This window comes from Lissotriton vulgaris, chromosome 5, assembly GCF_964263255.1.
Source record: "Lissotriton vulgaris chromosome 5, aLisVul1.2, whole genome shotgun sequence".
NCBI classification, from domain to species: Eukaryota; Metazoa; Chordata; class Amphibia; order Caudata; family Salamandridae; genus Lissotriton; species Lissotriton vulgaris.
This window is the reverse complement of record NC_141693.1, coordinates 1,966,164,767-1,966,236,855: the sequence shown is the minus strand read 5'-3', so window position 1 is coordinate 1,966,236,855 and position 72,089 is coordinate 1,966,164,767.

The following is a 72,089-nucleotide window of genomic DNA, read 5'->3' as shown; positions in this document are numbered from 1 at the left end:
TTGAGACCCTCCCGGGTGAGTAGCGCGCTTAACAAAACATCCTGTGATTCTGGGCAAATCACCTAATCTCCTCGTGCCTAACAAAAAAAATGAATGTGTGTAACGTAACTGGTGCTATGTAAAGCGCTCTGATACCCGTTTCGGGTCAAGTTCGCGCTACATAAAACTTTGCAACAAAAAAATAATTGATTGATTGATTATTCTCACTGAGGGTACCTTGCACTGGGTGCCCTGTGTCACTGCCCGCACTCTCCTCCCCCAACCAGAGTACCTATCATTGGACCCCCTGCATTCAGACCACCTTTCCGAGCCTGACACGTGGGCATAGTTCTAGGGACAAAACCGCTCCAGGAACTTGCTGCAGCTAGCCCTTGGAGTCACTTTGGGTTTTGGGGACATGTGATGCAGGTCCAGTCCTTCTCAGCCAGCCAGCAGGTCTGCACAAGAAATCAAGAGTCCAGCAAAGTAAAAATCCAACAGAATGGCTGTCTGTAGGAAAGTAGGATCTGCTTTCATGGTTACCTCCACTTTTTGCTTGATGGCAGTATGTTTTTGACCTAGTTTGACTGGGATCCTGCTAAGCAGGATCCCAGTCACTGTGTTTCTGCCCTAACGTGACCATGGTAAGTACGTTTGTACATCCAACATTGGCTACTGGCGTACCCTGGTAAGTCCCTAGTACATGGTACTAAGGTACCAAGGGTATAGGTACATCAGGGTTCTCCCATGGGCTGCAGTATGTATTGTGCCACCCATGGGAAGTCACTCAAACTATGACTACAGGTCTGCCAATAGAGCCTATGTGAGATGGTGCTTGCACAAGTTTTAAGTTTCCTTATATCTGAGGTCACTACACTTAAAACCTATAGGTCACCCCTATGGCAGGCTCTTTAGTCCTGAGGGCAGGGTGCTTGGTTATAAGTGTAAGGGTGCTCCTGCCTGAGCAGGACACTCCTACTAACCCCAGAATCAATTCTCCAGGCTTTGTAAGTGCAGTTAGCCATTTTATTACATATAATGGACATAAGTCATTACGAGATGTCTAACTATATAGTGGCTGCACCGGACCCGGTCATGTTTAGTATTAAACATGATGGACTCATACCCCAACACCGATTTCAGTGTTGGAAGTATGATCCCATGTACTGGGGGCTCCCTTAGGGTACGACCCTATACTCCCAGTAACAGTCTTTCAGGGCCTGACATCCAGCTAGTGCAGCTGCCGACCACAGACATGATTATTACCTCCGGCTGCTGTTTTCGACATCTCTTCACCTCTATGCACCTGGCTTCTCTGGTGTAGGTAACTTGGTCTCCTGGGTATCCACGGCTGGGGTGGCTCTCCAACCTTCAGTCCTCCAAGGGAATTCTTTGTGGTCCTCTGGGAAAGGTCCTTCTGCAAAACTGCAACTGCGACTTCTCCAATGCCTTTCTTTGATCATGCAGCTTTGTACCCACTCTGCACACAGCCTCCGTGGGGTTCCTGAGTACTTACCTTGGGTGGTTACTTGTGTCCCCATCTCCTCTGGGGCTTCTGGTCCAAATCCTTACCTCTTCTGCAGTTCGCAGTCCCCTTGTCGACCAGTGTATTTTGTGCTACTTACCTTATTGCATTTGAAGTATCATTGTGTGTTTGCGTTGATATCTCTGGGTAGGAGATATGTCAATGTGTTGGTGAGTGTTGTGTAATAAAGAGAAGTATTTTTATACTAGCAGCCCGCCCCAGCGTTGCCTGGGGCAGAAAGAGGCTGGGGGCAAAACACCCGCTCCCGCCCCGACCCCCTCCCGCACCGACTCCCTCCCGCCCCGACTGACTTGCGCCCCCTCCTGCCCAGACTCACTCGCGCCCCCTCCCGCCCAGACTCACTCGCGCCACCCTCCCGCCCAGACTCACTCGCGCCACCCTCCCGCCCCGACATTTTCATTTACTGCTGCCTCCTTACCTGTGCCGCCTTCTCACTCACTGCACAGCCGCTCGTAACTGCACCGCCCTCCTTCTCGTCATCACACACGTCGCGTCGTGCCCAGCACTAGGTCCCGGCCGGCGCTACTTTCAGGGGACTACTTTGTTTTCAAACGTAATTTTTTTTATTTACTTTTTTTAAAATTTATATAGCCTATGTCCATCTACACACTTTTCATAGATGTATCGGTTGTGTAGATTTGCGCTGTGGTTCCCGAGTTTACCTGGCCAAAAGGTGCAAGTTCTCTCTTTATAATAGTAGTATAGATATAGATATATACACGCATACATACATTTAGTTTTCACACCTGGATTAATCCCCTTGAATGCACAGATTCACGTTTATCTATATCTATATCTATACTACTATTATAAAGAGACAACTTGCACCTTTGGGCAAGGTAAACTCGAAAACTACACCACGAATCTGAACACCCAAGACATCTTAGAAAACCTCAGGGCAAGCAGAAGGACATAGGCTACATAAATAAAAAAAAACGTTCTTTAAAATATTTACAAATAAAAATAAAGTAGTCCCTTGCAAGTAGCGCCGGCCGCGACGTATGCGTGAGGGGAGTAGCGTCGTTCACAGCAACAGGAAGAGCGAGGACATGAGTAGCGTCTGCGCGATGGGAGGAGCGGAGTGCAACAGCAATACGGAGCCGTGAGAAGCGGAGGAGCAGTTGCAGCGCGGGGAGGTAAGTCGGGACCTGGGGGGGGGGTTACAAAGCCGGGGCGGGAGGCGGGCGGGAGACTCGAGGCGCGAGGCGCTATGCTCAATACAAAATGCTCAATGTCGGGGCGGGGGGGCGGCAGGCGGCGGGCTCAAAGCGGGAGGCGGTATAGCCAATGTCGGGGCGGGGGGCGGGAGGCGGGAGGGATGCGGACTGGGCAATGTCGGTGGGGGGGGGGGGGTGCGGTGCACAGAGGCTTACAATGCTGCCCCCAGCCCCTTTCTGCCCCAGGCAACGCTGGGGCGGGCTGCTAGTTTTAATACAAAGTCATGAATTTACCCTTCTAAAACTGGCAATTTGCACACTGAAGCTCACACCAGTTTCCTCCTGTTCCATAACTACACTTACATTGAACTAAAAACATACCTATATTATACTAACATTAAACCAGCATTGTTCTGTGTATGGACCAGCTTTCCGCTATTTGCTCATCTGTTCTTTTGAATATTGAGTATCATAAATAGTAATATTTGTTCATAGAGCATGATCTTTGAACTGTGGACTTCAATCCCTATAATCCTTAGAGGCGCTTCCGGTGGCACGTGGCCACTTCAAGGATCGATTGCAGGTTCTCAGCCGGGCAGGAGGGGATGTGTCCCACACAGCATTGCGCTGCACATACTAATTATGAAATATCCTTTTAGCTCTTGTAGTATCCCCGTAGAAGTTTGTGATGTTATTATCAACACATCTCCCGGTGCTGAGTAAGCTGCCACGTGACCTCACGCACCAGTATCCTTCCTTTGGGGGATTCATATCTATTTAAGCAGACTGCCCGGCTCGGTGCACGATCAGACACCGGGAAGTGCTAGCTGCTGTCTAGAGCGCCTCGAAAGCAAAGGCCTGCTGCAGAAGGCGCGCGCTCGCAGCCCGTGATCTTTTAAACTAATATAGATATATTGTAATCGTCACGGTTAGAATCAGAAATGGAGCGAAAAGTGACAGTGATTGCGTGTGCCCTGAACCAGTGGGCTCTAGACTTTGAAGGTAACTTGGAAAGAATTGCAAAAAGTAAGTGATCTGCTGCGCATAGAAATGTTGCAAACGTGATTCCAACGCCTCTTCAGAGGTAGTAAACGCTATATAAATGCAAGGTCTACATTGTACTCATTGCTGCTAAGCCGAGAGTTGCAGCAGAGCCGTGCTGTTGGAGAGATGCACGCAAATTCTCAGAATTAGCAAGTGAAAGGGACGGGCATTTCTCACGCCAGGAAATGTGTGTTCTTCTAGCCAAAATGCATTGATTAGATAAATAATGCACTTCTCGGAAAGTCTGCAGCGCATAGAATGAGGCGGTGTCTGCACTTTTCAGATCAGCTGTACTGCATGAGAGAATCAGCACTTCTCACCATGGCTGTTGTATTTTTATTAGTACATGCCTGCATTTCCCGGAAGGACTGTTGTGCCGTAAATTGCATTACACTACCTATGTTTCCCCTCCCGCCTCCCGCCTCCCGCCTCCCGCCTCTGCCTTACCTCACCACTCTCGGGCCCCCACCCGCACCAGCTCCCGCCTCGCCTTACCTGAGGCACCGCAGCACGTCACTCCTCGCCGCTCATCACCGCTCCTCCCGCCTGTCGTCATCACGCAGGTGTAGGTTGCGGTTAGCGCTACGTCGTGGCCGGCGCTTGTTTTAGGGGACTACTTTGTTTTTAAACTTAAATTTTTTAATTTACGTTTTTTTTTAATGTTATGCAGCCTATGTCCTTCTACACACCCTGAGGATTACAACAATGTATTGGGTGTGTGGATTGGCGCTGTGGTTCCCGAGTTTACCTTGCCAAAAGGTGTCTGTTCTCTCTTTATAATAGTAGTATAGATAAACACTGTGTGGTTCTCTTGTATGTAACTTACATCCTAAGGTTAAACTGGTAAAACAAGCTGCTTAACACTCCTTCAAGAGAAGCTTGAATGCTGCTCTCCACAGCTACCACTTAGAGAGATTTCTATGGTTATCAAAGGCCACTAAAATCACCATAAGGGTTGCCTTCATTAGTGCAAGGTGCATCACTTAAATACGTGTGCACCATATACTAAGCCAGTCTCTTACAGAAGTCCTTCTTCCTGTCAGAGTATCCACAGGTCAAGAAGTGTACTGAAGTGGTGTTGTCTGAGGTCCATTGCTTATACACAGTGGTGCTTTTAAAGTTAAGGAGACTTCAAAGACTGGCCTTTGAAGTACATGGCCAGTTCCCATGAGGCACAGGGTCAGACTGATTTGCATATGGCCATGTTTGAACTGGGGTGGGTGGTGGAGTGAGTTAAAGAATGATGATGGATTAAACCCAGATCAGTTGACTGGAGGGGAGTGCTTGCACTGTTCAACACTCCGTCCATCATCCCATTTGGTTTTGCTTTGTTCGCCCTAAGTTGTCAGGGTATACCCAGACGTGGGTCCCTTGGTCACTTTGCCACTGGATTCAAGCTAGCCTATCTGATGATGGCTGTTTAGCCAGAAACAGGTCCCAGGATGCTTGTTTCCGGTCCAGGGAAGACATGGCTTGGCAGTTCGGGCTGGACTGTTCCCATGAGGCACAGGGTCAGACTGATTTCCATATGGCCATGTCTGAACTGGGGTGGCAGAGTGAGTTAAAGAATGATAATGGATTAAACCCAGATCGGTTGACTAGGGTTGAGTGCTTGCAATGTTCAACCCTCCGTCCATCATCCCCTTTGGTTTTGCTTTGTTCGCCCTAAGTTGGCAGGGTATGCCCAGAGGTGGGTCCCTTGCTCACTTTGCCACTGGATTCAAGCTTCGCCTGGCTGATGACGGGTGATTAGCCAGAAACCGGTCCCAGGATGCTTGTTTCCGGTCCAGAGAAGACATGGCTTGGTAGTTCGGGCTGGACTGTTCCCATGAGGCACAGGGTCAGACTGATTTGCATATGGCCATGTCTGAACTGGGGTGGCGGAGTGAGTTAAAGAATGATGATGGATTAAATCCAGATCAATTGACTGGGGGTGAGTGCTTGCAATGTTCAACACTCCGTCCATCATCTCCTTTGGTTTTGCTTTATATTTATTGTGTAGCTGGCTACCATCATGCTGTGAGTTTCCACAATATAGAAATATATGCCACCATTTTGTAAGGCTCAATATTATAACACAGTATGGTCACCATCAAGCCATGAATGCCCTCCACATGCCAAGAATTGCAACCATTATTGGAGATGCAGCATTTTATAAGGATTGGGGGCAGCACATCATTTGCAAACACGTATTTACATAAACACGCACATACACACAGAACAACACATACACATCAGCAATGAAGACTATTTTTTGTTCTTGCCCTGCTGTGAAATGTGCTCCTGTGGCTCCATCTCCTGTGCCTTACGTGGATCAAGCTTCTCTTGCTCCTGGCTTCTCTCTGCTTGGCAGATCCTGCATACTGGTTTAGAGAACTATCAGCCACAATTTCAGACTGTAGCTGTCTAATGGTGTAGTACATCAGCAGTCCAAAGGGCACACTCTGTGTATGTCTCATTGGCTACTGTGGACCGACAATGAAGTGGTGCTGCAAAACATCAGACCCTCCAATTGGCAAAAGATAGTGCCCAAGCACCCTAATGGGTGAGTATTTTTGGTTAGCAAGCAGTAATAGCACATTCAACTCGTTCAATAAAGAGAGTGCATTGCAGTTGCAAGTCAGTGAGGAATGCTTGTCATTAAACATGCAACGACGATTTCTCATGAAGATAGCTGCTGTTCGAAAAATACTGAAGAGGGCTGGAGTCAATGACCTGGCTGAACCCAAACTGGTTATATCTAATCCAAAAAAGAAGAGCAAAATAAAAGAGACAGAGGGTCGAGGAAGGAGAGTGATCCAGATAGAAGAGTCACTGGTGAAAATAGGATACTGCTGCTCAGGATGTGAAATCAAATGTCAGATAGCGTGTGGAGGAAGAGAAAAGACAAGATCATCTGAAAGCCAAACGCATGTAGGAGCAGCAAATCATCTAGGCCATCAAGCCACATCAGCACATCTGGATTGATGTTAAGATGCTGTTCACTTAATAAAAATGAAATGGACAGGAAGATATTTATGAAAACTCTATGAAAAGGAAAACATTTCTTACCTTCAGTACTGGTACTTTCCTTCAATTACGGACAACAAAGCTGAGCTTTGGAAACCAAGCCTCCCTCTAGAATGACACCTAATGGCCTGCCAAACTCTGACCCGCTTCAACAGCATCAGACCACACCCGCAACCTCTGCATCATCATGGACATCAAACTCACCATGAAATGACAGATCAACACAGTATCCTCCATCTGCTTCCACACTCTCTGTTTGAGCCAAAGAATCTTCAAATGGCTCTCCATCAGAACAAGCCTTAATCACCAGGTGGCTGGACTACGGCAACACACTGTATGCAGGAACCACCCCTGAACTCATAGGAAGGCACCAGACAATACAAAACTCTGCAGCCAGACTGGTCCTGAACCTACCCACGTGGACCCACATCACCCAATACCTGAGAAACCTCCATGGCTCTCTGTCTAGTAAAGATGCCAATTCAAGTTACTGACACATGCCTACAAGTCCTCCATGACAAAGAACGAGCATACATGAACCACCACTTGAACTTCCACGAACCATTCAGAAACCTCTGCTCCGCATCCCATGCTCTTTCTCAGACACTGAGCATCCATCATAGCCACAGCCACTCCTTCTCCCACCTCATCGCCAAGTCCTGTAACGCCCTTCACCTCCAAACATTACCCTTGATGATGGAGTTCAAGAAGAGGCTCAAGACCTGGCTGTTCGACAAAGCCTAGCAATCCAGTACGTGTATACCCTCACGGGTGATAAGCTGCGCTTTACAAGTACTGACTGATTGATTGATTGATATAAACAATGTAACCACATTTCTCACCCAAAATAAATGAAATCATTAACACATACTGTTCTGTAGCTCTGACTTCCCGTAACAAAATTAATAATCCAAGAAAAATGAGATAAATTATTCCAAAAATCCCCCCCAAAAATGCAAAAATATAACAATCCTGTTTGAAATCCCTCAAAGTGATCCAGCGTAAGTATCAAGATCCCATAAAAAACCTGAAAACTATGTTATAAAACAAGAAGCTCTCCAGGAAACCCCCCAAAAAGGAAATCAAGGTAAACACCATTGTTTTATTATCAACCAAACTGATTTCTCAAAAGAAAACCATTTTTTAAATAACAACTCCAAGTGCCCATAGAACGCCTTAGTTGACTATAAGCTGTATAAGAAATTGACAAACCCCACCCACAAAACACATTACAATCTCAAAAGTACATATACATAACAGTTAATCATCAAAATATAACACCACACATATTAACATAACGTATTAATACATTATTAAAACAGGGTAAAAAACACAAACAACAAACTAGTGTAAGATAGTTACAGCAATAGATCTAAGTATACCACAAACCAACAAACAACACTATAACTAACATCACTTCTAAATACCCCACCCTGCAAACCCTTAAATTCTTTTTAAAAGGACTTACCTGTTCCATTAAACAGCAGCACCTTTTCGCGAACTGGATATGGGAAAGTAGATTAACCCATTGCATGCGGCAGCGATTCTGCGCCTGTGCAGCAAAATCGCGAGTGGGCGGGTTTATGACGGCCCCCAGCCGTCATCAGCACACGAGCGCCGTAGTGCATGCCGAATGGGGGCCGTCATCAGCATGCAAGGGGTTAAAATAACACAAATGAATTACAAAATAAGAAAGTAGGGATAAAAAAAGAAATGGCCGCCAAATGAAACAAAATAAAAATTCTATCCCCTCAAATAAATGAATGGTAAATATTGTAAAAAGTTAAATGTTTAAAACATAGTTAAAAAATTGCTACACATGTAAAACATATAAAAAAATGTTATAAACTCTAAAGGGGTAACATTTACTATTCCCGCTCCAATCTAAAGCATATTGAGGAAGGTGCTGGGCACTAAAGGGAGGGCATTTACTCTTCCCACTCCAATTGAAACCAATTTTGGAAAGGTGGGGGGGAGGAGCCTAGCCAGCAGCCGAGATGGCCGCCTAGCGCTTCGGCTCCGCCGACCCGTGTGCCTTTCACAAATATCCTGCATCGAATCCTGCACCTCCGTGCGCCACACTTACCCAGGAGACGCTCCTACTCCCGCTGCTGCGAGTCCCGGCGAAAGCGGAGCGATTCCGAGGATGTAGAGCCGCTGTATCCATTCCGGCCTCTCGAGTGGCCGCAGCAGGGTCATCTAGTTGCAGAGGCGGCCGGCGGCGACAGCAACAGCCGCGGCCGCTGAGGAGGGGGAGGCGCCGGTGGACATTAGCTGCAGACTGGCGCTGGGATTTTTCATCGTAGCTTTCCTCGGCTTGGCAGCACAGCGCGCCTTGCCTGCTACACTGTATCGGCTCCAGTATACTGTATCCCGGCCTCGCTGGAAGTGAACCGGGATTGTTTCTTTGTAGCACTCCTCCTTGGCGGACGCCATTTTCCGCGTCTGCAACCCTGTGCCTGCCGGAGGGATTCCCTGCTCCGCCGGCTTCCTAATATTAGAAACTTCCCTGTGCCCGGCTGCCTTCTTATCACGGTGTCAGCTGTGCCCTGCAGATATTACACGGATTTATTGGGGGCGGCTCGCTGACGAGTGAGGCTTGTTTTTCGTGGCGCTCTGCGGCTGGGCGCACAAGATGGTGGCCAAAGATGCATCCCCCATTCCGGATCCACCGCTGGGGCTCCGGGATGTCCTGGATGCACTTGAAGGTCTGCGTATGGCCTTTCGCAACTTTGCTACTGACTTGGGGGCCCGGCTCACTGAGGTCCTTCCAGCTGGTCACGATGGCTTCTCAGCACTGCACACTACGCCACATCCTCCGTTGGTCGACGGTGGAACACCCGGTCTAGAGTGTACGGAGACATCGGATGGGCGCGTCACCGTTTCTACTGCAGTACTCCTGGACATCGCCTCGGGGGAGTTTGGTGACACTGCACCTCTGCGAGAGCCGGTGCTTCAGTCTCAGACGCCATGTTGCCCTCCTCCTTTGTTCTCTGGAGACATGCTTCTTTCCATCCTTCGGGACTTGTTGTTTGCGCATCGTCTGACCGCTATGCTGGAACTCTCATCTGGTCTTTCACCCTGTTGTGCTGTTTTTGGACTGGCGGTGAAGATTTCTTGTGCCCCCTACCATCGAGCTCCAAGCCAGTTTGCCCCGCTGCAAGCGCCTCGACTCTTGCGTTGGATTCCACGGGGGCCCTCCCCATCCATGCTGGCTGCTCTGGAACTGGACTTTGTTGACATCCTGGTTCGAAGGGGACAGGGCTGATGATGCACTCTATTATGCTGCAACTTTCTATGTGTATGGCCGGGACTGTGATTGACACTTGTTGGAGGTACAGGTTGCTTAGGTACTAGGTCGGGACCTGGGGTTGGGCGGCCGTGGGTAAAGTTATTGTCTGCTTTGGTAATATCCTGGGCCCTCCTCCGATCAAACGTGATTTTTTCTTCTTTCTCTTTATCTTCTTCTTTTTCTGCATTTCGGGTACTCCTTTGGGGCGACAGACACACTGCTAGGGGGGGGTAGGCCGTAGCCTCTGCATGCGTGTAGGGTGGGGGGTTAATTTTTCGATTGTTTTAGTTTCTATGGGCCTCTTTTTCCTTCTTTTCTCTTCTTATCACTTTTCTCCTTTGTTCCTTTCCTCCCTTATTTTCTTGGGTCAGAGGGTGATTTGGGAACTGGTGGGTAGCGATTGGAGGTCACTAGGTGGCTGAATTATTTTCTATCCTGAATTAATTGCTTACAGTTGATTGTCTTGTGGAGAATGCTTGCTGATTATTCTGAGGTTCGTTACCCGCTTCTGTCCTCATCGTATTGTTCTGACTCGGATCCTTCTTGACCTTAACGCTGTGGACTTATTATAAAAAACTTTAAAAATTAAACCTCATCATCCTACCTCTCGGTGGCGCGAATATGTATAATGTAACTTGGATTACTTATGCCTGCATTGATACGCTGCTGAGTCGCCTAATTGTTTGCTGATGTGCCTTTTATTGTCGAGGCCGGCCTGTGGGTTGTAGGCCCGTATCTGTTTGCACATACTGTCCAATAAAGGTTTTCCAAAAAAAAAAAAAAAAATTTTGGAAAGGTGTTGATCACTAAAGGGGTAACATTTACTCTTCCCACTCTGTGCTGGACATTAAGGGGCCCGTAAAGGCTCCTCAGGGCCGCATCGTAATGGGATGCGTGGTCTACTTCCCGACCACCTCATTATAATGTAGGCGGTCGAAAAGTAAACAGGGTGGTCATTCCGGCTGGCTTACGATGGGCTCGGAGAGCCGGTTGGCAGCCAGAAACCAGCCAGAAATCTCAAGGGTGGGCCTTTCCAAACTTGAGATTACGATGCACGGTTTACAACATTGTTTCCATGCCGGCCTGTCCGACATGGAAACCATGTAGGAAAGCATGTTTCGTCCCCAACAGGGCCCCCTTTGGTGCATGACTCTGGTTGGAGGCCGAGGGAGCTCCTATGGTGCTTCCCTGTTGATCCCTGCCATGGGGTGCAGGGATGAACTGTACCTCCCTTTTCTCAATGGGAGCCGCTGTTACAGACGGTTTGCGACCGAAACTCGAGCTCCCATTGAGAAAAGGGAGCATGCGCCTGCATAGTGTTCAGATGCATTATAATGGTATAAATACTTTTTTTTTTTTACATTTCTAAAAAATGAATTTACATTTTAAAAAGAATTTTCTTTTTTTTTAGTACAATTTTCCTAACTCAATTAATTGTTTTAATATACAAATATTTCTAAATATTCTGATTATTTAAAAATACATTTGTATTACAAAAATATATATCATACTACTAACATTTATCTCAATTAACATTGAAATAAAACATATTAAAATATTAATATGATAAGATACATTTAAAGAGTCTCAATTATGAATTTGCATATCATTAAAATATTTGCCTTTAATAGTAGAATTTAAATGCAGATTCTTTGAAAATCTCTCCACCCTTATCCCCTAAAAACCCAATATCCCGCTACTAAAATAAAAATATTTATATACATAAGTACAACTATAAATACAAATGTTAACATTTTCATTAAAAAAATAATATATTACTAAAAGAATTTCAAGATTAAAAACATAATCAAACATGTAACAGTACATTATTTATAAAAACAGCATTACATACAATATTTTCAACATGAATATTTTTTACAACAATATTAAAAGCAACACTAAAGACGATACTTTTACCTTCGATATGACTGTCAATGATATTTGTTATATCCTGATATTCTTGACACAATATTTATGTATCACACGTTTTTTTTCCATATTCTGTCCAAACACCCAGGGGATTTATATTGCCTTAGTTGGAGTCACCTAATAAATGAGCAGTGGGTCCAGAGGGATGCAAGATTTTTTTCCAATAAATATGGTCACCACATGTGAAAGGATGTCCCGCTCTCCATGCAATTCTTCCAAAAGTGTCTAGGTTGCTGAACATAGCTTGTACCGTATAGGTGACAGATACACGTGTTTGGTCAGCTTAGATGCATTTTCCTTATGTAAGGGGATGATAGATAATTGTTCTTATGTTCACCATGCTCCTTCCAATGTGTTGGGCTGGATTTTGTGACCCAGGTCCCCTTACCATGCAGCTATGCATTTATGTTTAATGTTGGTGCCTAAGCCCATGATAGCACTTTACAGCAGGGTTATGCATTTTCTTGTTAGTTTTTCTTCACATATTGCTTCCAATGCGGTAATTCCCCTACTGGCCTTTTCTTTCACTCCTCTTGTATCCACCAAATGGGGTAGCTTTGTGAGGCGGAAGTCGTCTTCTCTACCCTGCTGCCAGTCTGCCGACGACTCTTACCGAGGGCAAAGATCACAGTTGAAATATAGGTTGCTTAGAGCAGAAGGGCACCCCACGTTTCCGCGAGAAAAGCCTGAGTCATAACGCCCAGTAGGAAATCTGGGTTACTGACCATAGGTGTCATTGGCAACAGGAATGAGGTTGAGCATGTTTTGCTTGATATGTTGCTAATATTCTAGCAATACAAGAGTGGTATTGAGTATGAACTGTTTCTGAGGAAGCCACAGTATTGCATGCAATGATATGGGGAAAAATGTACCGAAGTATGAACCCAGCCTTTGTCACTTATACTGGAGTTCAAGTCTAAGGCTGGAAGAAGTTCAGCCAAGATAAAAGTTCTAATGCTCAGGAACCACACAACAGAGGCTTTATAGATGGTGCTTTCGTGACTCTGGGGGTCCACTCCCTACACATGAAGAACACACAGTTTTTTGGATAAGGTCCAGAGTAGGGATGAAAATGTAAGCGGGAGGGTTAAGCCTCTGCAAGAAGTCAATTTTTAGGTCTCGCCTGGAATAAGCATCCGAAGCGTCCAGGCTGGAGACTTATAGCTGCCCGTCTCGGGGGAATGACGGACAAGAGGGTGTTATGAGCTTTTCGGATTTGGGTGCGCGAACGCGCTCGTCGGCTCCGTCCACGCGTGCGCACACAGCCAGCCACCACACAGACTGAAACACACGCGCGCTGGTTACTTTCACTTTCCATCCCCCCACCAGTCATCGGCTCTTTTTACACACGCACGAATGCATGCATGCATGCATACATACACACACACAGACACACGCGCACACACAGGCACAAACACACACACAGACACAGACACACTCGCACACACACACACACGCGCGCACACATCCCCCCCCCTCACACCCCACTCACTGAGTTCTTTTCGTGTGTCCCTCTCTCCCTCGGCAGGCAGGGGGTCATCCTCAGCAGCAGGCGGGGCTCTCCACGAGCACGGGAGCCCCGCTAGCTTACACGCAAATCTTCCGGCTGACGGGCACAGGAGCGCTTCAGCACAGGAGCGCGGGGTAGGCTCCCGTCTGCTTCCTGTCTTTTTGCGGCCCTGCCCCCGTCCCAACACAGGTTGCCTGGCTTCCTGTTCAAGCCGGGCTGCGGATCTTGTTTTCCAACCTGTAAGGTTATATTCGTGATAAGGACGTTATCTTAATACTTTTAACTGGTTATGACACTTCACTAAATATCAAAATCACCTTGTAGGAACCGCTAAAAAATGGGATATGAAGTCCTATCAAGTGTGAAGTTTATAAGATATTTTATAGGTGTTTACACAGCGCAAACAACTAGGAGAGCGGCAGAGAACTGTACAGATCACAGTGTTTACACGAGGAGCCAGGCAGCCCCAAAGAGATGTGACCACAAAACAATGGTTAATTTATACATGTTTAGTTGGCTTCAGATGACATAACTGTGGCCTACTCTGCATCTACTGAAATTAAGTTTACAGTAACTGGAACAATAAATACATTCAAGCTACATGAATGAGTTCTCTTCAACCACGTATCTCTTCTGCGCATTTCCATTTTTTGTTGCACAAATGTCATGTGCTTTCCCAATTTTGAATTTGAATTTGAAGGGATTTGTATAGCGCTCGTACACCTGGCGGTTTCTTGGCGCTCACTGACAGTTGCTACTAGGCAGGTCGGAGAGAGGGGAAGGTGAGCGTTTAAGATGGGAAGGCTTGGGTGAAGAGGAAGGTCTTCAAGTCTCTACGGAAGAGGGGGTACTGGGTACAGGTTCTAAGGTGCAATGGAAGAGAGTTCCAGAAGACTGGACCCGTGGTAGAAAATTTAGAGCCACCCCACTTCTTCCGTTTAAAACGGGGAACCAGGAGAAGGTGGTGAGAGGCGGATCGAAGGTCTCGTGAAGGCGTGTAGGATTGAATAGTTGAATTGATGAAGGAGGGGGCAGATCCTGTCCGGGCTTTAAAGATGGTGCAACCGAGCTTGAATAAGATACGTTGTCGGACAGGGAGCCAGTGCAGGGTAAGGAGGAGAGGGGTTACGTGATGTGACTTAGACAGGTTAAAAACCAGCCGAGCAGCCTGGTTTTGGACAAGCTGAAGGCGTCTCAAGAGGTAGTTGGGCATGCCATGGTAAAGGATATTGCCATAATCTAGGCGAGATGTTACCATGGCTAATAGAATTAGTTTGAGCGCTTCCGGGGCGAAGAATCGAGAGACTCTGCGGATCGTCCTAAGTGAAAGGAAGGCTGAGGAAACCACAGCAGAAACTTGAGAGTGTAAGGAGAGTTGATTATTGATTTTGAATCCAAGGGTTTTGACAGAGGGTACAGGGGTGGGAGGGGGGCCAAGTGAAGGGGGCCAAAAAGATGTCCAGGGACTGGAGCAACCACCCGTTAGCACCAACTCCGTTTTGTCGGGGTTGAGCTTCAAGTGGTTGAAGTTCATCCAGTCCTGAATAAAGGTCATGATGGACTGGACATTGGACATAGACTCAGGGGTGGAGGAAAGGGAAAAAATGAGCTGGAGGTCATCTGCGTAATTGTACACAGAGACCTCCAGACGCTGTAAAGCAAAAATGAGGGGGGCAATGTAGAGGTTAAACAGAAGGGGGGACAGAGAGGAGCCCTGGGGAACACCACACTGAATTGGTTGAAAATCTGCAGAAAACTCTCCCAAACGAACCGCTTGAGTCCGACCGTTCAGAAAGGAGGATAACCATAGTAGCGCTGTGCCTCTGATTCCCGCCGCTTCGACACGTGAAAGTAAGATGGTGTGATCCACCGTGTCGAATGCGGCGGAGAGATCTAAGAGGATCAGGGCCTGATGTTGGTTGGTGTCCATTCCTTGTCGGAGATTGTCCAGAACCGATGTTATAACGGACTCAGTTGAGTGGGCTGGGCGGAAGCCGGCCTGTCTAGGGGCTAACACGCCGTGACTTTCCACGAACTCGCTCAAGGTTTTAACCACATGCCGTTCTAATACCTTTGCCAGGTAAGGCAAGAGGGAAATTGGACGGAAGTTGACTGGATCGGAGGGGTCCGCTCCAGGTTTTTTTAGGATCGGGACAATCACAGCCGATTTGAGTGCAGGGGTAACAATGCCCTGAGCCAGCGAACTGTTTAAGAGCACTAAGGGTGGTGAGGGACAGTGAGTGTAAATCTGCTTTAAGATATAAGCGGGGCAGGGGTCCAGCGGGGAGCCGGATTTGACCAACGGGAGAATAGAGAGAAATGAGTCTGTCGAAAGAGGAGGAATTGAGTCCAAATATGCGGTGACTGGAGGGCAGCTGGGGTCAGTGAAGGTCTGGGATGGGGAGGGAATTTTACTTTTGATTTTATTAATTTTGTCCAAGAAAAAGAAATTGAGCGAGTCACATAATGTTTGAGAGGGTAATGGTTTGAGCGATGTTCTGTCGGAAAAGGCAAGATCCTGGATGATAGAAAAGATTTCTCTGGGCCGATTTTCCGCAAGCTGGATTTTAGAGGAGAAATAGTTTTTCTTCGTGTCAAGTATAGCTGTCTTGTACTGGGTAAGAAGTTCAGTATAACGATTTTTGGCAGTGGGGCAGTAATTCCGTCTCCATTTTCGTTCGGCTTGGCGGAGAGTGAGTTTTTTGTTTTTTAGATCCTCTGAGAACCAACGATTTGCGTCTTTGGGGCGTTTGGTTGCGATGCGTTTAAGCGGAGCGATAGCATCGCACCCGACCCGCAGCCAGTTGGTAATTGCTTCTGCCTGGCCAGAGGAAGGCAGCGCAGTCAGTTCAGGGCTGGAGGAAGAAAGGAGAGACGATAGGGCTACGATGTCAACTCGGTTCCATGAGCGTACCCAGACATTTTTCGCAGAGGTAGGTTTGGGTGGTGGAACAGGGGATAGGGAAAAGGTGATTAGTGAATGATCTGACCATGAACATGGGGAAACTGAAAGGGAGTTGACCGGGCAATCACGTTGCCAAATTTGGTCCAGGATGTGTCCCAACCTGTGTGTATAATTATGCACACATGTAGGTGCTCCTAAATGTTCCTTATTTGACGTATCATAATTTATTGAAAAGTAATAGGTTTATGTATATTTAACTTTATTAGTGCAGCCTTATTATGTCAGATCCCACCCTGTCGAACGTGTGGCTTACACTAGCTAAAACCTATAAAACGTGCCCTTTTTGGTACAAAAACCTGCACCTTAGTTTACTGATTTATACTTTGACTTTTCTCGACTTCAAACTGAGCAGATTCTGTGCTTGTCCTGTCGTTGTAAAATACTATTGTTCTCGCTATATCATTCGTGTGTAAATCACTTTATGTAGAGCCTCTTGCATGTGCATGATTTGCTGTTTTATTGATGCCGATTTGAATTTGACGAACTCCTTTTTGCAACCTGTACTGATTCTTAAATCTGAATAAATCTTTATGATTTTCAATTTGAATTCTGTCCTCAGAAGGTTTTGAAATGCAGCCCTCTAGGATTTATTAACTGAAAGGGTTAACAATAGACACAGCGATTGCATTAACACAGCACAATAAACAGCTGATGGTAAACACAGAATAAGTACGGTCCAAGAAAGGTGATGTGAGGTCAGGGAAAGCCAATGCAAGGATTGCAACATGAATTGTCTCAACGTCAGGAATGAGAGGCCAGCCTCAGAAGAGTTGTCTAAGATTGGAGAAGGGAACAGACTTCTAGTTTTCAATTTTCTTTCTTGCGAATTTCCACTTGTACCTGGCTAGGACTGAGTGTACTGTATTTTCAAGCTGAGCAACGGTTTTGCAGCCAGACAGTCACTTTACTGGTGGTGTTGGCCTTGCAAACAACACAGAAGAGTCTGATCATCACTTGTTTTTTCTAAGTCACAAGGCGCTATATGTAAACTGGGGCCACGTCCTTAGCGCTCAATTGCAGTCATGTGGTAGGGGTCCGTATCTTCTTCTGCCTGGGTCAGCATTTATTGATAGTTTCTAGAATATTTATTTGCTGTCTCAGTATGGCTTTGCATTTCCCATCGCACAGATTTGCGTGTACAAACTTTTATTTTGTATATGTAGCTGTCTGTGTAAATGAGCGTGCAAGTGGCAGTGCATACAGAGCAAACATTGCAACATTTTTCCTTAGGAAAGCGTAAGATTTTGAAAAAAATTGTGCAAATGCATTTTCCCCATTGACTTATGTTAAAATAGGCAGTTTCAGGCGGGGGCCGTTAAAATCATGTTTGGGGGACGGAGGGTGTGTTGTGTTTAAAACTCGGGAGTGTACCGTCTGGATAGGGCCCGGTGGCATGCTTGTATATATAGCTTTAGTCAAGTCTGTGTTGCCAAAAGCTTCCATATATCTGTATGTGCACAGGTTTGTGTGAAATTAATTGTGGCTTTCATGATTGTGCCAATATATTCTACGTAGCACAGGGAAAGGCCGTAGTATTGTTCAGCATTGGGGTAATAGGTCAACAAACCAAATAGATGCTGGTCTGTTGGGACCGCACCCACCGCACAGGGACTACAACATTAATTAAGGAGTTGTACTATTTGTTCACACTCTTCTCCACACACCACGCACCACAGGTCAGGGCTGCCCGTGCATGCACCCCCCCCACACCCCTCCCACTTGTTTACTTTACCCCGGGCTTTTTTTTTTTCCAGTGCTCTTTATTGCCTCATGTCCCAGCGTACTATGTTCTCCCCTTTCTCCTTTATAAAACATCAATTAAATAAAGAAATAGTGTCTCTATGGCCGTCTCCTCCTGGCTCTACTATCCGGATCTTCCACTGTCTCCACAGGCACCGCACTGCCTAGTCTATCCAGGACTTCTACCAATGACCCCTCCCCGGACTTCTAAATGTCTTCCATGGTCCTTGTCTTCCAATGTCCGTGTCTCCCCAGATTATTAACCAAACCGTACACTGCATAAAGCTCAGAGCTTCAAAGTTTCCAAAGTTTTTGTGAGAGTTGCTCATTCACTCCAAGTTTTTGCTTTACTTTCAGGGACCTCTAGACAGTTAAAATGATTATAAAATTAGGACTACAACTCCCAGAATGCAAAGCAAAAATAAAACTGGACTAGCGGACTTGGGGAACTTGACAGCACGTTCACAAAGCACATAACCAAACACCCCTAGCACAGTTTCACATATGTTAACCTGCACAACTGCCCCACTCCAAGTCCAACTCCACGATTTATTCACACTTGTCAATTCCAACAAGCATTGGCATAGCCAATAGGTCTCGTTTTTGTGGAGCGGGGGATTAAGTGAGTTTCCCAGAAACACAGGAAGTTGACCAGGAGCTCAGATGGACCTCCCCCAAGCCACGGAGGCAGAAAGGTAAGCTTTAGTATAGATGTGCTTCTCATGTAAATCGCTTTTATGCTTGTTGACCATGTTGACGAAGGAACTCCAGCAACAGTACTGCCTTTTGTACGAAATGCTGGAAAACGTGGCATGTTTTGTAATGCTTACTGACAGTGTTACCGAAGGAAAACCAGAAGAAGTAGTACGTACTGCCTTCTATATGAAACACTGGAAAACGCAGCATGAGTTAAATAGCTAAGAGCCAGGGTGACCATATATCATTTATTTTACAAGGACAGACCGTTGTAAGTTATTTCTAATAAAACAGCATTTGCTTTGATAGCGTGGTTCTGAGAAAGACAAGACATAGGTGTCACATTTGGGAAAGTTAAAACTATTGGCATTGTAAATGACAAAGCTATTAATTTCGCTATTTTCAAAAACAACACATAAATAAAACATTTGTCATTTACAATACCAATAGACCAAACTTTCCTAATGCGAGACCTATTGCATTGCAAATGCTTGTTACAGAGGTCATCCGGCCTAGCCAGGAGATCTTGAGTTTGCACCATCTGTACACATCCTTATAGAGACTATGGAGCAGGGGCGTAAAGTCACTGGTACATTTTCACTGTGGAACTAGAGATATTGGCTCCCAGGTTTGGAATAGAGAACCACACCCCTGTGAAGTCAATACTGGTAAGAATAGAACAGGAATCCACATGATTGTGGATGCTCCCATTCCTCTGGATTTTAAATAATTGAAGAAGCCCAACACCCCTGTGAAATGAGCCAGTTCCTCCTTTAACGTAGGGATGGAGGTGGTGGGGTTCTAAAGAATCTGAGCACATCATCTGCATAGAATGCCAGTTTGAATTCTTTGATGCCCACCTGCATTCCCCTAATGGTGAGATTATCCTGCTCTCGTTGGACTAATGGTTTCATCGACTAGGCAAACACTTGCATGGACAATGTTCTTCCTTGACTGATGCTCCTTGAGATGCATATTGATGACGAAAACTCTCCATTTACTTTAAATTTCGCTACTGGGTTTTGGTAGTTGACTAAGTTTCAGTCTCGGGCCCATGGGGAGTCCTATCTAACAGCTTGGAACTACAAGACTGATTAACTCTGTTGAAGGCCTTTTCCATGTACAGCAAGAGAAGGGCCATCCTTGTCTTGGTTCTTTCAGCCACTTCAGTGTTAGTGGCTGCTAACCTGGTATTGTCCCTTGCGTAGCAGTTACAAATAACCTCAGTTTGTTGTGGTGAAATGAGATTTGTCCATACGGAATGCAGACATGTGACTAATATGGATGTAATATTTTGCATCGAAGTTGGAAAGTACAGTGGCACGGTAAGGTGAGCATGCTGTAGGCTGTTTTATTAGTAATCTAATTTGTGACGCCACCATTGTGACTATGCTGAATGTAACAATGCATAGACAGCCCCAGAGGAACGGCGACTGCCTCAGAAAATTAAGCCGGGTAGCTATCTGGGCACCGAGCCTTCCGGCCTGATAGGTTACAAATTGCCTCTCTGACCTCCTCTGCAGATATCTCTTTTGCAAGAGATAGAAAGTCTGCACGCCTCACTGGGCAATAATAGGAGATTAGGTAAGCATCTTGCGCATTTGGTGAGAGATCATTACCCACAAAGAGCAACACTAGTATCTGGTAAAGCAGTAAAGGATGTTGTTCTTAGTGCCTGTGTGGGTTGTTCTTTACTCGTTGCATATACTATGGACTTGGTTTCTAGGTCGCTTGTTTGAGCTTGTATGCCAACAACCAATTTGCTTTGTCACATTTTCCGTAATAAAGTACGCTTTAGATAAAGCAGTTTCTTTGCAGTGTCATGCATTAGTAAATGCTCTAACTCGCCACGTACCATGCAGAAACTTCTTTGTGTGAAGGTGCACGGGACTACCAGCTCAATTTACCGTACTTACCTGGACCCATTATCATTTATACCTTGAACAAGCAGTCCTGCTTTCTACTTGCAGCCTATCAGTACTTTGATTCCTTTTGGGACTTATACCTATAAACCATGACTTACCAATCCTTGTCACCAATGTAATAAGTCCTAGGGATCGGAAAAGGGTGTTAGAATAATAAGTAGCATTTAATTAATTTACCTTTCCTGTAATAAACCACAGACTCTGGAGAAGTTTTAAATGCTGTATCTAGCAAATTTTGTAGAGTCAGGCCACAAAACACTGACCATAAGTTTTACAAATAAGAAAACAACTAATAAGTCATAAATTCTCAAGAAAAATATAGTAACAACTTTAGACATTGGTACCTGGGAAGGGTGAGAAAGGGAAATAGCACAAGGACATACCACATGGATTATATTTACCTAGAATGGTGTGAAGACCAACCCTGGACACTGGCTGGTGCAAAGATTGGGTTCTCGACTAATCAGGCACCAACAAGACAGGACAGGTGCAGAACAGGATAGGTGACCTCAGCTAAGTGCAATGCCAGCTTTACACCCCTCTCTAAGCCAATTTAGATACCCTGACTGGGTAATCAATAATTCTCCTCCAGCAACACCCCTATTCTGCTCCGCCAGCACCTCTGCTCTCGATCTCCTATAGCATGCGTTGGGTCAGTGACAGGTCAGCTACTCAGACAAGTCGGACAATTTCTCAAACTAAGCCTACCTAAGTTATACTATTTCCAGGGCAATGTACCACCCCTCAAATGTTGCAAATCTATGTGTTCCCCTTCAGTGGTTGTTCAGAAAGACGAGGTGAGGTCATCACACCATGCTAAGATGAGGTCATTTTCATAGAGTTATATTGATCACGTTCCCACCCATAATTTATTTTCTCACGACTTTATTCCGCCCACCAATATTATTTCATTTTATTATACAAAGTCAATACAGTTGCAACTCTTCTTCCTTTTCCCAGGTTGAGGTTGAAGTTTTCCCAGGCGCATTGCCGGAAAGACAGTTCACTGGCGCCATTTCAAAGCCACTGCTCGAGGTCTCTCAGAGTTCGGTACACGTGCACAGTTCAGATTTCAATATGGAGATGCAAGTCACCCTCAGGCCCAAATACGAGCTATTAATAAAGTCAAAGAGAGACACATTAGAATACAAAAATAAATGAATGCCCTGTGTTCTGACCGATTTTTCCGGCCCTCCTTTGAGGGAAGATGATTGGAAGTGACTCCAGTCTATTATCATTCTAGTGCAAGGATTAGATTTATAGACAGGGCCTATTCACAAGGCATAGTAGTGAACTTTCATACCCTTTTCCTTAGATCAGGGCTTATAAACTTATGTTGGGGGATAGATTCATTAGTATTAGTGATTGTCCATCCTTTTGCAAGAGTGTTAGTATACCTTCTATGGAGTTATGCTTATTTCGGGCCTTGTAGGCCTCAAACGGGAGAGACTCCATCTTGCTTTCTGCCCCGGCAGCTTGAGATGCTTTTAGGTCAAATGTAATGTTTTAGTTTCGAGGTGTTGTTCGCTTGGAGAGAACCGGCTCAGGCTGGCCCTTATCGAAAGACTGTATTTTTCTCCTTTCCGAAGACACAATATCAGGCCGGCCGGCTGGGAACGTGTCCTTGGTACGGGGAGGTACAAGAATTTGGTGGGCGGCAGGTTACTGACCGTAACTTTCCATGAAGGAACAGGCTTCCATTTTAGTGAAAGCATGAGGCAGTAAATTAGTCAGTCTGTAGGCGGCAGCTAGCCGTTAGCATCAATGCAATTAATTATTTCCAGGCAGACAGTCGCCATTTGGAAGTCCGAGAAAGACCGAGAGGCTGATACTCTCTGAGAAAGATTGAAGTTATTTTAGTCGGAGCAGCTGGCGAGCTTTGACATATAAGATCAGAGCATTCGGAATGAAGCAGTTAGTCAAGAGAACGAATACCAGAGTGGCTGAAACTGAGTTATAAGATCGAAGTCGAGAAGTGAAGATGGTCCGTGATTGAGAGGAGAGAGGAGTAGCGCAAAACAGCCAGAGAGAAAGCAGCCAATAAAGGAAGGTTCCAGTGACTTGGAGGAAAGCAGAGAAGACAGAGCATAGCGGTGCAGACGTGTACCCGTGACTGCTCAAGGGTGACTTTAAGACGAGCCAAGGCACAGACGAGAAGGGAACCTAGATGACTGCTGAATCCAGACTTCACATTAATCAGGTGACGTCTGTCTTTTTCCCATAGTGTGCACATTCTAACCTTTCACTTTCCTTTGCAGGATATATGGCATAGTGCAGTATTGTGTTTTTATGATCATTATAATAAAGTACCCCAGTTCTTAGTGAACCAGCACGTGCCTCGTATTCTTGTTCAATCAGGGTAACCTGCTCTTCTAGTCAGGCATTGTTTTCATGAACGGATGTAATTCCCGGTCAGGTAAGAAGTGACTGAGCAACGAGGGGGAGAGGGGCCCCTTGATGTGGAGAATAGATTGTACATCATCTAATTCGGTAAACTGTTGTGTAATCCATAATATTGTAGTATCATATCCCTAGTAGCTAACAAAAGATTCCTTCCAAAGGTATTCATAGGAAAGTGATCGTCTTTGGTAAGCGGCGTTAATGAGAACACCAGGCGGGACATTGGTGCCGATATCCGCAGGATTGCGGCTTGGGATGTAAGTAATGAGAACACCAGGGAGGATACTGGTGCCTAGATCCGCAGGATTGCGGCTCGGAATGTGAGTGAGAGAACACCAAGGAGGACACTGGTGTCTAGACACGCAGGATTGCGGCTTGTCGAGCGAGCACTGACTGTGGTCAGTGTGTAATGGTAACTAATCAGAACTGCCCTAGGGTAGACTAGTCTGGGCCTAAGTTGCCGTGAGACTAACTGGTATGAGTGGGATATTGTATAAAACCTATGCATGTATATTGCGAATTCCCCATCCTTAGGTACAAGGCATATATATATACCTATTGTAAATACGTCCTGAGGAGGGAGGTGATTACGTTCCGGCTGGGTTGGAGGTGCTCTGAGGAGCTGATCCTATCTGGTCCGAGAATCCGGCCGTTACATCTGGCGTCACAAACTGTTTACGAAGCCTGTGTGCGCTGTATTGTTTTAGTCTTGTTGGTTTGCGCTCAGCTCGTACGTGGTTTCTTTTGTATATTATTTGTTTATAGTTGTGTATATCTTTTTTGTGTGCCAAAATGTTTTTGCGAAAATTGAAATCTACTTTTAAATTGCCTGTTGAAATTCCCGGCTGGGAATCAACGCCTTACGAGGCCTTGGCTCGTGAGTGGGCCGATTCTACTGGTTTGAGTGAGAATTGGACTTCTTATTTGGAGCTGGCGGAGCCGGCTGATGTGGTTTCTTGCTTGCAGAAGGCACCAGTAGTGAAGGGTGATGAGCTTCTTATTTTAGGACGCAGAGGTTGGATTGTTTTGACTGCATACAGAATTTTACATGAGAAATTTGTGAAATTACAACAACGATTTGTGGATATGGAGGAAAAGTTTGTTGAAGTGCAAAATGCACATACTCTTTTGCGATGTCAAAATAAATTGCTTGCCGACAAACTTGAGACTTATCAGACTATTGCCGAAAGGGCTGCTGTTCGCATTGCAAAATATAAGTATAGACACTGTCGCGGTCGTGTTTGTAAACGGAAAGTGCGTCTGGTCGTGGCGAAAGCCGGACTGGATTGGAACCCCGACGAGTGGGATGGTAATATCTGGGACTCGAATGATTCTGGCTCCTCGGCTGAGGAGTCTGACAGGCGCGAGTCTTCTCGCTCCGGACGTGACTGTAAATCTACTTCTTGTGACAAAAATGATGATTCTAGCGACCGTGGTCGCTCTTCCCATTCTAATGACGTTTCTCATCTTGATTGTTCCTCTAAATCTATGGATCGGGCTTCTTCGGATGCTCGTCCGGAGGTTTCTGCGCATCCGGTTTTTCGACTCAAATTACAGCAGGCTCCTGGTAATCCTAATGGTGTTGCTTTGGATAGCTTGGAAGACTTTACTCAACAAGAGGTTAGTGACATTTTACAACGATTTCGACAACGACCTGGTGAGGCTTTGCTTACATGGATGGTGCGCCTTTATGAATTGGGTGCTGCAGGTATCATGTTAGATGCAGGAGATGCCTTGAAATTTTGCTCTTTGAGTTCCGATTCTACTGTACAAGATCATTTTCGAAATTTTAATGGTGCTGGCCAAATTAGTCTTCTTCAGTTAGCGACTGATGGCTGTAACCATAAATATCCTACTGAATCTGACTGGCCTATAATGACAAGCCATGGTACACTTTGCGCGATGTGGCGCAGCGATTAAAAGAGGAGGTGATGAAAACTGCGATTTTTCTCAGTACTGCTGACAAGTTATTGGATGGTTTATTGACATCTTCTGTGCGGAATCGCATTATCCGTTCTTCCCCTGTTGCTTATAAGCAGGTTATGATGACTTTGTTGATCAATCAAACTGGCAATGCTTTATCTATGGTGCTTGAATCTGTCGGTCAGCTTGGTGAGTTGGGTGACTGGTTTAAACCTGAGAGACAGTCCAGACCGGAGGGTCGTACTGCTGGAGATTATAAATTCTCTAGACGTGATATGTTTCTTGCGCTGTTGGTTGACGGTGTGAAAAAGGAGGAAATTGATGGTGAGCCTAATAATCGCTTGTGGGACATGTTTCGCAAGCGTGGTTTGGATCGTAAGGAGGGTGCCCGTTGTGTGCATAAGAATGATTGTGATCGTGGTTGTTCTGATGACAGTGGTGACGACAGGCGTCGTGTGGATTCTGATCGTCGTGGTGAACGGCGATATGAGCGTGATGTGTCCCCTCGTCGCGAAAAGGAGAGGGGGCGTGAGGGGGAAAGAGAAAGGGGGAGAGACGATCGTGTCTACAACAGATATAGAGAAGAAAGGGATCAGTCCCCGGAGTTGAGGAGAAGGGAGGATCGACACAGACTTTCCGATCGTAACTCACAGTACCATACAGATGACAGGAATCCATTTCGTAATGGAGATGGATATGAACAGGATGTTTTGATACCCAAAAAACATGAGAGCATTTATCTTGATTTGTCCTGGTTGACAGAACGCAGTAAGAATGACTAGGAAATAGGTCAAGCTCCAGTACGCAGGTGGACTCACAAAGACAATAGACCCTATGTAGATATTGAAATTTTTTGGAAACATCGTAATATCCAAAGGGCCCGAGCATTGGTAGATACAGGAGCGGAGGCCACTCTTATTCATGGAAATTCAAAGGCCAATTTTTCACAATTACGGGTTTAGGTGGAAAGGAAACTCCCGCAGTGCAAACTACACTTGAAATGAGAAGAGGTAGAGTTCCCCGAAAAGAATATTCTGTATTAGGTTTACCACTTTTAGAGTACATAATTGGAATTGACATTCTGAAAGGAATGATTTTGCATTTGGATGACGGCTGTTATCAATTTGGAACTAAACATTATATATCTTCCAGACCCGTACGGGTTGGTCGTCTACGAATGCCCCCCATAAAAATCCCTCAGGCTACAAAAGTTGTTTCTCAGAAGCAATATCGTATTCCAGGTGGCCCTGAAGAGATTAGTGCCACTATTCAGGATTTGGTTGACGCAGGAGCTATAACTCCGGTTACTTCTGCTTGGAATAATCCCGTTTGGCCCGTGCGCAAGAGTGATAATTCTTGGCGCATGAATGTTGATTATCGCGAACTGAACAAACATACACCCCCTTTGACTGTTGCAGTACCAGATATTATTACTTTAATTGAAAGAATCCAAAAGCATCCAGGTACATGGTATGCGTCCATTGATATTGCTAACGCCTTCTTTTCAATTCCGATTGCCCCCTAATGTCAGGAACGATTCAGTTTTACATGGAATGGACGTCAAATAACGTTTAGAAGTCTTCCCCAAGGCTATGTACACAGTCCTACGATCTGTCACCGGCTGGTGGCGGAACATTTGTCCGAAGTAACTGTACACCCGCAAATTCAGGTATGTCATTATATTGACGACATTTTGATTCAAGGTGAAACACAAGATCAAGTTCAGACCCAATTAGATCAAATCCTTGAATGCTTACGTGAAAAAGGTTGGGAAATTAATCCCGATAAGTTACAAGGTCCATCCCAAAGTGTAAAGTTTTTAGGCATCAATTGGCATGAAGGTCACAGAGAGGTGATCCCACAGGTTAAACAAAAAGTTTTAGATTTTGCAGTCCCAAGAAACCGGAAGGAAGCCCAGAGCTTCATTGGCTTGTTTGGCTTTTGGCATCAACATATTCCACATTTGAGTAAGATATTGGCCCCTTTATATCGAGTCACTCGCAAAAAGAATGTGTTTGAATGGGGTGAACCACAGCAAAATGCGTTTAATCCGGCAAAAGAAGCGATTCAGTATGCTTTGGATCTGTGGCCTGTGTGCGAGGGTGATGTGGATTTGAATGTGTCTGTGCAAGGTCTTTATGCAAACTGGAGTTTGTGGCAAAAACAAGGCAGCCAAAAAGTACCATTAGGTTTTTGGACCAAAAAGTTACCTGAGGCTGGTGAGCGTTATACACCTTTTGAGAAACAATTGCTTGCATGTTATTGGGCTCTGGTGGATACCGAGCAATTGACTCTGGGACATGATGTGGTTTTGAGACCTGAAATTCCTATTATGCATTGGGTTTTGAGTTCGCCGAAAACTCATCGAATTGGACATGCTCGGGAGGCGAGTGTGATTGAGTGGAAATGGTACATTCAAGATAGGGCATGTGTGGGTCCGAAAGGTGCAGCATCTTTACATGAGCAAGTGGCGCAGGCGCCATCGATTGAGACTGGAAGTGATTGCTCCGTACCTGTAGTACAGGAATCTCCTGTTAAGTGGGGTAAGCCATTTGATGATTTGTCTGTGGAGGACAGAAAACATGTGTGGTTTACGGATGGTTCAGCAAGGTTCATAGGAGAGAAACGGCATTGGAAGGCAGTGTCCTATAACCCGATCACACAAAAGTTGCTGAGTACAACCGGTGAGGGTAAGAGTAGTCAATTCGCTGAATTATATGCAGTTTACCAAGTTTTGAAACAGGAATTGCCTGGCACATGTCATATTTTTACTGACTCCTGGTCCACTGCTAATGGACTGGCGGTTTGGTTACCAACTTGGCATTCTCATAATTGGGAATTGCATTCAAAAGAACTGTGGGGAAAAGAATTATGGCAAGAGATTTGGGAAATGCTCCCACAGAGTACTGTGACAATCTTTCATGTGGATGCTCATACACCAATAGACTCCCTTGACAAATTCTTTCATAACATTGCAGATGAGAAATCTAAAATTGCTGAGGCAGTGGTGGACATGCAAGATTCTGATTTGGCGGGATTGGCGAAATGGGCCCACCAGAAAGCAGGACATTTTGGAGAGAGAGCCACTAGCAGGTGGGCCGCCGATCGAGGAATTTATATTCCTTTAGATTACATTAAAGATACCATTTTGCATTGTCCCATCTGTCAACATTCTAGATGACGAAAAGTACCACAAACTGTTAAAGGTCATTTACATCGAGGAAAATTGCCCGCTCAAATTTGGCAGATTGATTATATTGGTCCACTCCCTATGAGTAAAAATTGCCAATATGTTTGTACAATTGTCGACACCTACAGTGGCCTTTTAGTGGCCTTTCCTTGTAAACAAGCTACCCAGGTGAATACCATTAAAACATTGGAATTGATTATGCTCTATTATGGTGTTCCATTTCAAATTCAATCTGACAATGCATCCCACTTTCGTGGAAGATTGGTACAGGAATTTTGTGTGGAAAATAATATTGAATGGGTGTTTCATATACCATTTTACCCACAGGCATCAGGCCTTATTGAAAGAATGAATGGTTTGCTTAAAGAACAATTGCGAAAATTGACTGACAATAAATATAAGAATTGGAGAGATTAGTTGTTCCAAGCACTGTTAATTTTGAACAATCGTCCCTTTTTGAATGCTGAATCTCCTTTAATGCGTTTGTTTCCCCCAATTGTCGATGCGAAACCCAATTCCATTGGCAACACTGTAATGTATTGGGAAATTTCCCCCGGAGCCCTGGCTCCATGCAGAGCAACCCCAGGTTCCGCAGGCTTGGACCTGCATGCCATGACTGACACTGTGATTAAGAGCAGAGATCGAGTTATCATTGAGACTGGTGTTGGTGTCTGTATACCAACTGGAAATTTTGGACTGATCGCCCCTAGATCGGGCCTAGCCTTAAAAGGCATTCAAGTACTCGGAGGAGTCATTGACAGTGATTATCAGGAAGAGATTAAGGTTCTCCTGCTGAACAGCAGCGAGATTGATTTATCGATTCAAAAGACTGACCGAGTTGCCCAATTGCTAATTATGCCTGTTTTCAGTGGTGAGATTCAGAAAGGCACTGCCCCAACGTTGCTAACTGTGCGTGGACAGAAAGGATTTGGCTCTACGGATAATCCGGGAGAGAGAATATGGGTGCAATCGCCTAAATATCCCCCTGAACAAGCTGAAATCATTGCAACCGGTCATGATAATACTATTTTAGTTATGAGACCAGGGAAAGATAGCTGGGAAGCTGTCCCGGCTGATAAATGTTACTTACGAGAATGAATAATGCCTGTATTTGATTTTCTTTCAGATCATTCTCTAGACTGCTGCTGCAGGATGTGCCGGCGTTGGACTCCTTTTGGTCTGCTACGTCGGGAGAGAAGGGAACCTACAGACTTTGGTTGATTCGAGAACCCGAGTACCGCGTTCCTTTGCTGCGTGGGATTCATCATCAAACTTTTGGACAACTTTAGCTAAGCGAGTTACCAATTCTCCACATTTTTGCCTGACACCTATGCGTTCAGTAACTGACATTCTAGCGACCTGTTTGGTTGCTTTCCCCGCCTCGTTAGAAACTCTAAAGCATATTTTTAATATATCAAATGCCCGACCTAATGTAATTCTGGGCGACTTTGCAGCTCATGAATATTGTCCTTTATGTACTATACTTTCGAATTCAATGCCCCCGATTCATTCCCAAATTACTACTTATAATATCACACTTGGAGATCTGTGTTTCTTTCTTACTTGTGATCCTAATGCAATTACTGAATGTGTGCGGTTGAAGCTCAAGGCAGCAGCTTCTTTTTCAGCTCATGAACGAACTTTGTGCTCCCGGAGACCTCCAAAGTCATGTACTTCTGTTAAAAATAATATGACCTGTAAGAGCATAGTAGTTGCCCCTAGCCATTATCGTACAATGTTGTTACCCTCTGGTTGGTTTTTTTCCTTTGGCAACACCTCTTGGCCCTATATTCCCGCAAATATTTCCGGAGGCCCATGTGCCATCACTAGACTGAGTTTATTAATGTTTTCCTCACATCCTAATACCTATTCCCGTATAGTTTGTGATGCTATGATGTTACATGAGGATTGTGATTCTTCCCTACATCTCTATTCCAAGTCTGAATACCTTAGTTTAGCTATTTCGATTATTGGTGTCCCAGCATTGGCTGTTTATAACGCCAAATCCATCAGGAAAATGGCCTGTTGGATAGTCAAATCAATTAATCATACTTCTACAATTTTATCTGATATGTTATTAGATGCCCAGGGTGAACGTAGAGCTATTTTGCAAAATTGTGCGGCCATTGATTATCTTTTATTGAAACATGGACATGATTGTTCTGATTTTGAAGGTCTTTGTTGCTTTAATTTGTCCCATCATACTAAATCCATTCAGGCTCATATTGACAAACTTCATGACTTGACTGAAGAGGTTAGAAAACACATTGACCAGGGTTGGTTTGACTGGCTCTTCAATTGGTTACCTGACTTACATTCCCTATGACAGATATTAGGGGGTATTGTGATTGCTATTAGTATTTTAGTGGCTATTTGCTGCTTTATTCAGTGCATTCCTTCCCTACTCCAATACTGAATGCACGAATATTCTTCCACAGATGTCAGTTCTGTATAACGAATGATTAATAGACTAAAGTCAAGGGTGAAGTGTTCTGACCGACTTTTTCGGCCCTCCTTTGAGGGAAGATGATTGGAAGTGACTCCAGTCTATTATCATTCTAGTGCAAGGATTAGATTCATAGACAGGGCCTATTCACAAGGCATAGTAGTGAACTTTCATACCCTTTTCCTTAGATCAGGGCTTATAAACTTATGTTAGGGGATAGATTCATTAGTATTATTGATTGTCCATCCTTTTGCAAGAGTGTTAGTATACCTTCTATGGAGTTATGCTTATTTCGGGCCTTGTAGGCCTCAAACGGGAGAGACTCCATCTTGCTGTCTGCCCCGGCAGCTTGAGATGCTTTTAGGTCAAATGTAATGTTTTAGTTTCGAGGTGTTGTTCGCTTGGAGAGAACCGGCTCAGGCTGGCCCTTATCGAAAGACTGTATTTTTCTCCACTCGAAGACACAATATCAGGCCGGCCGGCTGGGAACGTGTCCTTGGTACGGGGAGGTACAAGAATTTGGTGGGCGGCAGGTTACTGGCCGTAACTTTCCATGAAGGAACAGGCTTCCATATTAGTGAAAGCATGAGGCAGTAAATTAGTCAGTCTGTAGGCTGCAGCTAGCCGTTAGCATCAATGCCATTAATTATTTCCAGGCAGTCAGTCGCCATTTTGAAGTCCGAGAAAGACCGAGAGGCTGATACTCTCTGAGAAAGATTGAAGTTATTTTAGTTGGAGCAGCTGGCGAGCTTTGACATATAAGATCAGAGCATTCCGAATGAAGCAGTTAGTCAAGAGAACGAATACCAGAGTGGCTGAAACTGAGTTATAAGATCGAAGTCGAGAAGTGAAGATGGTCCGTGATTGAGAGGAGAGAGGAGTAGCGCAGAACAGCCAGAGAGAAAGCAGCCAATAAAGGAAGGTTACAGTGACTTGGAGGAAAGCAGAGAAGACAGAGCATAGCGGTGCAGACGTGTACCCGTGACTGCTGAAGGGTGACTTTAAGACGAGCCAAGGCACAGACGAGAAGGGAACCTAGATGACTGCTGAATCCAGACTTCACATTAATCAGGTGACGTCGGTCTTTTTCCCATAGTGTGCACATTCTAACCTTTCACTTTCCTTTGCAGGATATATGTCATAGTGCAGTATTGTGTTTTTATGATCATTATAATAAAGTACCCCAGTTCTTAGTGAACCAGCATGTGCCTCGTATTCTTGTTCAATCAGGGTAACCTGCTCTTCTAATCAGGCATTGTTTTCATGAACGGATGTAATTCCCGGTCAGGTAAGAAGTGACTGAGCAACGAGGGGGAGAGGGGCCCCTTGATGTGGAGAATAGATTGTACATCATCTAATTCGGTAAACTGTTGTGTAATCCATAATATTGTAGTATCATATCCCTAGTAGCCAACGAAAGATTCCTTCCAAAGGTATTCATAGGAAAGTGATCGTCGTTGGTAAGCGGCGTTAATGAGAACACCAGGCGGGACACTGGTGCCGATACCCGCAGGATTGCGGCTTGGGATGCAAGTAATGAGAACACCAGGGAGGATACTGGTGCCTAGATCCGCAGGATTGCGGATCGGAATGTGAGTGAGAGAACACCAGGGAGGAGACTGGTGTCTAGACACGCAGGATTGCGGCTTGTCGAGCGAGCACTGACTGTGGTCAGTGTGTAATGGTAACTAATCAGAACTGCCCTAGGGTAGACTAGTCTGGGCCTAAGTTGCCGTGAGACTAACTGGTATGAGTGGGATATTGTATAAAACCTATGCATGTATATTGCTAATTCCCCATCCTTAGGTACAAGGCATATATATATACCTATTGTAAATACGTCCTGAGGAGGGAGGTGATTACGTTCTGGCTGGGTTGGAGGTGCTCTGAGGAGCTGATCCTATCTGGTCCGAGAATCCTGCCGTTACACCCTGTATACCACTTATTTCTACTCTAACCCCATTACTTTATTTTAACTATAGCATTAATAGTTAAGCAGAACGAACAAGTTTAGGACAAGCAGCAGCATCAGCATTAGCATGTGAAGTTTGAAGCAGCCATTTCTGGCACCAGTGTGCAGAAGCAAGAAGTTCCCGCCAAAAAAGCATAAGACGTCATGCCACGTAGATGTGACAGACGCATGCGCAAAAAGGTTCCAGCGTTTTCGGCACCCATTTTAGGACACTCGGGTTACTGTTAGTAAACGCTCATATGCAAGTTTCCCCATCTTACTAGAAATGGCGTGTAAATGCAAATATTATTAAACAAAACATGTGGAATGAAAAATTACAGGTTATTTGGAGAGGGTTAAGTATGAGCAAGTTTCTGTAGGTATGAAACCTTGCTCCATCAATCCCCTCTTTGATGATGTTTTATATCATCACTAATTAAGGAACCAGATGCCAACTTTTAGCACTCTCCCAGTTCAATTTCTTCAATTACTTTGGGAGTTCTTTGGAAAACTTTCATTCTTTTATGTATATCCCCCTTTAACTCTTCCATTTGAATTTCATCTGACTTTCATTTCTTCTTTTTCTCATTTACAGTATACCTTTTTTCTGTATCTGCAGCATTTGCACCAAATCATTATCACCAGAATTAATAGTGGCATTATTGGCATGAGTATTTTACCTACAATGCTTCTACCTACATTAGAAAGCCAACTACCTACAGAGGAGAGATCATCAGTTAGTCTCCTGAATGCACTATCAACTTCCAGTGGTTTGAATTCTTCTTCCAAATGAGTAATGTTCTTTACATACCTTCCAATTTCAACACTTTTATCAGGTATCTAAGTGCAACAATGTTGCGCCTTCAGTATTCTGCATACTCCTCCCTCTTTTGCCAATAATATATCAGGAGCAAGTCGATATTGTAAAACCATTCATCTGATCGCAACCAATTCTGTATTGATCATTAAGAATCCTCCTGCATTATCAGTCGATAAGCGATCAACCACTGTTGACAATTTACAAAATCTCTGTGTATTCAGAATTACTCCCACTGAAGGTATCAATGCACTAAATATATCACCTACAATTTCTGAAAAACTAGCTCTTTTATAACTTGTTAGTTAAATTTCATTTTCATTGCTTCCAGTGATTCTTTTTACATGGTTTACCTTTGGTATTCCGAAATAGCAACTCCCATGGTATACGTTTGGTATTCCGAAATAGCAACTAACATACCAATGATCAGGCAGCTTAAAGTAAGCTTTGTCCCCACAAATGAAATACACTCCAGGAAATACTGGAAAAGTTCCCCCTTTTAGTCCCCAACCCCCAATTATGAGGAAATTGTGTTCACATTAACTGACATATTTTTCCTTTCTTTTCAAAATCCAGTGACATAGCAGCATGAGTCTTACCAGTTGCCATCAATTCTTCCCTTTCAGCCCATTTGGGTATCTGGGGTTTTGGTTCATTGGCCTTTCTATGGAAATTCTGCTTCCTTTTCTCTACTAAATTCAAAAATATTTTCTCTTCATGTAATCTACAAGTTCGATTATCTTTGTGTGCTTCAGCTACGTCTATTGTTTTCATTGTTAGAAAATATTCATGTGAATCTTTACTGCTAAGGACAGGATTCATTTTTCTACTATAGGAATTTCAGAAAAAATTACGTCTAGTTTAGAATAATAATACTGTAAATTTCCAGTTCTATAAAACAGACTAGTTAATATGCTACAGGATATGCCATAGGTCAGTGGTAAATGATGGTATGTAACGCCTTCAGCTACTGATGTCGGTAATTTCATACAGACATAACAATCACTAATTTGCATTGTCTCTACATAGTGTGCTAATAGATTAGCGAATACATTCATATCGGTTTTTATTTCTATTCCTAAAGTGATGTAATTCTATCTCATCTGGTGCTTCTAAGTCTACTCTATCTTGTTTGTGGTGCGCTAACTTTCCGTGTATACTAGTGGTGTTCTGTTTAGCAGCCATCAAGTAAGGTATTGCTATTGTCATTCCTATCCACTTTATAAGCACTATCAATATACTACATATACATATTCGACATTTCTGTATACAATTTCTTTTCGAGTTTCCAGTAACTCTAGGATCAGCCATTTTTTACTGAGGTGGCTTAGCCCCTCTTTGAGAATTTTACACAGAATACAACTGTGAATTTATCTCAAGTTGATCTTACTTCTTCGACCGATTGATCAGCAATCAATTCTTCATCATTTTCATCACTGATTACCAGGTTTTGTACTCTACAAGGATGACGTACGTCCATTCAGGGCCTTTGAATTCGATGTTCAGCTTTTTCAGGCGTGGACTTCACCGTCTTTGATTGCTTATTGACGGTTCAGTTGGACTGGTTACTTAATCCACCTGTTCAGGTTCTTCATCTATTGTGACTAGGCGATATTTCAGTCTTTTAACACCACCAAGTCATTTATCATCCTTTCCGAGTCTTTTAGCAGGCACAGTGCTTTCGATTTCTTCAAATGTTCTTTTGTTTTCTTTGAGTTGTGGCACAATTTGATTTTCGTCGTCTTCAGGTATCCTCTCTATCTGACCTTGTCCAGGACCTATTCTCGTTGACGTTTCAGCCTGGATGGGTTCTTCTCTACTAGTCAGACCTGGTTCAGGATATTGCTTTGTTGGGCCTGGAATTTTTTCTTCGTCCTGAACCCTTTTTGCTAATCCTGTCTTGTTCTGCACAGGTCTTGCGATTTCTTGTTTGTCTTCTGCCTGTGCGTTTTTTCTAGTACCTATCTGTCCCTCCTCAGACAGAGGTGTTCTGGTGAGCGGTTCGTTGGTCTGAGTATTTTGCTCTTTCCTTATCTGGTCCTCCTCAAGATTACCATTAGCTTTGATTTTTGTAATCTGAGTACGTTCTTCTATTCCCGTCTCGTCCTCACTATCAGTCTGACTATGTAGATACGTTTAACTTCTTGTTCTTATTCTTATTTCAGGTATATCGAACACTGGGATCCATTCATCCTGACTGGTGCTCGGTTGTTCTTCGTCAACTACTTCAGGATCAACTTTTTGAGACCCTTCAGCTGTGCAACCTTCAGCTTCTACTTTGACAGGTTCTGGTACCCTTTTGGTATGGCTTGGCATGGATCCAGTTTGGAATTCCCTGGCACTTTACAGCTGTGGTGGTAACCAATATCACTTGACGTGGCTCTCCCCACCTTGGTGCTAGGCAAGATCCCCAGGTGTGATTTTTAATCACTACCCAATCTCCAGGGTTCAAATCATGTGCTGGAGTTGAATGTCTGGCTTCAGCATCTTCCCCAACCTGGTGAGAGATAGAACGCACTCAGTCAGCCAACACTTTGCAGTACTCCAACACTAAATCAGCAGATACAGTTAACAGCTGATGTCCTGGTACACATGCTTACCTCATTGCCCTTCCCATGAGTACTTTATGGGGACTCAAGCCTATCTTCTTGTCTGGAATGCTTCTGAGTCCCATCAGGACAAGAGGTAAAGCATCAGGCCATTCAAATTGGGTAGATTCACACATCTTTCCCACTCTTGCTTTGATTGTGCCATTCAGTTGTCCTACCACTCCATAAGCCTCTGGGTGGTATGCACAGTGCAGCTTTTGCTCAATAATGAATGCTTCACAGATTAGACCAATTATTTCATTATTAAAATGTTTTCCTCGTTCTGATTCAATCGTTACTGGAAACCCGAACCGAGGAATGAGCTCTCTTAAAAAGAGTTTGGCTACAGTTAAGCTGTCATTCCTGCGGGAAGTATGCTTCCACCCATTTTGTAAATAAACAAACAATAACTAAAACATACTTTAATCCTCGACAAACAGGTAACTGAATGAAGTCGAGTTGTAGTCCGATAAATGGGCCTTCTGCTTTCCCAATCTTCCTGGGACAACCCGCAGTTTTCTTACCAGGGTTCATTCTTCGGCAAATCAGGCATCTCTGGCAAAGACTCTCTGCTATGTTCCTTAACTTGGCATTAAACCAATCCTGTCTGAATAGCCTAATCATAGCGTCTCTCCCTTTGTGTGAATCCCCATGGTACATTCTGGCCATTGGTGCAGGCATACAATCAGGTAGTACTGGTCTCCCATCTAGGTGAACTATCATGCCATCTGAGGAAATCAAAAAATCTTCATTCTCAGGGGTCTCACTAATATAACCAAGAACTTGGCACAGAAGCTGAAATATGAAAAGACATCTTTATTAAACTTTCAATAAGTGAGGCTACGTCACCCAGCTGCCTTAGCAACTGAATCAGGCAGTCTGAGGAATACAGAGAACAGAGGCCTTTTATATGCTTAGGGTTACAAAACTCAGCACAAAAGTAAGGGGCAGTCCTAGCTTTTGCAAGCACGCAAAAAGCCCAACATTCCTTCTTACACAAGCCGGACAAACCCATAATAAAAGACCACAACCCATATCGTAAACAAGCCATAAAAGGAAGGAACAGAAACAGATGAGAAGTAGGATAAGGGGTGTGTATGTGCATACCAAACTTTACAATCTCCTGTGCTCTGATCCTTAATCTTGATCAGCTACTGGGCAAGGAACTGGTCTAACAAGGTCAGCATCAGGCAACAGGGTCAGTTCACTCAGGTTGTCCAGAAGTCAGCTAAAGTCATCGGCCTATGTGAGGGCAACCACAAAATGGCTGCCATGCACAAAATGGAACCCAAGGGTTCAGAACGAAATCTTCAAATACACAGTGAATCCATCGGTGTAATATTACGAAAACACTCATACTTGCTGAGCTCACTGTTTACGGTTCGCTGTTACCAAATTCGTAACAGAACCACGACCTTTATGACCCAGGTTCAGAATTTACAGAACCTCAGCCCCTCCTTTTGCCCATACATAGGCAATAACCTAAACTCGTGTCAATCTGAATCCCGGTCTATATTCATCAGATTATCAAGATGTTGCTGGAGCATAATCCTATTACTTAATAACTCTCTCGGGACAGGTCTCCTTACACACGTAGTAGCACAAAGGCCACATATGGCAGGACCAAATAGGAAATACCTCTATCTGTAGTATGTGGCATAAGACCACACACCCAACAATTAGTGATGTTCACTACTAACGGTGTTAGTGCAGAAGCTGTACAAAGAAATTATTAGTGAACTCTGACCTCCTACCCAGTTCATGTTCAGGTAAAGTATGTAAAGAATGCAAAGAAGTAGTAGTAGGAAGAGACATAGGTTGGGAGGTGGGTGCAGAAGTCAATTGGGTAGCAAAAAACAATCCCACCCATAAAAGACAACGTCTTGTTTAAAAAAACACTAGAAAACACATTTTTAAGAACATATGACAACTGGAGAAAGTAATGACCTCTATTACGAACAAGATTATAATTTTTCACAACCCTAAGCAGAAATCAAATCCTAAAATTATCTAGTAACATTTTTAGGGATCCTGTGTATTTTAGTAATTTATTATATGTTCAGGTGAAACAGTGGTGACCCTCATCAATGCTCTGAGGTGAAAAGGGGATACTCTTCCACAGAGAATGGACTTTATTCTGCTTTTACTAAACAGAATAGTACTTTAAAACAATGCCAGCAAAACAATAAAAATTAGTCTCCTAACACCCATTCTATGTAATCACACAGGAAATACCCAGAGTCCGTCCAAGCCTCTCTGGCAGGCTTCTATTGTCCATCAAATCTTCTTTTGTTGTTTTCTTCCGCATGGGCCTCTTCATTCAGGCCTTTCATGTAAATGGTGCTTCTCAGTATCCATTGGAGTGCCCTCCTGGCAAACACTCATAGCTCATTCGAAAATCTCAATGTCTCAAGGCAGTGCACCAATATCTCTCCTCTACGGCAGACACTACAGATATTGTGCTCTTCATTGGTCATGGGCACAGATCATCTCGTGCAGACCTGTGGCCATTCTCAGGCCCCAACACTCATCATTCAGTGTCAGGGGACGCTCAGTCTGCTCTTTCATGGGCACCAGAATGTAGTGCCTTTTGCCAATCTTGGATCCTCCGGTGCACTGCACTTCCGTTGGAGCAAAGGAAAAAGGGAGGTGTGTGTGACCAAAACTCAGGCCAAGGGGCTCAAGGAACTGCACACTGTCAGAGGTTACCAGCACATGACAGGCGCTCTTTGCACTGAAAGTCTGGTTCTGTGATGTCCAATGCCGTCTGATGGAGCAAGTGCGATGCTTTAAACAGTTCATTGTATAACAAGGGGACTGCAAACAGGTGGCCTGCGATCTTCAAAGGAGTGGCCACACGCCATGGGACAATTCTGGTCTAGAATACACTGTCATTTTCAAAAAAACAATATAAATAAAAAGGCAGTAGGCAAAACAGTGCCTCTAGGCTTTTTCAATTGGGTTTCCATGTGAGAGCATATCCTTCATCATCTAAGGGTAGATAGCGACATGATTAAGTCTAAAGAAAATTCTTAAAAAACAGTCTAGTCATACAAAAGGGAATTATACATAATATGGGGGTCTCTGGTACATTACTGCAATCTGGAAGTGTGAACCTGAACAATACATCAACAATAATAAAAGCTGAATGGTGAAAGGAAGTACGGAAAAGAGAAATGGAACTAGGACACAGCTAAAATCCCCAATAACTAGGTACAATGCGACATCGGTCAGGGGAGAAGCGACAAAAGAAAAATCTATAGGAAGAACAAGAAATTACTTGGGTGATAGGTCAAGTATGTGACACCATATACAGCTAATGTTCCAGTTCCTTCTTCAGGGAAAAAAATGAAACCTCGTTTCCTTTACGGTACAAAGCCATACCATACATTAGGAAGCAGAACAAAACTGACTAATGCAATATAGAAATTAGGTCACCATGTACAAGAGTCACAAATCTATAATTTATCCTTACGTCCAATCAGGATACATACATTTAGGGCTGCCTGTTTCTTTAAGGGAAGAGGCAGTAAGTGACTGTGACACACTTTAATCCTGTATATCTTTTTTTATTATTCTTCAAATACCATTATGGCCAAATTTGAAATACACTGATGAAGTGCTGTCTGTCTATCTGTGAAATTTAGTGTCAGAGCAAATCCACCCAACTGTTGTGCAGGATACACATCGTCATGTATAACCCTTCACAACATAGGTAAACTTGTAATAATATCAAAAGCAGCAACATAAAACAAAAACATGCAAAAAAAAACGTACAAAAACGCACATGTCAAGCCATTGGATATACTTGCTGTATATCAAGCACAAAAAAGCATAGACAAAACAATAGCATATATAAATGAGCGGTGAAGCACAACACCAGGTCATGTACTACCAATATACAGGCCTGCTTAATTTGTCAGGCTTAAAATCTTCACCCTCCTTTTGACAGTAGATCACCAGTTAGTGGATATCTGCTGTCAAATACAACTTTCTAACATACAGGACCAGCAAGAACAATTCATGATAGGACCAAATACACAAACATAAAAGACACATGAACATTTCTTTCCAAAGGAGTTACGCAAAAACACATCTCCTTTCAACCAACCAAACTCACGTGCCTTGACTTCCTTAAATCACCCAGAACAATCCATGAATGATCTCTAGGCAGAAGCAAAAAAAAAATACACAACACACAAAAGAGTAACATTTCTCATAACAAATGAATTTCAATTATAACTTTTAATCAGAAGACAAAACATGATACACATTAACAAATACAAAAATAAATTTCCATTACTTAACTGTTACCATCTTGTCAGTCACCTTGCAACATGAAGCCCTTTTAACTTTCCAAAAGTAAAATTCTTTCACTCACACTCCATGTTAGCCTTGTGCCACAATCTCCACTGTAAAAAATAATTCTGAATTGGCAAATCGTTCTCACTTAGGCATGTAGCCTTCAAAATTTTAGAAAAGGGCTGCATCTTATTTTCTGTCTAAGACTTAATGCACCACCTCGCTTTCTGTCAAATAAAAACAACTATTAGACATTATTTTTTTTTCAGAGCAGAGACACAAATGTATCAGTTCTGCAGAGCATTTAACATGATGTTGGGACTTTCAAATAAACCTTTTTATATTTTTCCTTTGGAATTAAGTTCTTTAATTTTACTGATGTTCTTATGGAGAAACTAGAAACCCCACCTTTTAGAGGCCCGTTTAGCAAGGTTATTCTGCATTCCACAGAGACAAGGCCCTAATTTAAAAGGTCACAAATGTCAACATGACAGCCTCTTACATTGTTTACAGGGAAACTAAAGATAGCATCTCAGTGCAACTTGAGCCTCTGCAGCTTTTCTAGCCTCCCAGATTATTAAACTACATTTACTGTGAATAATTCACAAAACCTAATAACACACATACCAGTTTTTAGAACAAATGCTTGTTGCAATGGTACTCCTTTCGGCAACCTTAATTGGATCTCACTGGGCCATTTAAAAGTAAACCCAAAAGGGGACAACCTGCACATTTGTATTATACCTACATGTATGCTTTTACTGAAGCCTAAAGCACTTTAAAGCTATTAAAAATGGCAAGAATGCTGTTTTAAAAGATCTATTTTACCTAAATTCGACTTTGATATTAGGGGCACTTAACACCTTGGCTGCTAGAGGTTTTCCCCTCCTGTGCTGCAAAATAAGATTTACCATTGTTCATGACAAGCTCGTCATAAGCACAGCTCCACTGTGCCTCATGACGAGCTGAGCTCGTCATGAGCAGGGAAGGGGTTAAAAATAAATATCCTATAATTGTGTTACATATTAATCATCCTCAGAATGTTCCTTACAAATTGCAGATATTGGACATTAGACATATCCCATGTAATTCCTTATAAAAATGAGTTTTTTTACGCCTGCGCTAAGTAAAAATTCCATATGCTAATGTCCTCATTATGCAGGATAGCACAACTTAAATTAAATTATAATGCTAGGAGGTCACAGTATGTGCATTAAGCTTCATGAATAGTAAAAAACAAATTTTGTAGCACTTATTTTTAATAATTATTTTTCAAAATGTATTAATTATTTTTAATAAACCCAATCATTTTGGATAATTCCACATATAAAAGCGAGCTGCATCCCTTGCCTATCATTTTAGACACATTCATTTATAAGCCTAAGCACAGAAGCCTAACTTATAACATGACAAAATGTTTGCGCCACTTTTTATCTTTTTTTTTTAAAAGGACAATTTTTAATTAGCAACAGACCCAAGAATATGCTTACAAAATGTTGCTTAATAGACTGAAAACATAAAAAAAACACAAACACACATTTGAGCTCATTTCAGACATAAACAGAAAGAGGTCAACACTCAGGACACACAATACGGCGCACTTTAGCCATGCATTTCGTGAATAGCACCATCGCTATTCACTTACAGAAGTTGCACTAATGGGGAAACCACAAAGACATTTAAACACACATTTGATCCACAAATCAATACTCAGGACAGAAACCAAGAACAGCCCACAGACTGTACTTGAACAAAACCATTTGCAAATACTAGTTGTAAGTCATATTTACAAGAAACGCTTCTCAATTGTGTTCCAAAAGACTGCAAAAACAGCCCAACAGACTAATGTATGTCCAAGAAGCGAAAATACAATCAATTCACTAGCTTTGGCTAGCAGTACACCAAACAAAATCGTTCTGCATATCTGCACTCATAAAACTGCGCAGAACAAAGGATCCTTGTTTTGTATTATGTCATATTTTAATTCCCTGGGGATACAAAATCACCAAGGAAGAAATATGTTTTTAAATCTAACCTATTTAGATATTCCCTTTAGGGGAAGCCGGCTAATTTACTTCACATCATACTATGGTACCTTTAAAAAAAAGCAACATATTTTTCCATGTGAGCTTAAAACAGGCATGCCAAAAATACTGCGGAATACGCAAGTATTATAATCAAAGTAGTGCTTAAGGTACTTTTTGTATGTGCACCGTTCCTAAGGACCAAATAGAGAAAATTCTCCTCATTACCTGTCTATATAAATTGCAATTCGCATATCCAAACCTATACAAACCAAAAGTTGGCCAACACAAATTCCAAAGTTCCAAAGCTACATTTCCAAATTTGTTAAGATCAGGCATCTTATAGCTCACTAATCTAAATTCAAACTTCAAGGGGCTATCTCTACCAATATACTCGCAAATATACGATCTCCTCGGCTATTGTAATTGCAATAGCCAAATCAAAAACCAAGAAACCAACCCCTCGGCTTTGGTAATTGCAATAACCAAATCAAAGACCCAAAGAACCAAAAACTAAGGACTGGGAGCGACCCACTTATACTTAACTCTCACTTTTACTAATCAAAAGGTTATCCAAATTCTAACTGTCAAGTTCTACATGACGTAACAGTCTTTTTAGAATACTCACGCCAAAAAGGTTCTCAGTCAGGAGTGACATCATGTGGAGGATCAAAATCAGAAAGATCAGACATATACTGGGCTGCAGAAACAAAGAATCTCCTGAATCCCTGTGCACGTAGTACCTTCTTAGTAGAATCCTGTTCTCCTCAGTAGATTTCAGTCTCCTGATAAGATCACTCCCACAGATAGTCACTTCTGTGATGAAGCTCAACGTTGGGCGCCATTTGAGGAAATCAAAAAATCTTCATTCTCAGAGGTCTCACTAATATAACAAAGAACTTGGCACAGAAGCTGAAATATGAAAAGACATCTTTATTAAACTTTCAATAAGTGAGGCTACGTCACCCAGCTGCCTTAGCAACTGAATGAGGCAGTCTGAAGAATACAGAGAACAGAGGCCTTTTATATGCTTAGGGTTACAAAACTCAGCACAAAAGTAAGGGGCAGTCCTAGCTTTTGCAAGCATGCAAAAAGTCCAACATTCCTTCTTACACAAGCCGGACAAACCCATAATAAAAGACCACAACCCATATCGTAAACAAGCCATAAACCACGACCTTTATGACCCAGGTTCAGAATTTACAGAACCTCACATCTTCGGGTCTTATCTGACACCCTATTTTCTGGCAGTCTTCCTTTTCTTTTGGTTCTGCTTCGTTTTGTAAATCTTTCACTTCCTCCCATGTATTCACTCCTCTCAACAGCATGAGTTGGCAGATGATTCCACTTGCTTCAATTTTCTCGTTTACTGCCATTTTATATCTGGCACAATGTTGGGCCACTTGGTCAGCATAATGATTACTAGCTGTCACTTTGTCATTTCCAGATTGGTGAGCAGCACATTTAACCACGGCCAATTCTTTTGGCAATTTAATTGCTTCAAGTAATTCTTTTACAAATTGTTCATTTTTACTAGGTGTTCCTGAAGAAGTCAAGAATTCCCTTTGTATCCAAAGTTAGCCAAAGTCATGCACAACCCCGTAACCATACTGGCTATCAGTATAAATGGTTACTTTCCAATTTTTCCCCATTTTGCACGCTTTTATTAAAGCAATCATTTCGGCTACTTGTGCAGACTTGGCTCCTGGTAAATAGGATGCTACGACTATACCAGAAAATGTACACACAGCATAAGCAACACTCAGGCCTCCTTCCTCATGTCGCATACATGAGCCATCTACAAATAACTCATGTTCTGGGTCTTTTAAAGGCTCTTCTTGTATGTCTGGGCGTGGTTTAGTGGTTCGACTTCCTCTCTTACTTCTTCAAAGTGGGAATCTGGCAACAGGGTTGCTGGGTTCAGAATGGTGCACCTGACTATTGTCACGTTCTCTGAACCAATGATAATTCTGTCATATTTAGTCATCCGACTAGGAGTTAAGTACTGAGTGGGTGTTCGGGTTAACAGAATCACGAATGAATGTGGCACATACACTGTTACAGGGTGTCCCATGACAATGGATTCACTTTGTTCAAGACTCATGCAAGTCGCCGCTACCGCTTTCAGACAACCTGGCAGTGCTGATGCCAATGGGTCCAATGTGGCAGAAAAATATGCCACAGGTTGTCGCATTAATCCATGGGTCTGTATCAGAACTGAGAGAGCACAATTGTCTCTTGTATCACAAAATAGTGCAAACTCTTTCAAATAATCAGGCATTTCTAATGCTGTAGCTTCACACAGACTTACGCAATTTTAGGAAAGCAGTCATGCTTTCATCATCCCATTTGACTGGATCTTTTACTTGTTTCTTTGTAGGCTGAATCAATGGTTTTCCTAGCACTGCAAATCCCACAATCCACTGCCTGCAGTAAGCTACAACTCCGAGAAACATTCTGACTTCTTTCTGAGTTTGGGGTAGTTTCATGTTCTGATTATTTTGATTCTTACGGAAGTCACTCTTCTGACCCCCCCTTTCTATCTGTTGTCCCAGATATTTGACTGAGGTGGTACAGTATTGCAATTTTTCAGGGGACACTTTATGTCCACCTTTTGCTAAATGGTTCGATAATGCAATGGAATAAATCATGCAGTTATTTCTGGTTCTCGATGCTAACAATAGATCATTAATATACTGCACCAGAAAAGATTGTCTGGGCAGCACTAGTGATTCAAGACACCTTTTTAAAATCTGATTAAAGATGGATGGGCTTGTCGTGTACCCTTGTGGAACACGATTCCAAACGTAAACATGCTCATCAAATTTGAACGAGAATAAAAATTTGCTATCTGGATGCAATTGAATGGAAAAGAAGGCATGACATAAATCAATTACAGTGAATCATCCTGCTCTCCATGGTATCTGATACAGGATCACAGCTGGGTTCGGTACTACTGGGCAACATGGGACAACAATTTTCTTTATTTTACGGAGGTCTTGGACCACCCTATACTTCTAGTTTGGTTTCTTTATGCCAATTATAGGTGAATTGCAAGGGCTGCTCATTATTTCTTTTAGAATGCCTTGTTCAACAAAACCCTCTATTTCTTTTGCGACACCTGCTTTTATTTCGGGGCTCATTTTATACTGTCAAATATTTGGGTAAACTGCACCTTCTTTTACTGTTACTTTTATGGGATCGACATCTGCATTAGACCTACTTCTTTTCAGGAAAAATCCCATACATCAGAATTCACAAAGGTTTTTAATCTTTCGGTAAATCTTCTAGGCACATCTTTTTAATTTCTGTTTCTTGTCTGGCTATCATAATTTTATACACTCCGTCTTCATCTGGAGTCTGAATTTCAACACCAATGGGTGTGCAAAAGATTGTGCCATTCATTTTGCACAGTAAATCTCTCCCTAGTAAGTTTACAGGGCTAGAGTCACACACTACAAACGTGTGCATCTCTCTAAAATTACCGATACAGACTCCCATTGGTTCTGTGACAGGGGTCCTATTTTGTTTATTAGAAATGCCCAATACTTGGATCGCTTTTCCCGATAGGGGTAGGTTTGGGATGTCTGCATCTTCTCAGATTAGAACGGGTAGCACCAGTGTCCAACAAAAAGGTAATATCATTTCCCTCCACATTTCCCTCAATATAAGGACCTGACTGATCGACCGGTAAGGATGTGCCAAGTACGCATTCCTCTTACCCCATTTCAGGCACCGTCAATAATGTTCTGATTTGAAAAATTTATCCTGTAAAAGAAACTGTGGTGTTACCGTATTTTTCTTACCAGTTCCCTTCCGAAATCTGGTGTTCACACTGCATTTGGCTTGACTCACAAAATCTGGCGTAGGGGCTTGAGGTAACTGATTCTATATTACCGGTTGCTGCTGCCTCATTGACACCACATTCTACGTCTGTGGATTTAAATTTTGATTTTGGACATTATTATTCTGTATCAATTTACACTCGTTTCTCCAATGCCCCAATTTTCCGCACCCATGACAGGGAAAGTTTTTCTTTGCTTCTTCTTTACTCATTTTTCCTCTGGGTTTGCCTCCACTACCTTCACCTTGGCCTTTCCCTCTTTTCTGATTGTTTGCTTGCTGATTTAACTGAAGTTCCTGTTGTTCTGCCATTTTTACTTGAGCCCACATTACCTTTTCTTCTAATCTTTTCCGCTTGTTATCAATATAATCCTCACAGTATTTTGCATAATTGAGAGTCCCGTCAACAGGCTTCGCTTGCCAACATAATTTATGTTCTTTAATCGTTAGGGAGATTTCTGGTTTCATTCCAGACACAAAACGATGTATAAAATGTGTCATGTCCTTTTTATCAATGTTCTCTATACCACTATACTGTTTAAATACCTGCAGTAGGTGTTCATAATATGCATGTACAGATTTGTCTTTATTCTGAATAGTTCTTTCTATTTTAGTCCAATCTGTTTCTTTTGGAGGAATCTTTCCCTCAAATATGTTATTACCTGGTTATACATTTTCATTACGGTACCCTCTCCTGACGGGGCTCCTGTTTTAGGATCTCTAGGGTATTCATCATTTGGTCAATCTACTGTAATTTTACACTCGGACCACAAATCAGCTGGGACAACAATGTTAAATAAACCATCTAAATCTTTTAACAGCACCTTCGACACTTTCACAAACCTTTCAACTTGCCTGTACCATTCAACAGGTTTTTCTCTAAGCTTTGGGAAATCATTATTAAATGATCAAATACCCTGTCGAGACCATGGGACTTGTACATAACCTCCTCCTAGCACTTCTCTCATTGGACACAACCTTTCAGCCTTTTCTATTTCTTTTAGTAAATACTCAGAAGTAGTTTTATTTGCCTGAGCTTCTTCCATCTTCTTTGTCCATCTAGCTTTCCATTTTTCTAAATCTCCCCATTGCTGCAACAACGACAACAATTCCTTTATCTGCAATTTTCGTCCTGACACATTCATGTTTTCTAAATCTTTGTCAGAAAATTCAGCTCTATACGGTTTCTGCAACACTTTTGATTTACCAATGTCATTTCCCATTTCAGAAGCCAAATTCATTAACTTTTCATGATATATTTTCGTATTTCGAGTAATAATTCTGCGTATAAACAACAATTCATCTTCATTGAAAGAATTTAGCCTTTCTAATCCTACATTTCCTGCTACCATTTCTTCCAATTCTACTCTTAATTTGAATATGTCCAATACCTTTGGCTGTGATTTTGGCTTTTCTATGTCTCAGGTCCACCTTTCTGATTCATCAGGGCTTACTACAGTTGCACTTCTCGTTCCTGAGGATGTTTCAATCTGAACTTCCTTTGAGCATTGGGGAGTAATTTTCCTGATCGAGTCACCTACTGGTTCTCGTATTTGTAAATCCATCAAGGAAACTACTGATTTGCATTCACTAGCTTGATCATCAACTATTAGGGTTTCTTTCCTAGACTGTGCTATGGGTGTAGTTAGAACAGGAGTTTTAGGACTAACTTGTTCATCCCCATATAGAGGAACTACGGGACCAATAGTTACTGGTATTGTCAAGGCTTCAGGACTTGTATTTAATTGGGGGATTTTCTGAAGTAACTAACTACCCTGTTTGTTTATTGCTTCTTTCTCTCTTTCTTGTAATACTTTTCTAATGAGGTTTCATGTATAATCTGTGGAACCAAAGGTGGTTGTAAAAACGAAGCACTAGGAGTAACTCTACTAGTTTCTTTTTGGTAAGGTGGTGGATTTTTCATTAATAAATCATCTAGATATTCCTCATCTGAATCACCACCACTAGTCATTAAGGGCTAGATATAGGTAAATATAATTTACCGATTCTAAAGTACCGAATTTTACAGATTCGGTATTTTAGAATCGGTAAATGATATGTAGCTAATGATTCAGTAAATTTTACAGAATCGGTCAAATTCGGTAAATACCGATTCAGTATTTACCGATTCGGTATTCCCCATTCATTCCTACGGGCCTGGAGGCCCATAGGAATGAATGAGAAATATAGATTTGGTAAATACCGAATCAGTAATAGGGGGTAGACCTACAAGTGTGGCAGGGTGTCACATTGACACCCTGTTGCACCCCTGTATAGTGCATGGGTGCACATGTGGCAGACATACATGCCCTAGGGGCATGTATGTCTGCCACATGGCATTGAATACGAAGCAAAAAATTGTTTTTTGAAAGATATTCGGAATTTACCACCAACTAATAGTTGATGGTAAATAACGAATCCTTAAATGTAAAAAGCACTCACTTGAGTGCTCTCTACATTAAGGATTCAGTAATTTACCGAATCGGTATGTTAAGAATTCGGTAATTTACTGATTCCTTAAGGTACCGATTCGGTAAATTACCGAATCCTACAATTTGGCCACCTACATCTGAAAAGCCTTCTACCCACCGGAATTAGGCTTCCTACATCGGACCCCAAGTGCCTCGTTTTCTCTGTACTTTTACTTCCAGTTGGTTCTTCTGTGTTAAAAACAGGATATAATCCTTCCACTAGCATAGACTGTCTCCATTGTTTCATTTGTTTCTCTCGAGTGTCTTTTGTGAATCTGGGATCAAATTTGCTAAAGCTGCTGTCGCTTCGAGATCTGTCTCGCTCAAAAGCCTCTGTCTCCCACTCTTCTAAAGCTTCATACTGCGTTAATCTTGGTCAGGGATCTAACTCATTCATGCGAGTGTGCAAATTGTGCAATATTCTACCATTGAATGTACCATGTTCTGGAAATGCTAATATGCCATCGTGTATTCTATCCAATTTTCCAACCACACACAAGTGTGAAAGCCCCTTTCTATCATCATGTATGATGCGGGCATTTTTGATGGTGGAATAAAAATTCCCTCTCTAGTTTTTACTGGTTTATCTATTTTGAGGTAGTTCTTGATTTTCTGCATAAGGGACATTTTCCTTTTCTCTCCGTACATGTTATAGGGTCTTCCTCTAATACTCTGTTCTCGGGCAAACCCTAAATATCTTCTGTCTGGACGATTTCCTACGATTGCTGGATCTAAATGCCACATATTCCACAGTTTAGTTTTCTACGAAATTTTTAATTGATTCAATTAATTTAGTTTGTTTACTTTGCAGAAATATTTCTCCAATACCAGCGCGTCTCTTATTTTAAATGACCAACGAGTAATTAACTTAAAAGCAGCGTTAACCAATGATTGCTCGGTTTTCTGTGACGTGAATTTCGCTCTCTACACTCACCCCTCCTTTACAATTTTCTCACGGTAACACACCCGCTGTTTCTACCAATCCCAGCGCGGCTCTCTATGACGTAAGTGCAGCACCCGCAACTACTCCTCCTTTGCAAGGTAATACGACAATTCAATTTCTTTTCACTTTTTTTAAATCACACATATCATTAATTAACAACATGAAAACATTTGCTTCTGTGCCTGATTGACTAAATAAAAAAAAAGACAATTTATTTCACAACGAGTAGACCCAATTGCGTCTACCCTTCATGCACTGCGAGTAAAACAACCTTCCATTTACTCTTCACTTAAGCAAGAATAACCTGCTACTTCTTCAGATTTACCCTTTCTAGGTGATATAAAACCAAAGTTTCACCAGCGAACTCCTTTGCTACCAATCACTCTCACTTTTATACTAGAAATTATCCCTAACTAGTGCTTTGAGCCTTGCATAGCTTTCCGCATTTACTACATCATGGCAAGTAGCCTCACCGTAGTGTGGCTTCCATTTACCACCCGCTTCAATATCCCGGGATTTCCAAACAACGAATAACAATACAAACGGGTTTTGGTTAGTATATAAAATTCAATAACCAATAATCAATATGCAACTAACTACCTATTTTAACTAAACCCTAACCGTTGCTCTGCTACCAGAAAAGTATACTGATGGCGCGCAGTACTACCAGCTCAATTTACCGTACTCACCTGAGCCCATAATCATTTATACCTTCAACTAGCAGTCCTGCTTTCTACTTGCAGCCTATCAGTACTTTGATTCCTTTTAGGACTTATACTTATAAACCATGACTTACCAATCCTTGTCACCAATATAATAAGTCCTAGGGATTAAAAAAGGGTGTTAGAATAGTAAGTAGCATTTATTTAATTTACCTTTCCTGTAATAAACCACAGACTCAGGAGAAGTTTTAAACGCTTTATCTAAGCATATTTTGTAGAGTCAGGCCACAAAACAGTGACCATAAGTTTTACAAATAAGAAAACAACTAATAAGACATAAAATATAGTAACACCTTTAGACATTGGTACCTGGGAAGGGTGAGAAAGGGAAATAGCACAAGGACATACCACAGCGATTATATTTACCTTGAATGGTGTGAAAACCAACCCTGGCCAGGGGCTGTGGCAAAGATAGGGCTCCCGATTAATCAGGCCCCAACAAGACAGGACAGGTGCAGAACAGGATAGGTGACCTCAGCTAAGTGCAACACCATTGTTACACCCCTCTCTATGCCAATTTAGATACCCTGACTGGGTAATCGATAATTCTCCTCCAGCAACACCCCGATTCTTCTGACAGAGTGCTCTGCCAGCACCTCTGCTCTCGATCTCCTATAGCATGCGTTGGGTCAGTGACAGATCAGCTACTCGGACAAGTCGGACAATTTCTCTAACTAAGCCTACCTAGTTATACTATTTCCAGGGCAATGTACCTCCCCTAAAATGTTACAAATCTATGTGTTCCCCTTCAGTGAATGGTCAGAAAGACGAGGAGAGATCATCACACCATGCTAAGATGAGGTCATTTTCATAGAGTTGTATTGGTCAAGTTCTCACCCATAATTTATTTTCTCACGACTTTATTCCGCCCACCAATATTATTTCATTTTGTTATACAAAGTTAATACAGTTGCAACTCTTCTTCCTTTTCCCAGGTTGAGGTTGAAGTCTTCCCAGGCGCATTGCCGGAAAGACAGTTCACTGGCACCATTTCAATGCCACTGCTCAAGGTCTCTCAGAGTTCGGTGCACATGCACAGTTCAGATTTCAATAAAGAGATGCAAGTCACCCTCAGGCCCAAATACGAGCTATTATTAAAGTCAAAGAGAGACACATTAGAATACAAAAATAAATGAATGCACTGTATACCACTTATGTCTAGTCTAACCCCATTACTTTATTTTAACTATAGCATTAATAGTTAAGCAGAACGAACAAGTTTAGGACAAGCAGCAGCATAAGCATTAGCATGTGAGGTTTGAAGCAGCCATTTCTGGCACTAGTGCGATTGTTCATGGACGAGGTGCATGTTTCAATCACCCCTTGGTATTCAAGTTGATCTAGGATCTACCTGACCTGTTTTTTAGATTCTTGTTTAACCGGATACTGCTTTTGAGCAGTTGGTTGATTTTTTAACTGGATCTTATGATGAGGAGAATCATCATCCCATCCCACATGATTTTTATATAATGCTGGAGCCTGGGCCACAGCCCATTTTCTGGCATAGGTGTATTTTTTATGAATGGAAATATGATTTGAGAAGGCTGGCATTATGATCCATGTGGGCACTCCCTTACAAATTCAGGTGGACAGTCTTTTTCAGCCAGAAGAATGTCATAACCCTTAGATAGTTTTTCCCAAAAGAGTGCTTTTATTTTCCTGGTTATATCCCCTTCTATTCGGAGTGTTACTTCATATAACTTATATGGTACACTTACCCTGTTATCTGCAGTTTCAACCTGAATGCATTCATTCAGGTCCACTGTCTCCAGATGATCCTTCAGGATCTTGCGAGCTATGGTAACCTCTGCTACGCTGTCCAGCTTTGTCTAGGCCCACTCCCCATTCGTGAGTTGTGTCCTCAAATTCCTTGGCATGTCTGATTTTAAGGCTTGCTACCTTCTTTTTGGTAAATTGAGTTTTCTTATTTTTGGAACGTGCTGATCCTCTATGGACTTCACGTGTTCTTCCTTATGTTGTGATCGTCCTCTTCTTTCGGATTTCTGCGAGGAAGTCTGAAAGGTACGAGAGGAACGTGTATCAGTATCTTGATATCTATCAGGTTTTCTCAAATGTTTCCTGTTTCTGAGGTTATACCTCTTTTAAGAGGGCTCCTTTTGAGGAGACCTTCCTCTGGATTGAGAACGCTTCTCTTTAGGAAGTGTCTGTCTAGTATTTTCCCACTTCTTTTTAGGAGTAGTGAATGTGTTTTTGATAAAAACTTTTTCAGGATTTTCTGTTAGTTCGGGCTCTACTGGTTTCCCTCTCAAACTATCTCTTCCTAGTTCTTCATAGGATTTTTCTATTATTCTGGCCAGTTCATATGGTTGCTCATTTACATCAAGTTCTTTTAGTTTTTGGTGTATTGCCACGGATGCTGCTTCACCTTTAATATTTGCTAATATTATAGCTGAACCCTGTTTGAAATCTTTCAGTATCTTCATACTGAGATTTAAAGCAGGTTCTGCCCCTTATTCATTTTGAATCTGTTTCAAGATGTCTGGTATTACCGCCATGGACGGAACACCATGTGTTTTTGTGTAGATTGCAGCAAAGACTGTACCCCAAGTGTGACAGTCCTCCAGGTGTGGTGCGATCCCCATTGGTAAACAGATTGTAAGAATCCTGTGTTTCTCATGAGGTGTACTATTGGGAAATACTGCCTTGATCTGAGTAATTTTTTGAGCTAACCAGAATGGAATTTGTTCCCTTTTTGTTGGTAATTTACCAATGACTGATTGTATAGTCTGTGGTGTGATTTTATTTGTGTTCCCCTGGTGGGGGGTTTGTTGTGGAATTCTGATAGCAGGTTTGACTGTTAGTGTCTGCATGACATATTGTACCAATTGTCTAAGTATTTTGATTAATTGTTTTAACTGAGCTAACAGTTCTGGACCTGTCATTTGTTCTATGGCAGGATGTGGTGTATAGCTGGCTAGTACCGGCCATGTTGCTCCTGGTCTACCTAGTGGACCAAGCCTGATAATGTGATTTTGATGTTGTAGGGCGCCTTTAAACCAGAGCTGATGCTCTTGGTAAGTTAGTGGAATTTCAATGTCCTCGAAAGGAATGTATTCCGCTGGATGTTCCTCCATTTTATAGAAGTGGAACACGTGTATTGTTGGATTTGTTTGTGGAAAGATAATCCATGAATAGAATACCTCTGTCTGCCGATATTCATGTGCCTCTATGACCAATATAACCCAACCACCTCTTGGTGATAGGCCATTTTCTATAGGCTTTATAGCTATTGTTTTCTTTACATTTTCTGGGAGGATTATAGCATTTGGGTCATTTTGTTGGAAGCCTGTAATGTCTAAGCCAGGTTGGGTTGTATTTACTGCAGTTCCATTGCCCCCGGATTATCTTCGTCTGACATTTTGTTAAAAGTTTTGAAGAGCAAGTTTCAAGAGAAAATAAAGATAAGGTGAACAATATTTTGGAACACTGTATCCTTCAACGTTGAGCAAACTTAAGCTAATACATGGAATTTTTCGTCCTACTCGGTTATGGCGGATTTTATCCTTTAACCCACTCCAGACGTCCATTGGAGTATTTTACGGTATAAAGGGGTCTCTGTGAAAAGCACGACTCAATTACTCTAGTATCTAGCGTTAAATTAGTGCCTTACCAAACGTTGGGCACCATGTAGTGTAGTTCCTATATTCCCAATAGGTTCTGTGCATTGGAAAAATATATCCTATAGATGTGACGTAGGACTAATGTCTACTAGGTCGCTATCGAATATATTAGACTTAATTGTGAGTGCCAGCTAGCTCAGAGGTCATTAGAAACTTTCTCGAATAAACAAGAAGGGATTAGTTTCTGACAACCGCATAAATCTGACAACTTTGTTTCCCCAAGATAAAACTGATCTTCAGAGTCGTGGAAACAATAGATAGATATTTTACTCAGTCATTCGTGCATGCTTCGTTTCACCAGAGGCGCAGAGAAATAGATAGACGAGCCCTTTCAATAAAAGAATATTTATTGAACAGTCTTCTTTCTCATGCAGAAGAAATAAACTGCTACAATCGCGATACTGACTGTAAAGTATAATGCCTACAGTAAAAAGAGTATTATTAAATAATACTGTAAAAGCATTGTATTGTTCCTAGACCATAGATAAATATATACATAAATAACAAAGGCTAAAAAGTACTCAACTGGTGCTTCTAAAATACCCCTACCCTGATGTACCTAACCTAAATCTAGTACGAGGGAAGAAGTAAGTGAGGTGTAGCATAAATTTAGTATTCTTTGCCAAGAATTTATCCAAGATTTCTCTTAGGGCCTAATCAGCTCTGTACCTTGGTTTTAGAGTGAAGGAGGTAAGTCTCAAGACTCGATTTCCCAACAACCTACAAGGGTAGCTTGGAAACACTGGAGCTGGATTTCTCGGCAAGAGAAAAGACAGCGTCTCTCTCAGTGCGTCTGCTGGAGGGTCGGCTTCCTTCGGCACTTGCTGTAGCAGGATGCTTAGGGCAAGTAGATAGTCGAACTGCTCCAAACCTCAAGTGTGGGCATATTTATACCTTGAAGGTGCTGAGATTGACGTAAAGGTGGGCATAATAACGTCATCAAATGAAATGAAATGAAAAAGACTCTTATATAGAGCATGGCTACTCGGGAGCATCCCAGCACTTAGAAATGGCCAGAAGGGTAAGGGCAGAGTGCGGAGAGGCCAGACAAGCCTGGGGATCTAGGCTCTAGGGGAAGAGCCAAGTTTTTAACTTTCTTCGAAATGCGAGGAAATTGGGCTCCTGGCGAAAGGACGGGGGCAGGGAGTTCCACAATTTTGCCGCATTATATGAAAAAAGACGGCCGCCAGAATGGGCCCTATTGATTCTAGGGATCTCTGCAAGGTTCAGATCGTTAGAGCGCAGTTTCTGGGTGCTTTTGTATGGTCTGATCATCTTTGTCTAGAATGGGGGGGCCTCTACCATGGAGAGTTTTATGCACCATACAGAGTGTCTTGAAATGGATCCGTTCCTTCACCGGGAGCCAGTGGAGAGTGTTCAACGCGGGTTTGGCTGAGGAGCGATGACTGGTGCCCATTAACAGTCTCGCCTCAGAATTCTGGATGACCGAAAGTTGCCGGGTCACCGATGTTGGTGCTCCTAGGTAGATCGCGTTACCGTAATCTAGCCTAGATAGGATTAGGGCCTGGACTTCCTAGTAGCATCAGCTTGGTCTTTCCACCATTCAATTTGAGGTGAGACTGGTCCATCCATTTAGCTACTTATTCCAAGCAGCTGCACATATTCGTGGGGGGGTGGCTCTGCCTGGTTCAAAGAGACTGAGTGTCATCAGCGTAGCTTACTAGTTATCCCGAAAGGTACCACTATCTCCGCTAAGGGAGCCATGTACACGTTAAACAGTGTGGGGCTGAGGGAGGAACCCTGCGGCACACCACACTGCAACAGTACCGGGGGGGAGTAGCTGTTGTCCGCAAACACCTTAAAAAACCTGTCCCTAAGGAAAGATTCGAGCCACGCAAGGGCCTTGCCCGTGACTTCGATGTTATTAAGGCGAGATAGGAGGATACGGTGATTAACCGTATCAAAGGCGGCGCTGAGGCCCAGGAGGATGATGGCCACGCTGCCACCTGCGTCGAAGATCCTCCTGGACTCCTCAACCACCCTCAGCAAAGCTGTTTCAGTTCCCTGCCCTTTGCGGAACCCTGTTTGGGATGAGCGAAACAGATTAGATGTTTTTAAAAATGAGGCAAGTTGACTGTTTACAACCTTTTCAGTCAGCTTGCTGATGCCAGGGAGAAGGGAAATAGGGCGATAATTGGAAAGGTCGCCAGGGTCAAGGTTAGGTTTCTTTATTAGGGCCTTAACCATGGCTATTTTCCAATCTCTTGGGACCGTGCCTGACTCAATCGAGGAGTTGACCAGATGGACAATGGGCTTACTAATGTGAGGCAGGGCTGAGTTTAAGATATTCATCGGCTCAGGATCGAGGTGGAGCCACTCTTTATGGCATTCAGAAGGGGGGGTAGGAGGTCCACTCTAAGCGGAGAAAAGGAAGAAAGCTGGGGGAGCGTTGATTGGGCGGAAGTATTAGGGAGTGGGGGAGGTTCAACATAGGATATGGGAGGGAGGTTAAGGAGGATCTTTTAAATTTTTTTTGCGAAAAAGTTCGCCAGTTCTTCACAGCGGGCACCTGTTTCATCTGGGGTGGACGGCGGGTCAGGGGCTTTTAGCAAAGTTTTGACAATTCTGAACATCTCTCTTGGGGCATTAGCGGAGGCCTCAATTTTATCTGCATAGAAGATGGATTTGGCGGAATTTAGGGCATATTTACAGTCCTTTATGGAGACTCTGTATTTACTTTTCTTCTCAGGATTGAAGTCTTTCCTCCACTGTCTCTCCTCCCGTTTACACACTTGTTTAAGAGTCCTAAGCTCCGTGCTAAACCACGGTTGATTGGTGGGGCCGTTCTTTTTAGTTATAGATTTTTTTGGGAGCACGATGTCTAGTGACTGCTCTTTCCAGTAGTTGAATTCACTGTTTGCTATATCTATATCAGGATTGGTGGAGGGTTCGGTCGTCCTCAGAATTTCTACCCATTTGTAGATCTCAAGTTTGGGCCAATGTCTAGCTAATGCTCTATGGAAAGATTTAGTTGGGCCGGGGCCGGGAACCTTCCAGATAAAAGGAATTACCATATGATCCGACCACGGGATCAAAGAGTCTCAGTTCTTTGAAAACTCCATGAGTTCTTGGACAAGTCAGTATTCAAGCAAGGGGAAGTCTCTAGCTGCTGAAGCCGAGTTGTCCAAGAAATCGTTGTGGATTTTCGGAACTAGTGGAAGTAGCCCTGCCGTATTTGGACTGCATGAGCTATGTCTAAATATGGTTATGATGTCTATGCCTATATAAGGATATGGTGATTTATACCTATATAAGGGCATGAATCGGGAAAATTACACTAGGGTCCTAAAATGCTATTCAACACCTTCGGCCCTGGCTTTCCTGATGAGGATGTGATCTTCTTTTGATGTCACTGTGACCTCCGTCAGTAAGTTGGTGTTTATCGTTGAGCCCTCGTTTATTGGTTCTTCTGTCACTTTATTAACTGAGTGACTGAGATTAGATCGTCTTGAGCTCTTGGGTTCTGGACTTAAAATTATGGCGTTAGCAGAACTGTGGGATTTGGAATGGTTGTCCTTTATAGTCTGGTCCTTAACCCCTTGCATGCGCGTGATGGCCCGGACCTAGCACGCATCACAGTGGTTGTGTGCGGAGGACGGCCTCTGGCCGTCCGAACCCTTTCCATTCATTAAAACCCCAGCACCGCGGCGGAATTTTCACTGCAGTCAAGGGGTTAAAATGAGATGATAAGAACTGGCTCCATTGATCTGCACTGATGTTTGCATTACCGTCACTACTTCTGCCTCGTAGGCCCTGGTTTACAAGTGACCAGATTTGCTTTGAGTTGGGATTTTTGCTTTCATAAACGAGCTTCAGCCAAAATTGATCCAAAGCTGCTTGTTTTTCCCTACGTATTGTGAACTTAAAAGATGCTTGGGCTTGCTTATAGTAGTTGAATGTGGTTTTGTCGCCTGGGCTCTTCCTTGACAGACATAATGCTCGATTTCTTTGTGCTTTTAGTTTCTTTGTGGCTTGTGAGAAATGCAAAATTGGAACGCATGTTGCCTAATGCTCCGCATTGGTGGAAAGACTTCAAATAGTTGATTTATGAAGCCAGCCAAGCTGCTAATAGCCAAAGTATCTGGCTCCGGTAGTGAGTGTAGTAGAGATCTACATTGTTCCATCAAAGGGAGAGCTGTGGCATCCGACCATTTTATTCGCTTTAGGTTTTCTGTTTAACTGCCTGAATGGGTGTGAGTGAGTTCCTTGGGACATGGGATGTTAGCGGATTTGTGGCCGATGGTAGCTCTCGCCTGGTGGTGCGATGTAATTACTCTCAATCAGAGGAAGTATCTCTCTGCTCCCTGGGGTAAAGTCCAAGAAGGAGTGGGCTCGACCATCTAAACGTGTCCAGGCAGGAGGAGTGTCCGTATGAAGATGCCCGTTCAATACGGTGAATCCTATACTGCTAAGCTGAATGACTGCGTACTCCCCTAGTTTCGATGGTATATTTCCTTTGGGAGTCGACAGGGGAGCAAAAAGTGGGGGAACCATTGGGGGATCAATCCCAATTTTCTCTAAAGAGTTGCAATGGAGATTGGTGTTGAAATCTCCTGATATTATGGTTGGTATGCAGCCATGCTCGTTTAGTAGATTGTAGACGATGTTGGTCAAACTGTCCGTTTTTGATTTTTTTCTTAATGGTAGAGGGGGAGATAAAAACATTGAGGATGAGCAACTGGCTATCAGTATATAAGCTCCCAGCACTATGCCAGAGAGCCAGTTTTCTTCAATATTTATCTTTGTGAAACGTTGGGATAGTTTAGTTCATGCATAAATCGAGAGACCACCACTCGGCCTGCCAAACTTGGACTGTCTTGAGGCGAATTACGTAAATTCCAGGTAGCCTTCTATAGGGATGCTATCTACTGCCCAGGTTTTCTGTAAGAGAATGATGTCATGTTTCTTTAAAAAGCAGAGAGTGGCGACAGATTGATTTTTCTGCCCAAATCCGTTAATGTTCCATGAGCATATTGTTAGGCCATGGTTCGAGATGACCAATCTACCCGTTCTGGGTTTTGCTGGTTTTATCTATGCTCTAGATTGCTGTGGGCGAACGGTTTCCTGCTGACTGAAAAAGGAGCTGAAATTGAGCTAAAGGTATGAGCCTGGTTGTTTTCTAATATTGATGGATAGCAGGGGGGCACTGGGCGTTGTGATTATTATTCCCCACGTTTTAAATTGATCTTTTTTTACTGAACCAATTTTCGAATTGCTGGGGATGCTAGTGTGAGTTGGGTTTTTCACACATATTGGATCCTATAGTTGGTATGAATTCAATCTCAACAATATCTTTCGATTGCTAGGTACTTAAGTCCGGGGATGATTTAAAGAGTCTAAGAATGTTCCCTCGATTGAGGATGTCGTGGGGGCCTCTGGAGACATATTCTGGGATTAGTAGCAGTTTGGTGGCTGGGCTGTTGATTGCTTGCATCATTACCAGCTTTGTTTGCTTTGAATTTTCTTCAAAGTGCAGCTTGGTTGTGCCTATAGCGGGCAGTAGAAAGGACAACTCACTGTGATGGGTAATTGAAGGGGAAGCAGAGGATCTTTTACTTGTGGCCACCAACTGTTGACAATTCAATAAATTTAAGGGATTCAAGTGGACTTGCTCCTTGACTGTGCATGGTGGATCTAGATTTTTGTCTCCGCTGTAGGTTGAACGCTGGAGCTGGTGTACACAAATGGCGTCTTATAATTTGCGATTCCAAGTTGCCCTTTATCAGTTACTGGCGCTACTGTTGGAGATTGGTTAAAGTCAGATTTTGACTGTTCTGTTGTGAGCGTTCTATTGGGTAACCGGTTGATGCACCATTGGTTGGGAGCTCAGGTTTGCTCCTGTCTTAACTGGCATAGCTGGCTCTTCCTGTTGTGACTCTGAATTCATTTTTGGAAGATAACTAACTCTTGAGTTTTTGGTTTCCGTTATTTGTTTGTTCCGGGTCTTCCGCTGTCTTTTTTTTACCATTTCGATAGCCGTGTGTGTTGTGAGGGTTGGGTGATTCAGTGGAAATTACGTTGCCTTCAGCTGACCCTACGAGGTGTGTGGAGAAGGATCGAAGTTGCACTTCCGGAGGAGTTGGACCCTGGACCAAGCTAGAAGCCTGGGGCGAAGTGTTGTGAGGCCCCGGCTCTGGTAGCTTCTTAATTTCTTTTAATACCAAGGAGAGAAATTGGGGTAAGGACAATAGAGAGTCAATTATTGGGGAGCAATAGCATACTGATTGGACCAGTTGGACTTGGGATTGGGCTTTTTTGATGAGTGAGTTAAGCGCCTCCAGTTTTTGATCAATCTCGGCGGTGTAAACCGCAAGTGTGTTTTAAAGGTGCACCTGCATGTCCATTTTATCTGAATGGTAGGTTAATGCTGTGGCCGTAGTTTGAAGGCTTTGCTATAATTGAGACCATAGGTCATTAAGGTCAATTGCTGAAGGATTTTCATGCATTGTGGACTTTTTGGGTTCGTTAATGAAGACTGATAGGTCTAAAGAAGTGTGAACTGCCTTCTCGTTGGGCCCCTCTGGGTTGACCGTTTGATTGCCTTGGTCAGCGTTGTCTTGAGGCTTTCTAAATGTAACTGGTTGAGGTTGCTCAAGTAAGCCCATGGGTGGGTCATGACCTGTGGTGAAAGAAATTTGGTGTTCCTTGTTTGTTGATCCGGTGTGGTCGAGGTTAGAAAATTTAGTGCTATTGGAGAGAGCTGACTCTGGTTTGGGGCAGGCTGAAGAGTTGGCAGAAATACATCTTCAGGGATGGTAGCTTGAAGAAGAGCCTGTTCGATTTGGGCTGTCTGCTGGTGTAATCAACTGTCTTCTGGGGCATCTAGGGCAATTGTTAGAAAGGGCTCTGTCATTACTGGTAGACTTGTTGGTGTTAGACTGTCGAACCCTCCAGCATCCGCGTGAATCGTGGGCTGAACCAGTATTTGATGCAACGCTGCTTTTGTGTTCGTTTGGAGTGGAGCCTGAAACTTATCCAAGGGACTGGATTTTTTCCTCAGGGCTGTCGCTGGTGCTGTGTTCCTATCTATCGGTGATCAGATGTTCATGTCTTGAGTCAAAAACTGATTTTATATTTAGATTTACAGGTGATTCTGTTTGCGAGAGGGCCATTGAAGATACTGCCGACCGTTCAAAGGAAGCCATCGTCTTTGCGCATTTTTAAATTTTTGATAGGCCTTGTTGGAGCTTTCCTCACTCGCCCGATCTCATTCTAAGGGGCTTTTTGCTGCTGGGAAAGGCTGTGCGTCTTCCTAATGGTTGGTGAGCAGTCTTTAGGGCTTACTCGTTGTACTGGTTGATTGTTCCACCTAGGGAACGTGTGGATGATGAACAATGGGTTTGCTGGGTAACTGGGATAGCAAGGAACAGATGGGAAACGGCCTTAGTGTTTCCAATCCTGCGCTCTAGCGTCCCGTCTTTTCTGTGTGTGGGTGGGGTGGGTGGCGATGGTAGCCTGTCCACAGTAGATTTAACCTGAAGTGAATCTGTGACAGGTTAGAGTCAGGTTTAAGTCAACGCTGAACCTACTTTATGGCTATCGCTGGGATGGTATAGAGGTAATTTATAATGAAGCAGTGAGGCAGTGGAGAGTTCAAGCAAGGACAAGGGCAAGCGGGGCACTCAAGGCAGGCTGCACCTGAACTAATCAGGCCGCCTCCGCAAAACGCCAGGGGCACGCACTTACTGCAGCCGCCTGCTAAAGGGTAGCCGCGCTTGCCTCCTATGATCAAATGCAGTCGCCAACAATCTCCTATGACCCCCGGCGAGTCTTTCCTCTCCAAGGTAATCGAGTGATCAAGTGAGAGTGGTAATGTTTTTGCTGGGGTTGGCGGAGGTTTACCTAAGAGGAATTGAGAAGGAAGTGTGGTGGTGGTCCACTAGGGAAGGAGGCACACTTTTAAAAAACAGAAATGGTAAGGCAGAGATCTGAATTGAATGTGGGGTAGTTACAGGAGAGAAGCACTACTTGAAAACACATAAATGTTCAGGTCAGAGTTCAGAAGAGAGTGTGGTGGTCCCAATACTTTAAAAATGTTCAGTTAAGGGAGTGTTATGAAGGGAATGTGGTGTTGATACAGGGAGGAAGCATGAGTTGAAAAGGCAGATATGTTAAGGTAAGGGGTTCAGAAAATAATGTGGTGGTCACTTTCGGTGGGAAGCATACTTTTTAAAAAACTGAAATGTTTAGTTAAGGGAGATTTCTAAAGGTAATGTGGGGTCCCTTCAGGGGTAAATAAACAGGTTAAAAATACAGAAATGTTAAAGTAATAGGTTCCGAAAACATTGCGGTGATCCCCTAAGGAGGAAAGCACACTTTTAAAACACAGAAATATTAAGTTATGGGAAAGTTCTGGAGGGAATGTGGTGTTCCTACAGAGGGGAAGCACAACTTGAAAACACAGAAATGTTAAGGTAAAAGGATCAGAATAGAGTTTGGTGGTCCCTTGCGGAGGGAAACTGAAAGGTCAAGAGAGGTTTCTAAAGGGAATGTTGGGTGCCTACAGGAGGTAAGCATAGGTTGAAAACACAGAAATGTAAAAGTAATGGATTCAGAAGAGAGTGTTTGGTCCATTAGTGAGGTAAGCACACTTTTAAAAAACAGAAATCTTAAGTCAATAGAGAGTTCAGGGGGGAATGTGGGGTCTCCACAGAAGGGAAGAACGGATTGAAAACAACGAAATGTAAAGGGTTCAGTAGAGAGCACTCTTTATAAAAAAGAAATGTTAGGTATAGGGTGAAAATACAGAATTGTTCAGGTAAGGGGTTCAGAAGACAGGGTATGCAAAACGCTTTCAAAAAACAGAAATGTTATGTTAAGGGATTCAGGAGATAGTGTGGTGGTCCCTTAGAGAGGGAAGCACACTTTTAAAAAAAACGAAATGTTAAGGAAGAATTCTGTAAGAAATGTGGGGTTCCTACAGGAGGGAAGCACAGGGTGAAAACACAGAAACGTTAAGGTAGGTAAGGTGTTCAGAAGACAGTGTGTTGGCCCCTAAGGGAGGGAAGCACAGCTTTTAAAAGGAAAAATGTTATGGAAGAGATCTAAATGGAATGCAGGGTCACTATTGGAAGAAAGCACAAGCTGAAAACACAGAAATGTCAAGGTAGGGGGCTCAGAAGAGAGTGTGCTGGTCCCCTAGGGAGGGAAGTACAACTTTTAAAAACAGAAATGTTAAGGGAGAGTTCCGAAGGGAGCATTGGAACCATACAGGAGGAAAGCACAAGATGAAAACACAGAAATGTTAAGGTAATAAAGTTCTGAAGGGAGTGTGGGGGTACCTTCAGTATGGATCACAATTTAAAAAAACAGATACATTATGTTGAGGAGGTTACATGGTTGCATTCCCTGAAGAAGGGAGTCATCCTACAAAAAGGTGTGGTAAGGGAGAATTTGGACGGATGAGGGAATTCCTTCAGAAGTGAAGCATAGATTGAAAATATATAAATATTAAGGTAAAGGGGGAGTGAGGGGTCTCAGCACCAGCCGAGCACTTGTTGAAAATGCAGGAATGCTAAATGAGGGTGGACATCGAGAAAGGGAGCGATGGAGGAGCACACAAGTTGAGTGACTTTCAAAAAGGGGCATAGGCCTTCCTGAAAGAGGGAGTACTGCTTAAAAATACAAAAATGGTGTCATATGTTCAGAATGAACCATAGGCAACTGCAGATGGAGACCATGGGTTGAAAACTTAAATATGTTAAGGGGGTTAGAATGGGTGTGGTTACCTGCAGGGAAGGTGTTCAGGCAAGGAGCGTCAAAATGAGGTATGTGGCGACTGCTCTAGGGGTGGTGCAACAGAAATGGTAAGCTAAGAAGGAGCAAAAGAGTTCAGTCTTTCCTGCAGGAGGAAAATACAGCGCTGGATCCCAGAAGATTTTGATTAGGGAGTTCGTGAGGGAGTGTGGGAGACCTTGCAGGAGGAGGCTCTGTTGAAAACACAATGAAGATATGTTCAGAAAAGAGGATGGAGCACCATGGAGGAGTAGCGTCAAGCTTCCAAACAAACAAAGGAGGTAGGTAGGGGTGTTACAAGTGGGAGCAGACATATGACAAGGCACAGAGCTTCAGGTGGGAGGCTGTGCAGTGCTTCTCTGCAGGACGAGGGCTCGGGTTTAACACGTTAACAAGTGTGGATCCCTCATAGGGTGCTGACAACACGAACACGCTGGGGGTCGCATGAGGTGGTGGTATCATGCTCAACTTTTTTTTAAAGTTCTCAGTGGGTACAACAGCCCCCACCCCTTTCAGCACTGACAGGAGCAGAGGGATCGATAACAGACATGTGTTGACTCACACAGTATGTACCAGTATGGTGCAGGCAACTCTCCCGCAGACCAGACTTTCACTTCTCCTCTCGCTCTTCAGAAAAAAAGCACGTTTCTCCCTGTTATAGAAAAGAAGAAACCTCCTTCTTGCACCAGAAGCCAAAAAAAAAGAATAAAACAAACATTTGCAATGCAATAGGACTCACATTTACACGAGACCTATTGCATTGCATCACGGACAACGGGAAGGGGAGAAAGCACGGGCAACGGGAGTGTGAGCAGGAGGAGGGGGGAGAAAGGAGCAAGAAGGCACAGACAAAATAGTGCTCACAGTCTAAATAACATGTACCCTACCATGTAGCACTCAAATTAAAGGGGCCAGTAGCCATGGGAGGGTACAAATGACAACATGGCCATAATAAGGAGGGACTAACAAGTCTCATAATCAATCAGAAGGCAGCCTTTACGAAAGACAATAATACGATCCAATTAAAAACATGGTAAGGGAGTGGGCGGAGCTTCCACTTCATTCTCCATTACTGCATGCCTCGCAGAGCGAGCAGCACATGAGAGCTGCCACTATAGGCTCAGCCTAAAAACGAGCAAGGGCATATTTGACCTGTCTAATGGGCGTGTAGACTGATAGTTCCTTTCCATACTTTGAGCTTGCCACTAGCGCCAGTACAACCCCCAAGAGGTAGCTGTGTTTTCTATAAATGCCATGAATTGCATTAAGCTGAATATCTGAGTATTTTGCTCAGTGTCTAACTTATAGAGCACCTGATCATAAACTGACCATTTCCGCTTGCTCAAAAGGAGATTTAAATTGAAGAGACCCAAAAAGGATCTCTGAGCTTATTCTGGATGGTTTTGGCGATCCGCTGTTACTTAGTGGTAATTTTGTGCTTTCAACATTGAGGAACATCTTTCACAAGCCGCAGGTGTCTACCCTCGGGTGCAGTTAGGGCACAGGGAGGATGAGGATGGCAACTGTATGGCAAGCATGGCAGCAGATGACCGAAGGCTACAGTCTTGGTCATTTGAGTCATTATTTAGCAAGGATGGCGTCTTATTACAGGTTCAGGGCTAGGGATGAATGGTCAGTGAGGAAATAACTGAACCACCCCAACAAACAAGCACAGTCACTCTCATGCTGGCTTCCAGAGAGGCCTGTAACTATACTCGATGCAAATCACAAGAGCATCTTGAAGTCACCCAGGTGACCACCGGGTCATTGCCGAAGAAGCCCTGCATGCCGAGAGAGAAACAGTGGAGGGAACAAAGAGCAATGACAAGGGGAGGGATACCACTATACTGTCTGAGAACAGAAAACAGCATTTTAGCACAAAATATGAGAAGCAAACACTGCCCTCGCAGAGTAGGATTCACATTCAAAAGGGCAACCCTTAAAAGACAAAACTAAAAAAACATCTGCTCCAAAAAAATACATTTAAGAGTTTACAATTGAAAATGTCTCACTTTATCTTGAGTAAAATGGATACTTAACACAAAAACAAAATTAAAAAGCAAATGTGGAATATATGAATAATAAATACAAAACAGACCTTTTAATTGGGTAAAATAATCAGGGAGCACCGCTCAAAACAATCATGTTTGCTTGTTTGAAAACCTTGAATTAAATATATCTGCTGTCACAATATTTCATTAATCTTTGGCTTTTCGAATCTTACATCTTTATGGCTTGGAGTCGTTTTTATTGTTTAACATAGAGATGTATGTTGGTGGTTATAAAACATGCCTCTCTGCATAAGAAGACCTGGGCATGTTAAATATATACCTCTGTAAATGTGTGCCTGGTAGGGTAAAACCTGACCTCTGCAGACCACACATGTGAGTGTAATCATCCGCCCCTCTGCATATGTGTGCCTGGAAGTTCAAAACCTGGTCCTCCGTAGATGTATGCTTGAGAGTATGAATCCTGGCAGTGGCAAACCTGCTCCTCTGCAGATAGATGTCTGAAAGCGTGAAACCTGCCTCTCTGTGGATGTATGCCTGGCAGTGCCAAACCTGCTCCTCTGCAGATATATGTCTGAGAGCGTGAAACCTGACCCTCTGTAGATGTGTTCCTGGAGGGGCAGTAAGTGCGAAACCTGCCGCTCTTGAGCTGTATGCCTGAAAGTGTGAAACCGACTCTGTAGATGTAAGTCTGGACATGTGACCCGCCTTTCTGTACTTGTATGTAGGTGTGGAACTTGCCCCTCTTCTGATTTATGCTTAGAAGTGTGAAACCTGCTCTCTGTAGATGTATTCCTGGAAGGGTGAAACCTAACCCCCTATTCATGTATGCTTGAGGGTGTGATCGCTGCCCCTCTACAGATGTTTGCCTCGAAGTATGAAACCTGCCCCTCTGCATCTATATGCCTGAGAGTGTGAAACCTGCTCCTCTTAGATGTATGTCTGGTAATGTGAAACCTGCCCCTCTGTAGATGTATGACTCAGAGAGCGAAATCCCTTGTGCAGCTGCTAGTCTGGGATAGGAAAGACTACCACTCCTGGGCTGCATGCCTGGAAGTGCAGACTGTGCCCTCTTGGAACTGCATGCTTGTGAGTGAAGATGCTACCCTTCTGGAACTGCATGTATGTGAGTGCAGGTATTACCCTAGTGGAGTTGCATGCCTGGGAGTACCGATCCGGTACCTGTGGAGCTGCATGTCTGGGGATGTATGGCCACAATTAATGGATCTTTGCACTTGTAGCATCCCCACCACAAGCACAACCCCATCAATCAGGACATTTGTTAAGCATGCTACATACCCGTGATGGTCTCAAGGTGCTAGGAGAGGGGGGGGGGTTGCTGCTACTGATCGAAGAGCCAGGTCTTGAGGAGTCTTCTGAAGGCCAGTAGGTCTTGGGTCTGCCGTAAGTTGGTGGGGAGGGTGTTCCAGGTCTTGGTGGTGAGGTGGGAGAAGTATCTGCTGGCGGCGGTCGTTCTTCTGATGCGGGGGACTGGGGCGAGGCCGGCGGAGCAGAGCTTGCGGGTAGAGGTGTAGAAGCTCAGTCGTCTTTTGAGGTACGCTGGGCCGGCGTTGTGGAGGGCCTTGTGTGCGTGGATGAGGAGCTTGAAGGTTATCCTCTTGTTGACGGGGAGCCAGTGTAAGTCTCTCAGGTGGGGGTGTGATGTGGCTGCGGCGGGGGATGTCGAGGATCAGTCGTGCCAAGGTGTTCTGGATGCGTTGCAGCCGTCTCAGGAGCTTGGTTGATGTTCCTGCGTAGAGGGCGTTTCCGTAGTCCAGCCTGCTAGAGACGAGGGCCTGGGTGACTGTTCTTCTCGTTTCAGTGGGGATCCATTTGAAGATCCTGCGGAGCATTCGTAGGTTGTTGAAGCAGGATGAGGAGACTGCATTGACCTGTTTAGTCATGGAGAGGGTGGAGTCGAGGATGACCCCCAGGTTGCATGCGTCATAAGGCAAACTTTGTTTAAAAATCAATTGAGTATCATTACAATGAGTCCAGACTTTTGTACATTTTAAATAAGCTGTGTAATGTCCTGATGTTGTAGAAGGACCATCATGGAAAATAATTGCTACACTTACAAAAGTTCTTCCAGATATTGATAGTTGAAAAGCCACAAATGTTTTTATTAAAGTTGTCAGTTTTCCATCAGGTCTGCATCGTTGCAGCATAAAAATTACATACTGTCCATATCGTATAAATAATGTTGATAACATTTGTGAGTTGCATTTTGTACAGACCATGTTTTGATTTGCTTCTCTAACTAGATTATTAAAAGACACTGATTTGCAGTCTTGTAAAGTCAAATATATAAATCTTTCAGTGTCTATTTCAGTACTACTTGAAAACAAACAATTATCACAGTCATGTTGCCATTTATAAGAAAGGCCAAAAAGATTTTCAATATCTATACCTTCATCTTGCAATACAACAAGCATATACATTAGAAATTCCTGACAATCTTGCTGAATATTCTGTGAAAATTGATTTAAACCAGAACATATGTCTAAAACATTTTGAATATCAGAAACACTTTCTATTTTAGTTTTATCACTACTGCAGTTTTCAAACACAGAATTCAACAAACAACAAAATCTTTTGTCCCGATTTTCAATAATTTGTTGTAGTAAAGTTTCAAGAAAAAAACAACAATAACCACTACATTAGCATAGCAGTTGACACCAGAACTGTTTTTAAACTGAAAACCAGCAACCTCATCAATAGAATCGTTTTTCTTTTTGCTTACTATCACTGGTTCATCTAGTTTTTTCTTTTCTCTACAACCTCGCTACAATTTTTCTCATATCTCCTTTTTCTACTTACCACACGCTTTTCAAGTACTGGATATTGAGGTAAATTGGGAGCATGTTCTCTTCTTAACCTATTATACTCTTTTACACAATTTACATCTGCACTAATCTTTGTGTCATCAAAATCAATCAGGTATAATCCAGATAAAGTTCTGACTCGAGATAAAGCAACATATGCCATGCCCTCTTTAAACACAGTACTTCCAATATTCACCAAAGCACAATCTACACTTAAACCTTGAGATTTATGAATAGTCACCGCATATGCCAAACAAACAGGAAACTGTTTTCGGCGGACATATAAATCTTTTACAAGCAAAAATCGTGCTGAACAACGACTCAATTGTTGTACTTCTTCAATTTCAGCAAATTTGATTTTCAAAAATTCAATGCCATCTCTATTTGGGTAATTCACAAAATCAACAACATTATCCATTGCTACATTTACTAAACCTCTTTCCACAGGTAAATTACATCGTAAAATTATCTGACAATTTATACATCCATAGAGATTCTTTTCTAAACCAGCAGTTTTAGATATTGATTTCTCTAAAGAATCCAATTTTGACTTCAACTTTTGTGACAAAATAATAGTAGCTCCTTCATGCTCTATTCTATCAATAGCTTCCAGTTTTATAATTTCTTGATTTTCTAACTTTAACAGCTTTTTCATTGAATATTGAACATTCTTTCAGAGTTGGCATCAAGCAAACCACTGATTTCTTTTCTGCAATTTCTCTATATATATTCCCTGGGAGAATATTTTCGTTCGGAAACAAATTTGTAAGTAATCGTGCCTGTAAAGCTTCTTTGTCTTGTTCATTCACTTTTATAATCAGTGTCCTTTGCCTGTCGCATATTTGTAATGAGTTCTGAATATTCGAAATATGACCAAATATTAACATTTCCAATGCTTCCCAGGCACTTTCTGGTGTCTTCATGTGTAACTGTTTTAAATACTGGCTGTCCTTTCACAGGAGTCAGTTGTAGTAGATCTCCAAATACAATGACGAATTTGCCTCCAAATAACACATCATACTCTGTTTTAAGGATTTGTTACATTCTTAAATGCACAAAGGCAAGCATTACATTTGATACCATGCTTACCTCATCAATAATGAGAAGTTTCATTTTTTTCAAGACTCTAGAAACTTCACAACAAGCTTCTCCAGATAGCTGGTGGTATTCTAAAATATTTTCATCCTCTACTGACAGCATCAATAAACGATGTAAGGTAATCCCTTTAATGTTATGTGCTGCCAATCCAGTTGGAGTAAGCATGGGCGAATTTTGCGAATCTCGCGTTCGCGAATTTTGCGGATTTGCGAACTCGCAATCCGCAAAATCCGCGAATTCCCGCGAATTTTTTTTTTGTGTTCGCGCGTGTTTCTGCCAGTTCGCGAGGGTTTTTACAATTTCGCAATTTGCGAACTTACCTGTCGGGTTGCAAGTTTTGCGAACTTGTTGTTTCTACGTGTCCAGCCTGTTTGGGACACTCTTCTTCATCACTGCCACTCTCTGTCACCACTGCCACTCTCTGACTACTCATGCCACCCTCTGGCCCACCCATGCCACCCTCTGTTTCATCACCACACCCTCTGGTTGTCCAGTGTACATTATTTTCGGCAAAGCAAAGCACACCTTCCCTGCCTCAAGTGACCTGAATTAATTTGGGGCTGATTAATGTGTCACAGAATATTTTTTTAGCTGGCACCTGCTTCCTTAGTGCTTCCTGATTAGTGATCTTTTGCACTTGCTAAGTGCTTTCATTGTTGCAAAATTAGTTACAACACCTGCCCTGCCCCAACTGACAATAATGAATTAGGGGCTGATTAATGGATTTTAACTTCCAGCCTGGCTCCTGCTTGTCTCCCTTAGCTGTAATTCAGGACCTTTGTGGCATATGTGTAACTATTCTGAGGTTCAGAGCAGGGTCACATAATAGTTGCAACTGGCAACTGAACTCTGGAGGGGGCCCTCAGGAAGCACTACAGGAAATGGCTACTAATGATGAGCCTGAACTTTTGAACCTGGTAAGTAGTTTCAGTTTTGCTAAGATCGTATTTCTGCAATTTAGCACTTACTCGCGGGGTGCGAAGTTGTACTGGCAAGCCGCGAACTCACGCGAACAGTGCGAGCAAGCCATAAAATCCGCTGCTCGCGGATTTGCGGATTTTGCGGGAGATTCGCGGATCTCGCGGATTGCGAATTTACCGAAAATCCGCAAAATCCGCGAGCGAAACGGATTTTCCGCCCATGCTTAAGTTGGAGCAGTCACAACACAAGACAGTGACGACTCAGTTCTTTTCTGTAGATAAGTTGAAATTCCTTTAATTAGAAAACTTTTTCCAGTTCCTGCTTCTCCACTCACGTACAGTCGGACAGGTTTAAATGACGTACATGAGCACTCTTTTTTCTCATGATATAAACCATGCTCAATCTGTTCTGTCACTTGATCGTATATTTGTTTTTGCTGAACATTTAGTTGTTTTTCCAATTCTTCTAAGTTTATTACATCCTCTTGAGCTTTTTGCATTGCTCTTTCCACCTCAATCAAGGCAGTTGCTGCTTCATTTTGGATAATTGGTTCTCCTAGTGGATCCTGACTCAACGAAACAGAACTTTGACTCTCTTGAGAACTGTCTCCAGCAATCTCTGCTGCAATTGTAGCTTCTTGCTGTATTTCGTCGTTCAACATTTTCAGATAATTAGTAAAAACAGGACATTCTATAGTATTTTTAGTTGCATTGAATGAATCTTCATAACTGTCAAAATCTCCAAGTAGTTCCAGTTCTGTACGCCATGGCTTAAAGAGTTGCAGAAGAGCCAAATAGTAAAATTCCCTTTGGTCAGGAGTTTCACAACTCCGTTTTCGGTGATTATTCAAATGTAAGGGTGGGCGTAAAATCCGTTTTGCGGGTGAATTTGCGGATTTTCCGCGATTTCGCGATCCGCGAATCTCGCGAAATCGCAGTAAAATCCGCGAATCAGCGGGGACGAATTTTCAGCCAAGCAAGGGTTACAGCAGCAGGTGCAAAAGTTGAACCTAATTTCTTTGTAACCTTTTACAAAAGGGTTACAAACAAATTAACTTCAACTTGGACACCTGCTGCTAATTGCTTCCTGGCGCCTCGTTGCCTACTTGCAACTATTCTCTGACCCTGCTCTGACCCTTGAAGCAGGGTCAGAGAATAGTTACAAGTAGGCAACGAGGCACCTGTCCAAGGAATTAAACCTCATCAGGAAGCACTTACAGATATAAAAAACAGGAAGAAGGGAGAGGATGGCAAATACACCCATTTTGAGTTGTCAGGAGGGGTTAAACTAAAAGAGACCTTTACAGCACAATTTTCATATGCATTTTGCTAAAAATTAAAAGCTGTATGTTCTGTAGTGGCAACTCAGGAATATGGCCCTTCAGAGATCCGGCCTCTCTTTCTTTCTCTCGTTCTCTCTCTCCCTCT